At 45.1% G+C, this 72,089-nt stretch overlaps 1 protein-coding gene across 1 annotated transcript; it reads right to left on the reverse strand.

Annotated features, from left to right (window-relative positions):
- Positions 1-26,272: 26,272 nt before the first annotated feature.
- On the reverse strand, positions 26,273-60,327 carry E2F6 (E2F transcription factor 6). The gene is made up of 7 exons (XM_077488798.1): positions 60,198-60,327; positions 54,985-55,036; positions 52,768-52,984; positions 44,635-44,793; positions 43,490-43,604; positions 36,372-36,519; positions 26,273-29,103 (listed from the first exon to the last, which is right to left on the reverse strand). Exons 1-7 carry the CDS (start codon positions 60,267-60,269, stop codon positions 29,099-29,101), a joined length of 768 nt encoding a protein of 255 aa, XP_077344924.1. The 5' UTR covers positions 60,270-60,327; the 3' UTR covers positions 26,273-29,098.
- Positions 60,328-72,089: the final 11,762 nt, after the last annotated feature.

Below are 72,089 nucleotides of genomic sequence, written 5' to 3' on the forward strand. Positions count from 1 at the left end.
TACACTTATTCACATTGTTGTGGTTTCCCCACTTAGAGAGTGGTTGCTGTGCATTGAGCATCTGGGAATATAACACAGTGAAGAGCACATAACCTTAAAAAACTTTTTCACTCTTCGTAATAAAAGCACACAACTGGTGATTGGTTCGCCAGTCAAAAAGTGAAAAATTGTTTTCGTAGTTGTAACAAGCCCTAACCACCTGAAAATTATATTGAGGCTGCAGCCAAGACCATTCTCTGTGCTTGCAGTTACTATTCTAGGACTGAGGTTCTAAACATGTCCTTAGGCCACACTGCTGTTTGTTTATATATATATATATATATATATATATATATATATATATATAAATTGCTATTCTTTCTCACTGCACTACGAATCTTGAGATGCCTCTGCCTGTACGGCTTATGAGAACAGGTGTACGAGGGTTTAGGGTTCGAGGAGCAGTATCTCTATGGTATATGAGCTGCTGCTTACTTGCCCCCAAAAGCAACTGTATATGTTGGCTTGGGAGAGGGACCTTGTCTTTGAGCTCAAACCGGATGCTTGGTTATATGGGAAATTTTGAATGTCTCCCTAATAGAGGCCAATCTTAAATTGATATTAAAATCTTGTTTTTTTTATTTAAAAAAAATAACAAACATGTTCTACTCACCTGCTCTGTGTAGTGGTATTGCACAGAGCAGCCTGGATCCTCCTCTCCTCGGGTCCCAAGCCAGCGCTCCTGGCCTCTCACTTCTGCCGGATGACCCCACAGCAAGCACCTTGCTGTGGGGGCACCTGAGCTAAGCCACTACTCTGTGTGTCTATTCACATACGGAGCTGTGGCTTGGCCCTACCCCCTCTGTCTTTTGATTTGCTTACTGGCTGTGATTGATGGCAGCCAATAGCTCCTGCTGCTGCCAAAGGCCAATCAGGAGTGCAAGTCCCCAGAGAGGCATGGCTCTCCTGGACATCGCTGGATTGAGAGGGGGCTCAGGTAAGTATTAGGGGAGGGCTCCTGCACACATAAGGTTTTAAGGTTCTGACTCAGTGGTATCTGGTCCCCTCTCGACTTGCTAAGATGTATATGGCTTCTTCATTGGAGAGTTTTAGGGGATGTTTGATGTGGGGCTCTATGCTTCATGTACAATGGGAGTGTCCCAGGATTCCTGGGGATTCTGGAATAGGGTGTTTTCCTTGCTCCATTGTTTGACTGGTTCTTCTCTTGCACAACAGCCTCTGAGATGTTGAATAAAATACCCCAGGGACATCTCCGTCCCATTTAATGCTCCACGCACTCATCTTTTTATATTTTTTGACTGCTAAAATTACAATTGCCGAGGCTTGGAAAACACCCTCAGTCTCTATATGATGAATCAAATACCAGATTTCCTGGATTATGATACAGGAAAAATAGCTAGTATTATTAATGATAGATAGAGGCATTTTAAGCTTACGTGGGAACCATGTATTTGAGATGCCTTGAACATCGCACGGAGCACTGTTCAATCCATCATCCCAAAATGGACAGAGTATGGCACAACTGCAAACCTAGCAAGACATGGCCGTCCACCTAAACTGACAGGCCGGGCAAAGAGAGCATTTATCAGAGATGTAGCCAAAAGAGACCCATGGTAACTGGAGGAGCTGCAGAGATCCACAGCTCAGGTGGGAGAATCTGTCCACATGACTCCACAAATCTGGCCTTTATGGAAGAGTGGAAAGAAGAAAGCTATTGTTGTGCCATTAGCAGTTTGCGAGAAGCCATGTGGGGGACACAGCAAACAAGTGGAAGAAGGTGCTCTGGTCAGATGAGATCAAAATTTATATTTTTGGACTAAAAGCAAAATGCTATGTGTGGCAGAAAACTAACACTGCACACCACCCTGAACACACCATCCCCACTGTGAAACATGGTGGTGGCAGCATCAGCTTGCGGGATGCTTTTCTTCAGCAGGGACAGTGAGGTTAGTCAGAGTTGATGGGAAGATGGATGGAGCCAAATACAGGGCAATCTTTGAAGAAAACCTGTTTGAGTCTGCAAAAGACTTGAGACTGGGGCAGAGGTTCAACTTCCAGCAGGACAACGACCCTAAACATAAAGCCAGAGCTACAATGGAATGGTTTAGATCAAAGCATATTCATGTGTTAGAATGGCCCACTCAAAGTCCAGACCTAAATCCAATTGAGAATGTGTGGCAAGACTTTAAAATTGCTACTCACAGACGCTCTCCATCCAATCTGACAGAGCTTGAGCTATTTTGCAAAGAAGAATGGGTAAAATGTCACTCTCTAGATGTGCAAAGCTGGTAGAGACATCCCCAAAAAGACTTGCAGCTGTAATTGCAGGGAAAGGTGGTTCTACAAAGTATTGACTCAGGGGGGCTGAATACAAATGCATGCCACACTTTCCACATAATTATTTGTAAAAAAAAAATGGAAAACCATTTATCATTTTCTTACCACTTCACAATTATGCGCCACTTTGTGTTGGTCTATCACATAAAATCCCAATAAAATGAATTTACGTTTTTGGTTGTAACATGACAAAATGATGAAAATGTCAAGGGGTATGAATACTTTTTCAAGGAAATGTATGTTAATGTGCCAATTACCACCTCTCAGGCAAATATATCTCATCAAGGTTCCTAGGACTCTTTCCTTGTTTTCTTCTTCTTTTTTTCTTTTATTTTCCTTTTCGTTTTTGTTTCTTTTCTGTTTTTCATTATATTATTTTGGTTTCTTTACTTTCCGCTTGGGTTTTGTGCAGATGTTTATGCCGTGTCCCATTGATGATTGGAGTACAGCTTAGGTGTTCTTTTATATCCAGGCTTGAGGTCACTGAACAAAGTATTGTTTTATTCTTTTCACAATTTATGGTCCCAGTGTAATTTGGGTTTGTCATTTTGGATGTTCTTCTGATTCTGATGGATGGAAAATAGGATGTTCATCCGTCTGGATTTGGTGGACCAAAGGGCCAAGGGAAATGTAATTTAAGTCCCGGTAAGCATGTAGGAGTGAGGTGTGGTCTAGTAAACTCAATGTAATCATTTAGGCAGAAATGAACAATAAATAGCTGCATTGGGCCCCCCTGTTTAGCTGATGAGGCCTGGGCTTAGTACAACAGAATCAGTTGTACTGCCTTGGCAGTGGCCCGATGTCAATGCTCACATCAGTCGCTCCAGAGAGTTGAATGGAGCATCCGATCAGGTCTGCCTGAAAAACAGACAGGGGGACCTGATCATACAGCATGTGTGAAAGGGGCTTTATGGTAAGCCTTAATATAGCTAGTGTTCACAATAAGAAATCCCTACATGTTCTGCTGGTGAGGGCAGGTTTGAAAATTTATAAAGTAGGCAGTCTCATGTTCTGTCTGCTCTTTGTGCATGTCTGAACCCCTCTTGACCTGCATGCTGCCTATGCTTGTCCCACAATACACATGATAGGATACTCTTAGTTACATATAAAAGGGATTACAGATAATTTGTTGGTGTTTCATCAATTCTGCACCTCTTGGACCCAATTAACAGGTAGGTGTTGATTTAATAATTTTCTTGGTCCAGCCAATGAATGGATGTAGTAAAATGTCCATCATGGTTCCAATCAGCTGCCTGCCTCAACCAATAAAAAGATGTAGTGAAAAGTTCAGTGCAGATCTGATTATCTTCCTGATCCAAACAAATGCAGGTAAACATCCAATATGGATCTGAGCATCTTCCTGATCCAGGCAATGAATGGACATAGTGTATGGTCTAGAGTGGATGTGATTATCTACCTTAAACAGCCAATGAATGTGAAAGGTCCAGTGTTATTCTGATCATTGTCTTGCCCGAGTCAATCAATGGATGCAGTGAAAGCTGTGGTAATTACTAAGGCAGTAAAACTGATCGAATCACCTGTGCAAAATAACGGAGAGCCTAAAAACATGACCTGTTGGAGCACCTTGAGGACTGGAGTTAAGAAATACTGTCCTAAACTATAGTGAGTCTAAAGACTCCTCTCAACATTCCCTACCCCCAACACTTCTCCTGCTGAATTTAGCCACAAATGGCCAGAGGTGGGAAACAAAACAAAGAAAACACTATCACAATTAGTTACTCCCAAGTCTTTGTGCTGCATTTAGTCTAGCAGCCATAAGGCCAGCCATACACAGTGCAAATTTAGCTTGATTCCCCCATCAACACAGAGAGCGCTAATGTGGAAATCCCCCTTGCCGGGCCTTTGCCTTCTCCTGGCGGGGGGAAGCCAGTGATTATTGCTAGCAGCTATAGCAGCCACTTGTGATAATTGCAAGAGAATCCAACAGGCCGGTTGTACCCAAGTGGATCAATCAATCTACTTGGTACATTCAGCCTGCCCATTAATGGTTTCAATTTTGCCCGGCTCCTGCTGAACCAGCTGAGTTTGAAACCATGTATGGTCGGCCTAAGCCCAGACTCTACACAAACAATTTATCTCACAGAAACCCTCCTTACGGAAATTCATCCTGTTTACCTTTATCATCAAAAGTGAAAGAAAAATAAAATCCTAACTTTTGGGATGACATCAGAACACTAATAGAGGGGAAATTCTCCAATGGAGACACTAGTTTTGATGACACACTGGGATTACATCACTTTGTAGGATTTTTCTCTCACTTCCCGTTTTGGCAATGGGAACAGGAAGTGAAGGAAGATCTCCCCAATGGGGAAAAAAAAACAAAAAAAACTGATGAGTTATAATAACCTTCATCCAAAACGAAGAAAAAAGAAAAACCCCACAAGTTTTGCCTTTCGTTACATTTTAAAGAAAGGACTTTGTTGTGGTGTCACAAGAGAGTAGCAAGATCGGTGGTGAGAACAACAGAGGCAAGCAAGAAATCACAACTGAAAGAGCCATGATTGTTAAACGCATGGCTAAAGATTAAGTTAAAGTAATAAAAGTTTTGGAGTTTCAAAGATTTCATTTTTAAAAGATAATTTAACTAGGGGCAGGATGGAAACCCCACACACTGTCAGCACCATCCTCATTTGGAAACAAGGATGTTGGAATAAACATGGATACACTTCAGCCTATCTTCATTGCAATGCCCCACCATGCAGCAGCTGGCTAAGTACTTGTACTTATGGGTCCATAGAAAATTCTCAGCTGCCTATGAGCCTTGGGATACAAAATGCACTTTGGTTTCAGTGAAATAGTTATCAGCGTTGAAGTGAAGAGAAAAGGCATGACAAGCTGACAAACTACATGATGATGAAGTGCTTGATTAGCAGCTCAGCCTTTAATTACTTCACCAACTATCAGTCATCAGCTGAGACCAGCACTGCTGTCTGTTCAGGACATTACAGAGAAAGCTCCCTGGACAGTTATCTCTTTCCTGTCCCTGGAGAGAAAAAGGGGATTCTACGAAACTATTATTAGCCTCAGTCCCTAACACTGCATTCTTCTCCTCTCCATGACCCAGGGGCCTAATGCTTGTATTAGAAGACATTCCAGCTCATATGTAATGTGGCCGTCACGTTTCACTAGACAGGAGAACAATATTCCTTTTTCACTCCTAAGCAAGAACACTACATGACTGTTGTAAAGATGGCCCCATTCACACCTAGCTTTTTGGAATCACAGCACTATTTTGCCCACGATTCCAAATTGTGCTAAAATTAGGGCAAAACCGCCAACGCATGCTTGGGTGTCATTCATTCTTAATGGCACCCAAAACGCATTTTGCGGCGATTGTTGCAAGGCAAAATGCGACTAAAGAAAATCTCATAATCCAAAAAAGGTGCAGGAGCTTCTTTTTGCAGGACAAACGTGCATTTGTTTGAATGGGCTGCCCTATGCCCCACACAAGAAAATGTGTGTAAATCACCCCAAAAATCTGCCACTATGTGAAGTGTGAATGGAGCTCCATAGATTTTTGTACAAACATTTAGTCTAGGTTTACATCTATGCGGCTGCGCCTGATGCCTTTTTAAGGCATGTTTTGCGTTTTTAAACCCTCGTTTATGCATGCGTTTTTTTTCTCTTTAAACACACTGTATACAGCTGGTTTCTCAGGAGGGGGCCGATGAGTTATTAGCTGTCAGTGGGATCCCCCTGACAGCTAAATGTAAAAAATAAACAAAAATTGTGGAAAAAATGGCGTGGGGGTCTCCTCTAAAATCCATACCAGAACCTTATCCGAGCATGTAGCCTAGCAGGTCAGGAAACGAGCATGCACCCCCTTCTCCTAAACAATACCAGGTCACATGCACCCCCACCAAAGCACCTTGCCCCCCATATTGATGGGGACAAGGGCCTCTTCACTCTGGACTGTGGGTGTCGGGGTCTGTGGGTGGGGGGCTTATTGGAATCTGGAATCCCCCAGAACCCGCCCCCCGTATATGAATGGCCATTCACCCCAAAAATATGTGACTTTTCTTTAAAAACTAGCCATTTTTTGACAAGTCCATTATTAAAAAAGAAGCTGGTGCTTCCTTCTCCCCGAGCAGTCTTCTCCCTCCCCGCATGTTACCTGCCTAAAAACAAAAAAAGACTGCTCTTCTTCTCAGGCTGTCTTCCTCCGTTGTGTTGTCACCCGCTGTCCGGCATCTCTTATATAGCCATGGGGCGTGATCATTCAATGACATCACCCCGAGAGCCCGCCCCTTGTGACAGCACGTGTCCTCACAAGGCTATATGATGCCAGACAGCGGGCTACAACACAATGGAGAAAGATAGCCTTTTTTGCTTGTTTTTTTTAGCAGGTAACCGGTGGCGAAGGAGAAGACTGCTCGGGAAAAAGGCAGCTCGGGGCTTCTTTTTTAATAAAGGACTTGTCAAAAACCGGCTCTTGTTTTTGTTTTGTTTTTTAACATCTACTGCTTTTTGGGGTGAATGGGTAGGGGTACAATGTACCTGATACCCATAGACATTGGGGGGGGGGCAGGATCTAGGGGCCCTCCCTTTCTTGACTATTAAAGTCTATTACTTGCAAAACGCGGGGAAAAAGTCCCTGACACTTTCCAAAAACACACCGGCTGCAAAATGCATAGATGTGAACATGTACCATAGGAAACCATGTTAAATGGACTGTAGTGCATTTTTTCAAACTGCAAAACACACTAAAAAGACACATAGGTGCGAACCTAGCCAGCACCGATTCCCGCATCGCATCTCCCTGCAGGCAGTTCACACTGCCCTCTGCATACAGCTGCGAGTGTCAATACAAAATTAATGACACCCCCAGATCAGTTCACAGTGCGAACTGTGAATTCATCCAGGAATCAGATGGCATGGGTATGAATCCATGCCATCCGATTCCAGTGTGGGAGAAAAAAAAGTTCCTGCACCTTTTTTGTGCGAATCCAATGCGAGTTCAACCATACAAACTGTATGGTTGAACTCGCATTGCACAGACATTGCATGCGATTGGCACAGCAATGCGTGTGCAAATCACATGCGAAGTCTGTGTCCGCATGTGTGAACACAGGCTGAATGTACTGAGAATTTATGTCAATTGCTTGAATGCTGTTGAAAATTGTTAGCTTTTCTTTGGAACAAATGGAGCACTCGGAAGGAAGTCCGGGTAAAGATGGAAGCCCCGTCAGTGGTGACAGCACTCCGCTGGAGGGCTTCATTCTAAAAGGTAAGCATTTCATAACGTGCTAGTATGCAATGCATAGCACATTATGGCATTGTCTTGCAGGGTTTTTTTTTTTTTTTTTTAAAGGCTGTCGTAGTCGACTAAATTACAACTTAAACAACTGAAATGACAGGCGGACCTGAGCGGACGCTCCATAAACCTCTATTAACATAAACGGATGTCAACGATGACATGTCCGCTGACATCCGACGCGCTCTGATCCAAAAAAGTGCGACAGGGGAAAACCCTATTTTTCCATCCATCTGTGGATCGGATGAAAACGGACTCTACCGTTTCCGTCTTCATCCAATCCCCCATAGAGGAGAGTGGCACTCTGACAGGTCCATCCCTGCAAAGTGTGCAGAGACAGACCTACCGTCTTCCTGCTCAGCGGGGGATCGCACCGGTGATCCCCTGCTGAGCAGAGCGGAGCCCGAACACGGACACGTCCATGTGAAACGTCCCCGAGCCACCCCCATCAAATCATTCTCTGCAGCTATTACCCTTTTGTACCACCACCCCCTCCCTTTAGAATGTAAGCTCTACGAGCAGGGCCCTCCTGTACCTTTTGTATTGTACTGTAATTGCGTTGTCCCCACCTATACATTGTAAAGCGCTGCGTAAACTGTTGGCGCTATATAAATCGTGTATAATAATAATAATAATGTGAACGGGCCCTAAAACTACACTGAAAATTGACTTCAAAATTAACACTGGTCTGTAGTGCATGTTCATACCTCAATACCATAAATAATAACACATTCAATTTTTCACTCCGGCAGTATATAATGAGTTTGGAAAATGTAGAGAAATGTTAACAAATGCATTGTAATTTAATTACACCCATTAGATTTTAGTCGACTAAAATGTACTGGAGATTTAGTCAACTAAAACTAAAACAATTGCAGAAGACTAAAATGGGACTTAAACTAAAATGCCATTTTAGTCCTAAGACTTAAGGCTCGTACACACAAGATAAACTTTGTCCGATGAACGATTTGCCAATTTTCTGACCGTTAGTATGCCACTTTTGACAGCCGATTATGAATTTTCGGCAAACAATATCCTGGATGTGTAGGCTTGAAAATTTTTGTCTGATGTGACCACAATATCCGATTTTCTTTTCATTAGTATGGTTTTCTGACAAAAAAAATAAATCTGAAGAGCAAGACTAGGCATGCTCAGAAATGAAAGAACACATACAAAACAATTCAACACATTGCTTCACTTCTGATGTTGAATTCTGTCAGAAAATTTTCTGGTAACGAGTACCCTCTTCACTTTCGATTTGAGACTAACATCAAAACAAAAAAATGATGAAAATTCATTCAATAATCTGACCATGTGTACAAGGCTTAAGACTAAAACAAAATCGAAATTTGCTGCCAAAATTAACACTGCTTACAACACAAATAAATATCACCAAAGTTTAGTATTGTTGTAATGAAAGAGGCCAAAACCACAACTGTTTTATTTTTTTACAAATTAAAATAACTTTTATAAAAAGATAAAACCTCAAAGAGACCATGGGGGTTATTTACTAAAGGCAAATCCACTTTGAACTACAAGTGCAAAGTGAGCTTGAAATTGCATTAAAAGTGCAGTCGCTGTAGATCCGAGGGGGACATGCAAGGAAAAAAAAAACAGCATTTTAGCTTGCACATGATTGGATGATAATATCAGCAGAGCTTCCCCTCATTTCAGATCTACCCCTCAGTTTTAAAGCGACTGCACTTCCAAGTGCGCTTTCAGTGCAATTTAAAGTGCACTTTGCACTTGTAATGCAAAGTGGATTTGCCTTTTGTAAATAACCCCCCATGTTACCGACTTAAAAGCGAGCAGGTTAAAGCACAGAAAAATCATGTATTTCAAATATAAAATTCTTGATAAAAGTGTTTTTTTTTTTTTTTTTACTATTAAAGATTTTCTTGCAATGTCCATCTAAAGTTGCTAGAGCTAGAAGATTTGACTATTCCAAAAAGAGTACATTCTCTAACACAGCCCCACCCTTCCTGTAGGTGACAACAGTGGATCATGCCTACCTAATGTGTGTTAAAGTGGAGTTGCCCCCCAAAAAATAAAACTACTTAAAAATCTTTAAAAAAATTTTTACTCACCTCTAAATACCGGTTGCTAGGGGGTCCCTCGTAGTCTGCCTTCTTCATTGCCCGGGCTGGTGACATCACTTCCCCTCGCGCCGCACATTCACCTGGGACCTGTCACGTGTCCCAGGTGACTGTACGGCGTATCACGGCGCCCTGCGCCGCTCGCGCATGCGCAGTGGGTGCCCGGATGTGAAGCCACAGCCGGGTGCCCACAGTATGCATGACGGCGCCGCGAGCGGAGCGGGGAGCGAGGGGGGGGCTTCGTTCCCCCGCATCGCTGGAACCCGGGACAGGTAAGTGTCCGATTATTAAAAGCCAGCAGCTGCAGTATTTGTAGCTGCTGACTTTTAATTTTTTTTTTTTAGGGGGTACCCCACTTTAAAACAGCCACTTATAGTCTACCGAAAACCTGTGTGCCACTGCAGGAGCCTACAATTGCAAAATAGGGACAGTGTTGTCTCACTAATAGGGAGAACCTGAAAAAGGACTACTATGGCCGATCACTACAATTTTTTTTTTTTTAACGAAAGATGTAAATTTAAAAGGATAAGTTCACCACTGGAACAGTTTACATGTTCCATCTATTTTTAGAGTGCAACCAAAGACTTTTACACTTATAACACTTTACAAATATTTTAATGACATACAGTTGTGCTCATAAGTTTACATACCCTGGCAGAATTTATGATTTCTTGGCCATTTTGAAGAGAATATGAATGATAACACAAAAACTTTTCTTTCACTCATGGTTAGTGCTTGGCTGAAGCCATTGTTTATTAACCACTTAAGGAGAGAGGCTATTTCTGAGATTTGTTGTTAACAAGTTAAAAACAGGTTTCTTTGCTAGAAAATTTACTTCGAACCCCCAAACATTATAAATATTTTTTCGAATTCTAGAGAATATGATGGTGGTCTTTGCAATACTTTTTGTCACACCGCATTTACGCAGGGGTCTTACAAGCGCACTTTTTTTGGAAAAAATATTTTTTTTTAAATTAAAAAATAAGATAACACTAAAGTTAGCCCAATTTTTTTTTATATTGTGAAAGATAATGTTACGCTGAGTAAATTGATACCAAACATGTCAGGCTTCAAAATTGCACCCGTTCGTGGAATGGCGACAAACTTTTACCCTTAAATATCTCCATAGGTGACGTGTAAAAAATTATCTAGGTTGCATGTTTTAAGTTACAGAGGAGGTCTAGAGCTAGAATTATTGCTCTCGCAGCGATACCTCACGTGTGGTTTGAACACCGTTTTCATTTTACGGGCGCTAGTCACATATGCATTCGCTTATTCGCTTCTGCACGTGAGCTCGTCAGGACGGGGCACATTTAAATTAATTATTATTTTTTTTACTTATTTATTTTACCTTTTTTTTTTTTATATACATTTTTACACCTTAAAAAAAAGTCACTTTTATTCCTATTACAAGGAATGTAAACATCCCTTGTAATAGAAAGAAGCATAAGGGGTCAAAAAGACCTCAGATCTCATATTTACATTAAAATGTATTTTGACATTGCTTCCGCCCTGCAGTGATACGGAGACGGGTGGGGGCCATATTCCCCTCAATTGTCTCCATACCCAAGCAGGAAAAAAGACACGTGGGGTGGAAGGGGGGGCCCTCTCTCCCGCCACCGATAAAAGTGATCTCACTGTGAATCCGCCGCAGAAACCACTTTTATCGTAAACCGGACCGCTCACTGAAGAAGAAGATACCAGGGTTATGGCAGCTAGGTCTGGAAGTGGTTAATCAATTGTGTTTACTCTTTTTAAATTTATAAAGGCAACAGAAACTACCCAAATGACCCTGATCAAAACTTTAGAGATTCCCCAGTTCTTAATACCGTGAATTGCCCCCTTTAACATCAATGACAACTTGAAGTCTTTTGCAGTATTTGTGGATGAGGCCCTTTATCTTCTCAGATGGTAAAGCTACCCATTCCTCTTGGCAAGAAGCCTCTAGTTCCTATAAATTCTTGAGTTGTCTTGCATGAACTGCACGTTTGAGATCCTCCCAGAGTTGCTCAATGATATTGAGGTCAGGAGACTGAGATGGCCACGCCAGAACCTTCACTTTATTCTGCTGTAGCCAATGACAGGTCGACTTGGCCTTGTGTTTTGGATCATTGTAATGTTGGAATGTCCAAGTACGTCTCAGGCGCAGCTTCCTGGCTGATGAATGCAAATATTCCTCCAGTATTTTTTGATAACATACTCCATTCATCTTGCAAATAATTTTGACCAAATTTCCTGTGCTTTTGTAGCTCACACATCCCCAACACATCAGCGATCCACCTTTGTATCTTTCATCATAGGCCTCGTTGACTCTTTTCCAAATGAAGCATTTACGGTTGTGGCCAAAAATCTCAAGTTTTGGTCTCATCACTACAAATTACTTTGTGCCAGAAAGTTTGAGGCTTGTCTCAATGCTGTTTGGCGTATTGTAAGCGGGATACTTAGTGGCATTTGCATAGTAATGGCTTTCTTCTGGTGACCATGCAGCTCATTTTTCTTCAAGTGCTACCTTATTGTGTATCTTGAAACAGCCACACCACTTGTTTTCAGTGAGTCCTGTATTTCACCTGAAGTTATTTATGGGTCTCTTTTTGCATCCTGAACAATTTTGCTGGCAGTTGTGGCTGAAATTTTAGTTTGTCTACCTGACCGTGGTTTGGTTTCAACAGAACCCCACATTTTCCACTTCTTCAGAAGAGTTGAACACTGCTGATTGGCATTCTCAATTTCTTGGATATCTTTTTATATCCCATTCCTGTTTTATACAGTTCAACGACATTTTCCCGCAGATCCTTTGAAAACTCTTTTGCTTTCCTCATGACTCAGAATGCAGAAACGCCAGTGCAGCACTAGATCAAAAGAGACAGAGAACTGTCAGGAGTCCAGAAACTCATTAACCTTTTATACACACACACTAATTACAAGAAAACAGATCACAGGTGAGGATGGTTACCTTTAATAGCTATTCAAACCCCTTTGTGTAAACTTGTGTGCATATTATCAGGCCAAAATCACCAGGGTAAGTAAACTTTTGATCTGGGTCATTTGGATAGTTTCTGTTGCCATTATGATTTAAAAAGAGTAAAAACAGTTGATAATGGCTTCAGCCAAACACTAACCACAAGTGAAATAAATGTTTTTGTGTTATCATTCACATTCTCTGAAAAATGGCAAAGAAATCATAAATTCTGCCAGGGTATGTAAACTTATGAGCACAACTGTACATCTACAGTACGTCATATGTATATTATACAATTTATACTTTATCCCTTTAAAAAACATGGGTTAATAATTCATCAAGGCCATATCAGTTTTTTCTTTTGTCAATAGCATTAACTCAGCAGGGGATGAGACCGGTATATAAATATATTTCCATTATCTCTTTCTGGTGTCAGCAATTTGGTCTCTGATGATCCTATAATAGCCGGCTCTCCCAGGAAGGATTATAGTGAAAGCAGTAAATCAGCAGAGTGAATCTCACCCCCTGAAATAGTGCACACATCATCTCTATTCTAAGTATATGAATGAGGTCTTCCTGGCCTGTAATAAACTGCATGCGTCCACTTGCCTGGATGCTACCATGAGGTCAATGCTTGTCAACACTTTGCAGCATGATAAATCACCGCACATACTCCATTTATTTCATAAGTATTTTTAATAGAACTTACAAAAATGGCATCTCTACAAAGGTTTCACAAAATAGAGACAGGATCTACTACAACCTATAGAAAGCTGTCTTTACAGTTTTGCTTTACAACTACTGGTAATACTCAGGACAGGTTAAGGCACAGGGGATGATTTAGAAAAAAAAACAAAAAACGAGCAAGTAGAAGCAACAGCGAATATTACTTTGTAGGTCAGTGAATGATCACTAACACCTGACTGGCTGTTGTGGGCAAAAGCTCTACATTTCCCTTGCTCAGATCTTCGATACATTATTTCCAAGGAACAATAATTGGTTATTTGATTGAGGACCAGCCACATAGTAACTCATGAGAGTACCTACCCTCCTTGTGCCAGTCCATAGATGAGTCAGTTGTTTTTTTATTTTATTTAACCAGCTCCCACTGAGTGATTGTATTCTGACAGCAGAGGGAATTCTCTGCCATTAGATCGCACTGATCAGCATAGCAGGCTACAGCCTGCAGCTCTGATTGAGTGGGGAAATTCCAACAGGGTGGTTGCACATAAGTCGATCGTTCAGTCAAGTTCTGTACAGCCAGTGCCCTGACATGGACTGAAATTTGGCCAGCCCCTGCTGAATCAGCCAAATTTTGATCAATGTATGACCAGCTTTAAACAAACTGGTGAAATACAACAGCTCCCATAGCAAGCCACTGCTTACAACTGCATTGCAATACAGAATTTCACCAGCAGAGAGCGGTACAATAGCATCTGATAAAAACCTAAGGTCTAGACAAACCTGTTCTATAAATTCCATTGCAACTAACATTAAAGTAAAACTTCCCTTGCAAAATGGGCTTCCATTCATCTGCTCTGCCCCACCCCATTACACAGCAGCAGAAAATGTATTTCAGTTAGGCTGTCTAAATAACTTTATTTTTAGGGGCCACTGCTTCCTAATTTTTCACCTAGGCGATGATGAAAACATTGTCTCCCGCTATCTCCAGGGATGTCCACATCACACATCCTAGGAGGCAGTTTTTCACTTGGAGACCAAGTAACGCAGGACATGGCAGCCTTACAGCAGATCTGCACATACAAAAGACCCTAGCACATGCGCAGATGTGCCACAGGCTCCCTATATCTGGTAGAAATCTGCACATGTGCAAACAGAAGTTTCACAATGGTACCGTGCTAAGAGGGGGACTAGTAATATATTTTTAATGCCACTTGTTACATAGCTAAAAAATAGTTTTAGCCAGGTAAAGTGACGTTACTCTAAAGAAAACCTGTCCTCAGAAATCAGGCTGCCATAGCCGATGTCCTGAAAATGATAAGTTTCTAGCAGTACTGTGGTTCAATGCTAACCAAGAACAAGCATATGGCAAGTCAGGAATACTCATTTGCATACCTGTTCTTGGTCAGTGACTCACAAAATGAGGCCATTGGATTAGACCGAACCTACTTATATCTTACCACAGGTTTCCCTTAACACCACCACAGGTGCATCCACACATTTTTGTGTGTTGATGTACTGAGTGGTGTAATTAGTTTTTTTTTTTTTTTTTGCTTGATTATAGGGGTTTTTCCCCCATCCTGTATGACAAGGATATGAAAAAACATGTAAATGTGCCCTTTCACGTGCTTACGCTCATTTATGGGTCATCTAACACATGCTTCTAGTGCACAGAAAAGAAAGGAAAAAATGGGGACATAGAACTAAAGTATTCAGTTGACCCAATATAAAGTGTAAAGTAGATAAATTCACATTATGCTGGATGAATCTCAGCTCAAATAGGAGATCAAGCACAGACCCTTGAGCAATAACCAGACCTGAAAAAAATAAAACATTTTATACTTACTAGAAAATAGGCTACTCTACAAAGGCTGGTACAAAGAAGAAAAAAAAAAACTGTTGTCCTTTATGACAGCCCTTGTTGATCAGCCACTTCATGTATATAGCGCTCTGCACCAGTGACAATAGATATTTACAATAATAGGATTTTTATAACAGCTTACCTGTAAAATCCTTTTCTTGGAGTACATCATGGGACACAGAGCCATAAGTAATTACTTAATGGGTTATAGGCCACCTTCAGGTGATGGACACTAGTATACCCAATCCAGGAAGTTCACTCCCTATATAACCCTTCCTCCTTCCGGGAGCACATCAGTTTTTGTAGCAAAGCAATATACTTAAACCCCAACAAGGAGGGGAGGGACCTCTGTGTCCCATGATGTACTCCAAGAAAAGGATTTTACAGGTAAGCTGTTATAAAAATCCTATTTTCTTTATCGTACATCATGGGACACAGAGCCTTAAGTAATTACTTAATGGGGTGTCCCATAGCAATGTTACTTGAGGGTAGGGAGACACAACCTGGAGGATATCCCCAGACTTGAGGGCCTATACTGCTGCCTGCAGTACACTGCACCCGAAGGCGATATCCTCATACCTCCTTACATCTACCTGATAACATTTTGTGAATGTATGCACTGAAGACCAAGTTGCGGCCTTACAGATCTAAGCCATTGAGGCCTGGTGACGCACTGCCCAAGAAGCACTAACTGCCCTGGTTGAGTGCGCCTTAACTTGAAAAGGGGGAATATTACCCCTTAAATTATAAGTTTGAAATATAACTTGCTGAATCCACTTAGCAAGTGGATTTCGAAGCTGCCTGTGCTTGCCCTCTGGCAGAATAAATAAGACATCAGTCTTACGAATCTGAGCAGTTGTCTTTAAATAGGATTTTCACTGCTCTCACCACATCAAGACAATGCAGTGACTTTTCTTCCCTGGAACATGGTTTTGGAAAAAACGATGGCAGGACAATATCTTGGCTCAGGTGTAAACCTGAAACCACTTTTGGCAAAAAGTCTGGACGAGGGTGTAACACCACCCTGTCCTCATGAATAATTAAATATGGCTCTTTACAAGAAAGAGCACCCAATTCTGAAACCCTCCATGCTGAGAATATAGCAACCAAAAATACCAACTTCCTTGTCAGAAGGACTAAGGCCGCGTACACACGCGCGGACTGTTTGCCCAACCTTGTTCGTCAAACAGTTTCGGCAAACAGTCCGCTCAAAATTTGCATGAGCGGACTTGCCCACACACGAGCGGACTGTTTCAGCGAACTGTTTGCCAAACAGTTCACTCAACTTTTGAAATGAACGGACTCGCCCACGTAGGGAGGAGGCAAATCCGCCCATTTCGAGCGCGTGTACAGGTAGGCGGGGCCCGCGAAGGAGACGTCGCGGGCTCCGCCGCCTGGAATGGGCTTAAAGGGGAACCCCAACGCCGGAAAAAATCGGCGTGGGGGTTCCCCCAAAGTCCACACCAGACCCTTGTCCGAGCACGCTACCCGGCCGGCCAGGAAAGGGGGGCGAGCGAGCGCGCCCCCCCTCCTGAGCCGTACCAGGCCGCGTGCCCTCAACATGGGGGGGTGCCTTGGGGAAGGGGGGGCCTCGCGGCCCCCCCACCCCAAAGCACCTTGTCCCCATGTTGATGAGGACAAGGGCCTCTTCCCGACAACCCTGGCCGTTGGTTGTCGGGGTCTGCGGGCGGGGGGCTTATCGGAATCCGGGAGCCCCCTTTAAGAAGGGGGCCCCCGGATACCGGCCCCCCACCCTATGTGAATGAGTATGGGGTACAATGTACCCCTACCCATTCACCTGTGAAATAAAGTACAAAAAAAAACAACACAGGGAAAAAATATTTTATTGCACAGCTCCGGGGGTCTTCCGTCTTCGGGGGTCTTCTCGCCGGACTCCTCCGCTATCTGTGTGTAGCTCTTTTACTAGCGGAGGAGTCCGGCTTTCTTCCTCGCCGCCGCCGGCCTCTTCTCCCGACTTCGGGGGTCTTGTCCCCCTCTTCGGTTCTTCTGCCGGGCCACCGCGCCTTCTTGTAGCTCTTTTACAGGCGGTGGCCCGGTCTTCTGTCGCCGCTGCCTTCCGTTCTTCTGTCGCCGCCTTCGGTTCTTCTGCCGGGCCACCGCGCCTTCTTGTAGCTCTTTTACAGGCGGTGGCCCGGTCTTCTGTCGCCGCCGCCGCCTTCCGTTCTTGTTCTTGTTCTTCTTCTTGTTCTTCTTCTTCTTCTCCTGGAGATGTTGATTTGACGAGCTCTCCGGCCGGAATGCCAGAGCCGCGCTGTGCGGTCACTTATATAGTGACAATGGGGCGGTGTCACATGGTATATGTCACATGGGTTGGTCACATGGGTTGATGTCACATGGGGACTATGACATCGTAAGGGGGCGGGGTCACCATGTGACCAACCCATGTGACATATACCATGTGACACCGCCCCATTGTCACTATATAAGTGACCGCACAGCGCGGCTCTGGCATTCCGGCCGGAGAGCTCGTCGAGTCAACATCTCCAGGAGAAGAAGAAGAAGAACAAGAAGAAGAACAAGAACAAGAACAAGAACAAGAACGGAAGGCGGCGGCGACGACAGCGGCGACAGAAGACCGGGCCACCGCCTGTAAAAGAGCTACAAGAAGGCGCGGTGGCCCGGCAGAAGAACCGAAGGCGGCGACAGAAGAACGGAAGGCAGCGGCGACAGAAGACCGGGCCACCGCCTGTAAAAGAGCTACAAGAAGGCGCGGTGGCCCGGCAGAAGAACCGAAGAGGGGGACAAGACCCCCGAAGTCGGGAGAAGAGGCCGGCGGCGGCGAGGAAGAAAGCCGGACTCCTCCGCTAGTAAAAGAGCTACACACAGATAGCGGAGGAGTCCGGCAAGAAGACCCCCGAAGACGGAAGACCCCCGGAGCTGTGCAATAAAATATTTTTTCCCTGTGTTGTGTTTTTTTTTGTACTTTATTTCACAGGTGAATGGGTAGGGGTACATTGTACCCCATACTCATTCACATAGGGTGGGGGGCCGGTATCCGGGGGCCCCCTTCTTAAAGGGGGCTCCCGGATTCCGATAAGCCCCCCGCCCGCAGACCCCGACAACCAACGGCCAGGGTTGTCGGGAAGAGGCCCTTGTCCTCATCAACATGGGGACAAGGTGCTTTGGGGTGGGGGGGCCGCGAGGCCCCCCCTTCCCCAAGGCACCCCCCCATGTTGAGGGCACGCGGCCTGGTACGGCTCAGGAGGGGGGGGCGCGCTCGCTCGCCCCCCTTTCCTGGCCGGCCGGGTAGCGTGCTCGGACAAGGGTCTGGTGTGGACTTTGGGGGAACCCCCACGCCGATTTTTTTCGGCGTTGGGGTTCCCCTTTAAGCCCATTCCAGGCGGCGGAGCCCGCGACGTCTCCTTCGCGGGCCCCGCCTACCTGTACACGCGCTCGAAATGGGCGGACTTTCCGAGCGGGTACAGTCCGCTCATTTCGAAAGTACAGCGGACAGGCCCACACACGGGCGGACTGTTCGCTCAAACACAGCTTCAGCGGACAGTTTTTCGGAATTTCCGAAAGACTTTGTCCGTCCAACTGTCCGCTGAAACTGTCCGCTGAAAGCCCACACACGAGCGGACTGTCCGCCCAAACACTGTTCAGCGGACAAGGTTGGGCGAACAGTCCGCCCCTGTGTACGCGGCCTAAGGGAATATGTTGTATGGTTTTGTAATGCAGACAAAACTAAGTTCAAGTCCCAAGGGTTCAAAGGAGGTTTGACTGGCGGATTAAGTCGCATCACCCCTTGCATAAAACCCTAGACTAAAGAATGTGTAGGAAGCGGTCTTTGAAATAAGACCAATAAAGCTGAGACTTGGCCTTTAATAGTACTCAAGGCCAATTTCATCTTTACCCCCAATTGTAGAAAGGCAAGAATTCTGCCTAAGATATATCTCAGAGGGTGCCAACCCTTGGATTCGCAGCAGGAAACATAAGCCCTCCAGACCCTATAATATATAGTTCTGGAAGCTGGCTTCCTTGCATTAATCAGGGTAGAGATAACTGCCCCAGAGAGCCCACGTTTCCTCAGAATGTGGGTTTCAATAGCCAAGCCGTTAAATTTAGAGACCGTAAGGTAGGATGGAATATCGGTCCCTGTGAGAGTGAATCTGGTCATAGTGGGAGGACCATGGACCCTCAACTGCCATCTTTACAATTTCTGCATACTATGACCTTCTGGGCCATGCTGGTGCTAGCAGAATTACTGGCTTTCTTTCCAGCTTGATCCTGCAAAGAAGTTGAGGCAGCAACTGAATAGGGGGAAATGCATAGGGCAATTAAAAATCAACCCACACGGGTTCCCGAACGCATCCGTTGCACATGCAAGTGGTTTCCTTGTTCTGGCCACAAAGTTGACTAACTTCATGTTGAACCTGGACACTAGAAGATCTACATCCGAAGTCCCCCATCTTTGGCAAATAGTCCAAAAAATGTCGGGGTGAAGAGACTATTCCCCCTGGAATAACTGCTGATGACTCAAGTAGTCCGCCTGCCAATTCTCTACTCCCGGAATGAAGACTGCCGATAGGCACGGAACATTCCTTTCTGCCCAAGTTAGAATATGGTTCACCCCTCTCTCTTTGCTGAGAGACTCTTGGTGCCCCCTTGGTGATTGATATAGGCCACAGCTGTGGTATTGTCAGATTGGATCCTGACAGGACAATCCTGTAACCTGAAAGTCCAGGCGTTCAGAGCCAGATGCACTGCCAGAATCTCTAGGATATTGATGGGCAAGGTTCTTTCGGCTCTTGACCACTGTCCCTGGACAGTTGTCTTTTCTAGCACTTCTCCCCAGCCTGAAAGGCTGGCATCTGTCGTTAGCACTTTCCAGATAACTGGTCTGAAGGATTTTCCTTTCAGCAGATTCTGGGTTAGTAACCACCAACTGAGGCCTTGGGACACTCTTGGGGACAGCCGCATTGTCAAGTATAAAGCTTGACTTGATTTGTTCCAAGTAGACAGGATACTGTTTTGCAAAAGTCTTGAATGGAACTGGGTGTAGGAAACCGCTTCAAATGAAGCCACCATGGTTCCTAGCAACCTCATGCAAAGGCGAATGGAGGGATCGCCTTTTGACCCGACTATCCGCACCAGCTCTCTTATGGAGTTGAACACCTTTTCGTGGGCTGTGTCTATGATGAGACCTAAGTACTCCAGTCTTTTGTAGCAGTATTAAGGAAGATTTCTCTAGGTCGAGAATCCAACCCAAACTTTCCAGGTAACTGGTTGTAATGCGTATGCTTTGCTCCAAATGAGCCACCGACTGGTCTATTAGCAATAGATTGTCTAGGTACACCAAGACTGTTATGCCCTGTGCCCTTGACCTGGCTAGAGGTGGGGCCAGCACTTTTGTGAACACCCGAGGTGCTGTAGCTAGCCTGAAGGGCAGGGCTACAAACTGGAAATGCTGCTGTTCTAACTTGAGACACAGAAACCTTTTGTGGCAGGAAATATAGGAACATGCAGATATGCATCCCTGATGTCGATAGATGCCATAAGTTCTCCTCCTAAAAGGATATAAACTACTGACCTGATCGTCTCCATGCACAAGGAGCAGATCTTCAGGAACTGATTTAGATTTTTTAGATCTAGAATGGGTCTGACATCTCCATTTGGTCTTGGTACCATAAGATTTGAATAAAACCCCAAACCTTGCTCTTTTGTGGGGATCTGTATGATCAACCCTTGAGATATTAAATCGGTCTAGTGTCTGAAACAGAGATAGTCTTTTCTCTGGATCTTTGGGAACGCTTGACCTCAAGAAATGAGACGGTGGAAAGTCCCAAAATTCCAGCTTGTACCCCAGCGTTACCGTGGAGATGACCCATCTGTCCTGAATTTCCTCTTGTCAGACTTCTGAAAACTACAGAAGTCTTCTCCCCACCTTGGTGAGGGGGGTTGCCTCTTCATGATGAGACTTTAGGATTCTTCTTTGCATGTTTCTGACCCCAGGACTTGGGTTTGATCCTGAGGTTTTCCTCTAGAGTCTGATGGCGGAGGCCGTCGCCACTGCCTAGAGGCGGAAGCCCCTGGCGCAGGGGAAAGAGCGTGTTTAACAGAAGGGCGTTTATGCTTTCTTTTGACTGGACTTTTCCCACTAGAAATTGTTTGCCATGAAAAGGGAATCAAGTTAGGAGGTTTTTACAAGATTCTACGCATATGTACTAGCATAAGCATAAGGCGGGATGCCTGGTGAATAGAATCTACAATGGCATCTATGGCAAAGCATAATGCTTTTGGTAGTTCAGCCGATTTCTGGTTTGTTGTGTGGGAACCTTTTTAAGGGCCTAAATTGGTCCTTTAGGGATTGACAGACGCCTATTGCAGCGACTGCAGGCTGAGTAATGGCACCTGCCAAGGAAAAAGCAGATTTTAACAGAAATTCCAACCTTTTATCTGTTGGAACCTTAAGCATTTGTGCATTGTCTATTGGACAAATCCGGCTTTTATTCACAGTGGAAATCTCAGTGTCAACTGCTGGTGCTTACCATTTTTTGGTGAATTTTTCCTCCATGGGCTAGAGAATTGAAAATCTCTTTGGAGGGAGGAAATGCTTATCCATGTGATCCCATTCAGCAAAAATAAGCTGTTCTAGTAATGCATGGACAGGAAACATGCAAAGGCTGTGAAGGTTTTAAAGGAACCAACCGAGCTTTCAGGAGACTGTTAGGGGTCGCATGAAAGTAGAACGAACCATCTCCGTAAGAGATTGCATCAGCAATTTCTCAGATTGTGAGGCTGAGAAAAGGTTCATCTACCGTTGTTTCAGAGGAATCATCGGTTTGTTTTTCCTTCTGATCGCCAAAGGGCAACACCTCATTCTGTCCCTTGGCTTGCCATAATTGGTAATTCGGACGAGGATGACAGTGTGGAAATGCGACTGGAGGGTGAAACCTTTGGTACCTTTTTGGTCTTCGTTGTGTCTTTTTGGCAGGCATAGTCCTAAGCACAAAAACAGAGGCACTATTAAATTTCACTTAAATCGCTGAACATAGTCATGACCGTAAAGCCGCTATTAAGTTCAGCCTAGTGCTGGGAAAAAAAGTCCTCTCTGTATCAGGAATGCCAGTTGCAACCCTCACGTGCCCCACAGCTCCTATGTGCAAACTGCTTGCTTCGTCCCCGTCAGCGGAGGAGAGACTGTTTCAGCTGTCTTTTTATTATCACGCTTGCCTGCCGTGCATCCTCGTGGACGTTGCGCTGCACCTAGGTCCCGTCCGCTCCATAAACCTGCCCACTAGTTTCATTTTTTAAAATGTTCTCGCGCAGCTTTTGAGAAAACCACGAGGGGGGTAGCAGATGGAATGGAATCTGGGACCTCCGTACCCCCCGCGGAGAGGGGTATTACAAGGGGGTACACCGCTGGCGTTTCCCTACCCCTCTGTTCCTTCAGGGGGATAGAAAAGCATTTGGCCAGATCTCTTACTTGAGATAATCCCCCTGCAAGCTGCTGCGGCCACACGCAGACTGACACTGATCTTTACAGTGAAGACAACAGATTAAGGTGTGTGCATATACGCCCTCTAGTGGAGAATTAAGGGATGAAATTTTTTCCCTTAAAGAAGAAAGCATAGGTGGACTTTTTTAGTTCCAAAGTTTCTTCCCTTACCTTATCCCCACCGCAGGATTTGCTGAATTAACAGGCAATCCAACATTCATCCATCACGGCGGGCTGCGTTTAGCAAACCTTCAAGGACCGGGTCTCTTTAAAATCAGGGTTCCACTCCCTTGGATCTGTAAAAAGCACCCCACCAGGAAAGCTTTAGGTAATGTAGCATGACCAAAGCCCTGGGTCCCGCCATACAAAGAGGCGTTACAGGCATCTCGTGCTTCGGATACCAGGCCCAGGTACCATCCACTTTGGCCTCAGTGGCACTTTGGATGCATCTGGTCTATAGAGGCCATTTAAATCCAGCATGGATCCCTCCTGAAGGTCCTCAGAGCAAATCTTCACTCGTGACCAACACCTTAGACACTGGTGAAAAAAACTGATGTGCTCCTGGAAGGACGAGGGATTATATAGGGAGTGAACTTCCTGGATTGGGTATACCAGTGTCCATCACCTGAAGATAGCCTATAACCCATTAAGTAATTACTTAAGGCTCTGTGTCCCATGATGTACGATAAAGAAATACATACAGTATATACAATAAAGCGTTTGCACTGCTGAGGCTTGAGCAGCCCTGGAAATATATTTTTAGTTTTGTTGCAATGCGTTTTATATCTTTCTGTGCAATGCAATTACCGTGAAGATTAATTCTTAAAGAACTCAGGAACTTCAGAAATGGCAATACATTATACACTTACTTTGAGTCAGCTTGGCTCTAATGAAGGATCCTGATGCCACCTCCATGTGGCCTATTACTTAAACAGGAACCAGTGCCCTCTTCTGGTGGGTGCTCCTTAGATTTCCCTCCCTGTGCACTAAATATTGAGCATCTCTTGCTTTACCACCTCTGCCACTCATGAGAAGCCTTGTATTTTTTCTCAATGAAGACAAGGCTTGCTCTGATTGGCCGAGGTGGAGATTGCAATGCCATCCACCCACCTTTGGCCAAATCAGTGGAAGCCTGGTATTTAGTTTAAAAAAATAAATAAAAGGCTCCTCCTGCGTGGCTGAAGTGTCAGAGCAAGCAATGCTCTCTATTTATTGCACAAAGAGATGTTGCAGAAGCACAAGCCAAAAGAGGACACCTTTAGATTACAATACTAAATTAAAGATTAACAATAAACCACACAGAAGTGGCATCAGGATCATTAATTTCAGTTTTAAAGTTACCCTGTTGCTTCACCAGAAATTGAGCGAACAGCAGCCTGTCATAGATTACTGCGACTCTTTTTCTTTGAGAGCCAAAGCTGCCACTAGTATCCTACACTTCTGTGTAGGTCTGATGCTGTATCCCCCACTAAAAACTATGGTTGCAGCTGCTGGCAGATACGTTACTACTGTGTCCATTAGGTAATCAGAGCATGCAGCAAGAGACATATCTAGAAATGTTGGATACTAGTGGAGGACCTGGCTCTGAAAGAGGACAGGCAAGTATTGGTAATCTTTTTCCACAGTCTGCTGCTAGCTTTATTTTTCTGGGCAGTGTCTTAAGGGTTTATGCACACTGATTCAGTACTCTTTTGTTTTTGTTTTTTTACACCTCTCAATGCAGCCAATGTACCCCATGCATATTCTGGCATTTAGGACTGGATTTTAGAGCAGTGTTCACGGGAGGGGAAAATAAAGAGAGGAACATATTGGCATAATGTGCAATATGCACATGTAAATGTTAGCATGTTCAACTAAAAATGTACTCTAATGAATGCCGTCACTCAGGGCCAACATGTAAATATCAAGATGGTTTAGCCAGTGGCGCCAGATTCACCAATTACATACCACTGATTTTTACATGTTGGCTCTGAATGAGTCAGACTGGCATTTGTGGGTGGATCTGATGCTCCTTGATTATATTGCATGGCAATTGGCCATTCTTGTGGCAATCAGTTCTTTGTCAGGTCTGCGATCAGGATGAGGGGGTCAACGGTTCTCAGCATCATGACATGAATATTTTCACAATGCATTAAGAGACATGGAGGAGGATGTAGTTAGCACGGTTTAAGGTGCGGTGGTTCTCCATCAGGGAATGGTGAGAGGAGCCCTTTCTGCCTGTGTATACTTGATTGGCACAGACAAACTGCTCCTTCCATTGACAGTCAGCGGACCTGATGTCAAACTGCAACACCATAAACCCTGTTGGTTCTGCCCCCAGGTCTATTCAAGCATTGTGAAAACAATAGCATCAGGACACCGACAATAGCGGATGCCACCCCCTTATCTTGAATTCAGACTTGATTGCCACAAGAATGGCCGATAATATATAAAGGGTAGAACTAGTTAACATTGTTACTATGATGCAGGCAGCTTGAGACACCCAACGTCCCTTGTTGCAGGATGCAGGCAGCTTATGCCACCTAGTATCCTAGCAGCCAATTGGACAAATTTTCACTGTATGCATGTACACGCTACAGAAAGGTTTACATGAATACAGTGTTCAGACAACATTTTACTTAGGATTGTGTTGCCAGCCTCTGCATTGATAGGGGCATGATATTACAGCCATGTGCATAAGCCCTTAAAGTGGTTGTAAACCCTCCCCCACAACTTTGTCCTATGTAAATCAGCATAAAAAAACCATAATGAACACCACTTGTAGATATCTCCTTACTTGCTTAGTATTGTTCTAATCCTAGTTGTTCTGTAGAATGAAGTCACTGAGCATGCCCAGATCTCCCCCGATTTACGGCACACTCTCTATGTGCTTATCTATCTGTTATTAGGACTTCCTACAGAACAGCACTGAACTCTGCTAATCACGCAGAGCTTCCTCCTACACACCATGTGACCTCACATACAGTCTAAACTTGGCCATTACTGCAGTCTTATCAGCTGAAGCTGATAAGTCTGACAAAGGGAAACATTAAACATCGGCACAAGTAAATACTATGAAATAAACAAGTCAGCTATGAACAGGGAAGCAGGGTTGCCATAGAAACGGATTGAGAAGGAGGCTTGGTTAACAGTACAGGAAGTGCTCAATGTAAGGGCGGAAATGCACTCCACTGTGGACTCAGAAAACAATACTTAAGATGGTGCTGCCTAACCCCTGGAAACAAGTTTTTTTAAAGTTTCTTTAAACAGTAATATGCAATTTGGGCTGGATTACAGTGGCTATAGTCTGATAATGACTTATTATAATGGACTAAATGAAAAGCAGCATCAGAGTGGGAGAGTTTACTTCCTCTTTAATGCAAGATACAGCCCCTTTTCGTATCTTAGACATGAACTATGTTATGTGAGCTAGGACATTTGGAAACCAGAAGCCAAGTAGTACCCCTTCTACGACCAGGACATACACAGCTGTCTAAAAAGTTGACTATTGCACAGTTTAGGACAGGAGAGTGAACTGGGCCCCTGTTGCTAATTTTTTAGAAAATAAATAAATAAAAGGAGAACAGTTTATTGATCAAAAAAAACTTTAATTCGATAAACAGAACTTCATCAATGACAAAATAATTTTTTTAAAACAGTAAAAGAGGAAAATCCCTTTGAATTCTAAAATAAACATAGAATTACTAACATGTAACTAATATCATTTCATAGCTACACTTAGTTAGGATAGACACAATAAAAGTTAACAGTATCAAAAGTATTCTAACAAAAATAATATCTGCAATTCAAAACCTGTGTGGCCAGTCTTAGTATATACTGACAAAACAGAATTTATATTTATCCATGTACACTGTACATTAGAGTGAGCCACATTTTATATTAGCCAATAGCTGGAAATTCAGCTGGGACTTTTAGTTCCTCAGATGGAAAGACCCATCCTGCTGTACAAGGTTATATATGATATAACCAGATCTAGAGGAATCCCATGAAAACTGGGATGTTGAAATATATCTGCCAGGGAAGAAACCTAAACTAATTTTCCAAAAAGTGCTTAATTATTACACATCAAGCTGTCGGCTGAATACATATTTAATTTGGCAGACAGCCAGATGTATATTATCCTTATGAATAAAGTAGAATTCCAGCCTAAACCGAATTAGTCTTAAAAGTTTTGAAACTTCTCTCCTCCCCTCCTAACAGCTAAATAGCGTGCTGCCTGGACTGTAAAAGGAAAAAAAAAAAAAAAAAAAAAAAAAAAAAAAAAGAAGAAGAAGCACACACTTATACCTTACACCTATTTCCAGCCCACTTCATTCGGGTCACCTGATCCACACCTCTGGCTCCTCAGTGCCTGTCAGTGGTGGCTGCAGGGGAGAGAAGGGATCACAGGCAACGGCTGGGCTGTGGAAACCCATAAGTGACGTCCTTGCTCCCAGAATTCCCAGCTGTTGTCAAGCACTCTCTCCTCTCCCCTGCAGCCACAAATGACTGACAGGCAATCACATGGCGCAATTTTTTTTATACACCGGTTAGTCTGCATGGGTGTTAGGAAGATGAAATAAATTTTTTTTACTAGTTTGGTTTGGGCTGCAATTGTACTTTTAGCACTTTGTGTGGAACACATCAAGGTTTCTTCTTTGGTGTCTTTATCTATGCATGTCTGTACATCTTTACAATAAATCTTACAATCAAACAATACAAAATAAGAAAATTAGGTGGTTTAAATTTTACAGGAATTTTGCACAATATACCAGGCAAGGTCTGAGAGCCATGATCCTTGAAGCACGGTGCATGTAAAGCGGTCTCCCTTGTGGCAGCAAACTCTTGTAATCTTGATAAAAATCTTGTTGCAGAATTTTCAGTATCCAACACACTTCTGGGTGTGGGATGCCGTCCTCTGCCAGACCCTACATCACTATCTTTATACTGTAATATATGTAATTTGCTCATTATTTTATGTACACCCTGCAGCCACATTTGCTCATGATTTATGCTGCACAAAAGGTAACTCACAATTCTTGTCTAACTGGAAGTCTATGGACCAGGTCTTTCCACAATTTCTATTTTGCCAAGACTCTCTCACCATCCGTCATCAATATGAGAGAATGAAAGACAGAACTAGAAAGAATATATAACTCCCCATATTTAACCACAGTAAGGGAAATTTGGAACAGCACATACAATTGTAAAACACCCAAAAATTTAATTTAAAAAAAACACAAAACTAGAACATAAAATGTCCTCACTGAAAAATACATTAGACAGAGTTCTCATATTTGTGTCATTTTAAACTGCCTTCTGAAGTCGCATCCCCAATGAACTACTTACTATAGACCAACATTTTAGATTACCTCAAAAGCACACATGTTAACAAAAAAAATAAAAATAAATGTAGGTGTATTTTCATGTGTGACAGCCAATTAAAATTTTTACTACCAATGCTCATTAACAAGCATCATAACTGTATGTGCCAACACTGCACACTTCTGTGATCATAGCATTACGTTTTTTCCTAAACCAATGCTACATTTGAATACAACGGGAAAATATAAAAAAAAATGTATATGTATGTATGCATGCATGAATATATATATTCTCCCTGAAATTATTTCACTATAAATTATTAGTATACAAATAGCTGACACCATTTAGTGCATAACACAATTCTAGGGTCCCAAACAAAAAAACAAAAAAAAACAAACACGAAATGGATTGTATATTATCCCTTACTTCCAAACATCTCATTGCTCTAAATTACCGGCACTATTACAGAACATAGACGATGGATGGGGACCTGACTGGAGAAATGGTTTTGGAAAAGGTGCTGTAGGACACAGAGGGTTATCACCTGGGAGGAAAGGTTTTATAAAATTCTGTGCAGGCTGCACAATATTCCATATTTGTCTACCTCCGAAAAATTAAAATAATCATGCGCAGAGCTTATGATTCAGTTTGCCCACAGCCATAATGACGACATCAGCGGCTTAACTTCTCAAATTCCCAGTTGACACACTGCTACATTTCCAACGATCCTAAATGGCAGCGTAGATACTTCTGAATTACATCTGCCAATGATCATAATATGAGTCAGATATTTGCATCTGTGATCACTGCAAGATTATAAAAACTTTTTAAAAGCAAAGTCTGAGGAAAGTTAAGACATTGTAGACAATGCCAAAAATGCTGTACCAGATTTGATCAGAGCAGGCTACAGCTACAGCTCCCCCAAACTTCCCTAAAACAGGACATTATGGTGCATGTCTCAAGTGAGGTGGAAGATATAAAGCTCCTTTCTAGAGCCTTGGACATCCATAACCATTAAAACGGGGATGGCGTTTTGTGCGATATAAACAGCACCTCCTTTTAGAGTCTGTGACGCATTTATAAAGACGAGCTTTATCCCATCATTATCGATAGAAGCCTCCATTTATCAGTCTGTAAGACAAAAGGAAACACAAGAGTCAGCCACAATAAAGAGACAACGGCTGTGAATGCCTAGTAATGTCGGCTAAACAGATTTACGAGTGACTGGTCTGGAATTAAGCTTTCCCACATTTGATGTTGCTATCTGCTTCAGGCAGATGTTCCCCGGGCTAGCTTTCATTTGTTTCATAGAAAAAAAATGGGATTATAGTGAACACAAGGACAACATGGTGCAGACATGACACAGCTCTGGGCAAGCACATGCTATAAATCCAGATGTTTGTGCTATGGATCCCAGACAGTGTGTGGGTTGAAGGAGACCTGCTTTTGCTATACGGCTTGATTTATACAACTTACTAGACCTACTTGGAAAATCAGCTGGTACCTCTGTAGATGTTTTAGGTTGAACTTGTAACCAGTTTGAAATAGGCAAAAACCTTGCTATTGTTCTGCAAGCTCCTACTTTACTTTGTGCCTTTAATATGGCATTGAAACTCTTAGCATTTCAGAAGCTGGTATCTAAAGAAATTTAGGCAGCTTCTACGCCCTTGCCAAGTAACACCACTTGGGCATGGTTACAGGTCACTGATGTCATAGTGGGAGGATAGTAGTTTAAGTCTTTCAAAGTGGCAAGTGCTTCAGGTGCCTTATTTACAGCTGTGCAATTCTAAAAAAATAAAAGGTTATATAATATCTCTCTAATGGTGGGAAAAATCTTGTCTGCAATTGCCCTCCTCCCATGAAAGATTACAAGAGTAATAGCCATATTTAATGCTCATGGTCACAGTAAGCCAAAAGGTCTTGATATTCATGATCGACACAGCAGTCAGTCAATGAGTGTTTTTTTTCCCCCCCCTTTTGCATGCTGGCATTTTGCCGGTTGTTAACCACTTGCTTACTGGGCACTTAAACCCCCCTCCTGCCCAGACCAATTTTCAGCGCTGATGCACTTTGAATGACAATTGCGCGGGCATACAACACTGTACCCAAATGAAATTTTTATAATTTTTTCCCCCACAAATAGAGCTTTCTTTTGGTGGTATTTAGTTACAGCTGGGAGTTTTATTTTTTGCTAAACAAAAAAAGATGCAAAAAAAAAATAAAAAATCATGTTTAATACTTTGTTATAAAATTTTGCAAACAGGTCATTTTTCTCCTTTATTAAAGTGCGCTGATAGGCATAGTTAAGGCGGCACTAAGAGGCACAGATAAGGCGGCACTGATGGGCAAAGATGGGCACAGATAAGATGGCACGGATGGGTGGCACTAAGGGGCACTGATAGGTACCACTGATGAATGGGACTGATGGGCACTGATAGGTGGCACTGCTGGGCACTGGTAGATGACACTGATGGGCACGGATATGTGGCACTGGGGTGAAGCACCTTTGTTGAGGCAGATTGTGGGCACTGCTGGGTAGCACTGACGGGGGCATTTATTTTTTATTGAGGTGGCACTGGCAGGGGGCAGGTGGGCACTGGCAGGGCTGGCCGTGATCGGCTCTTTTTTTTTCTCCTCGCGCTGTCAGCGCGAGGAGGAATAATAGCCGGTTACCGGCTCCGTTGTATCACATGATCAGCTGTCATTGGCTGACAGCTGATCACGTGATAAGGGGTCGGGATAGACCCCTTGCTCGGATCGGTGATCAGGCGAGTCTCAGACTCACCGATCACAGAGCGCCCCGGCGCGCGCCCCTCAGGGGGCACGCAGGCCGCTCGTGCACAGGACGACGTCAATAGACGTAGTCCCGGCAAAGGAGGTCCGCGCTGTAGCCGTCATTCGGCTATAGCGCGGGTCTCGAGTGGTTAAGGAGTAGGAGGAGGGTGGAGAGGGGGAATCTGCAACCTCTGACAGCTGTGTGTAAGAAATGATTTTACACACAGAGCTGTCACAGATCCCCACACAGTACACCAAGCACCAATGTCACCGTGCCCAATCACACATCTGTACCAGTGTAAAAAAAAAAAACAGTGTTCCATTGTGACAGCAATATCGGTCAGTGTCTGTCGGTGGAAGATCAACATCTGTCAGTGTACCAGTGTCCCACAAACAAATAAAACATTTAAAGCACCTCCGTCCAAAAGCGAAGGCGCACCTTGGTCCCGTACACATACATAAACAGCAATCGCCCCACAAATGTGAGGTATCTCCGTGAACGTCAAAACGAGAGCAATAATTCTAGCACCAGACCTTCTGTGTCACTCTAAACTATTAACCAATAAAGGCTAATAAAGTGTTGCCTATGGAGATTTTTAAATGCCAAAGTTTGGCACCATTTCACAAGCATGCAATATATAAAAAAGTGTGACGTATTTGGTATCCATTTACCTGGCGCAACACCATATTTTTTCTATTTTAGCAAAAATTTGGGTATTATATTGTCTGTGTGCATTGAAATTTATTAATATGCATTTATGCATTGGTGTGTAAAATTGCATTAGAAAAACTGCGCAAATACCGTGTTACATAAAAAAAAAAAAAAAAAAAAAAAAAAAAAAATTGTAAAACCCACCATTTTCTAGGTCCTCTGCTACAAAAATATATAATGTTTGGGGGTTCCAAGTAATTTTCTAGCAAAAAATAGGATTTTTATAAACAGCTTACCTGTAAAAATCCTTTCTTCCTTCGAGTACATCACGGGACACAGAGCCATAGTATTTACTGAATGGGTTATATAGGCACCACTAGGTGATGGACACTGGCACACCCTAGACAGGAAGTTTAGCCCCTATATACCCCTCCCCTAATGGGAGTACCTCAGTTTTGTAGCAAAGCAATATTAGTGTATTAGAAGAGGGGAGGGACCTTTGTGTCCCATGATGTACTCAAAGAAAAAGATTTCAAAAAGGTAAGCTGTTATAAAAATCCGATTTTCTTTTTCATACATCACGGGACACAGAGCCACAGTATTTGGTCGGCACAGGGGTGTAGTGGTTAGCACTCGCCTAGCAGTAAAAAGGGTCACTGGTTTGAATCCCAACCACGACACTACCTGCCTGGAGTTTGCATGTTCTCCCTGTGCCTGCGTGCTTTTCCTCCGGGTACTCCGGTTTCCTCCCACACTCCAAAGACATGCAGGTAGGTAGGTTAATTGGCTTTTGTCGAAAATTAGCCCTAGTATATGAGTGGGGACCTTGGATTGTGGGCTCCTTGAGGGTAGGGACCGATGTGAGTGTGCAATGTACAGGGATAGGGACAATTGTAGACACTTACTCCGGTTGAACTGGATGGACTGGTGCCTTTATTCAACCTTACTAACCATGTAACAAGTATTTACTAAATGGGATGTCCCAGAGCAATGCTATCTAAGGTAAGGTGTTAAAAAAAAATCGGCTTTTCTTTTTCGTACATCACGGGACACAGAGCCACAAACAAAAGTAGGGTGCAATTAGACCAGAGGACCTTATACTGCTGCCTGCAGCACACTGCGCCCAAAAGCGTTATCCTCATGCCTTCTCACATCGACCTGATAGAATCTGGTGAATGTATGGACTGAAGACCAAGTTGTGGCCTTTACAGATTCAGAACTCGAAAATCCAACTACAGTATAAATACTCTAAAATATTAATCAAAGGCAACTTCAGTTTCTTGCATGAAACAAGGATTAATGGGCGAGCTTTACTCTAATTTCAGCAGCAGAATAGGAGGGAATGCATAAGTCAGTAAGATCTGATCCCACGGAGTCACCAACCCAACTGTCCCGCATGCAAGTGGATCCCTTGTTCTTGACAAAGTTGTCGATCTTGTTGTTGAACCTGGACGCAGACAGATCTACGTCCGGGATCCTCCAACTTTGGCATATAGCCAGGAAGATGTCGGGGTGAAGAAACCATTACCCTGGGAACAACTGCTGGCAACTTAAGTAGTCCGTCTGCCAGTTCTAAAGTTCTGAAGATTGCCGATATGTGCGGCACATACTTTTCTGCTCAGATTAGGATCTGGTTTACCTCTCCTGGGCTGCACGACTCCTGGTGCCCCCTTGGTGATTGATATAAGCCACTGCTGTGGCATTGTTAGAATGGATTCTAACAGGACAACCCTGCAACCTGAATGTCCAGGCCTTTAGGGCTAGGTACGCCACCCAAATCTCTAGAATGTTGATGGGCAAGGTCCTCTCGATTTTGGACCATTTACCTTGGACAGTCGTTTCTTCCAGAACTGCTCCCCAACCAAAAAGGCTGGCATCTGTTACCACCTTCTAGGTAACTGGTAAAAAGGATTTCCCTTTCCACAGATTCTCGGGTACCAACCGAGGCTCTGACGCACGATTGGCGACAAGCGCATCACCAGTCATTTCTCAGTCTGTGAAGCTGAAGAGGGTTCTTCCCCAGTTGATTCATCAGTCTCATCCCAGTCCTCTGAGGGGGATTCGCCTCCCCTGTCCCAGAGTTCCTCTGTTTGAGGGTCCTGGGTGGTAGAAGGGGACCTAATGTGTTTTTTTTCCCCCCCACTTTGTGAACATGTGATTAAGGCCATTAATCTTTCCTGTAATTCACTTATGGTTGAGGAAAAAAAACTCCTGTGTAATATATACAGGGGCGGAAATGGCAGAAGCAGTTGCAGCCCCTGATAACGACGGCTCACTCTCACCAGCCTCCCTAGGTCTTTCAGGGGGAGACTGCATTGCGGGGGGGGTGTCCTCAGAGCGTGAGGGAGATCCCTTTGAGCCCCTATTTTTCAGGGTATTTGTACCTCCCCTTCTGCCCATAGTGCTAAGCACAAATGCAGAGGTACTACCAGAAATGTACCCACTGCTAAACAAAATAGTCCAGCAACTGCGGCTGCTATCAAGGCTCAGTCTGATGCCAAGTAAATGTTGCCTGGGAATGCCTGTGTCACCCACACTCACAAGCCATCCATCTGCTCTGTGCCCCTCCTTAAGCTGTGTGCACCTGCAAAAAAGTGCACCTTTATAGCCCGCGTTGTGGGCGTTAAACCACAACGACGTCGCTCTAATGCCCCGCCTCCTCCTCCGACCACACCTCCCCCCCTTCGTCTTTAAAAAAAAAAAGACCGCTTTTCCCGCACAAGCCGAGGGATCCGATTGGATCCCACATTGGGGGGAGGCTGGGGTAGAGGGCCGGTGGATGAAGAGCAGCTGAAATGGCGGCGGCAGGAGGCCATGCGACATGCTGGCGACTAACACATGGACTCTAGCCTGAAGGATGCTGTGGGGGGACATTCCTGGAAAGAACCCCCCCCCCCCCACATCCTACCTGGAGCATGGGCTCAGAGGAAACGTGTGGCTTGTGACACAGACCTGGCAAGCATGGAATCGGGTATGTGCTCTGGACAGCCCCCGTGCCGACTTTAGGCATAGCAACATTTACTTAAAGGAGAAAACCCACAAGAATTAGAAAAATTCCTTAGGAATCTCCCTTACCTTATCCAGCTGCAGGGTTCTGTAGTAAGAGACCCAATCTTCACCGCTCACGGTGGGCTCCCTTAAAAAAACCTTCAGGAACTGGGGCCCCTTGTTATCGGGGATCCACACTCCTGGGCCTGTAAAGCACTCCGCCAGGAAAATATGGCTGAAAAAACAAATACTGAATCACGGGGTCCAGCTCTCTAAAAAGAGAAGCTTTCCGGGCAAAACCTTGTTTCTTTCGGACACGAGGCCCAGGTACTATTCAATTCGGCCTGGAAACGGCACTTTGAAAGGATCCGGTTGCACTGCCTGCCCCAGCAAAGATTTCTCCAGCGGAGCTCAGCACAGCACATCTCATCTTTACTTGTGACTAACACCTTAGACACTGGCGAAAAAAAACTGAGGTACTCCCAGTAAGGGGAGGGGTTATAAAAAGGGAACTAAAACGTCCTGTCTAGGGTGTGCCAGTGTCCATCACCTAGTGGTGCCTATATTACCCATTCAGTAAACACTGTGGCTCTGTGTCCTGTGATGTACGAAAAAGAAATACAGATTTCTACTTGTAAACACAAAAAGTGTCTGAATTAGGTCTGGTCTTAAAGTGGATAATGGCTGAAGGTGTTCCTTGGATGTTGCGCTTTTCTATGTGGCCAGGCTGTGAAAAGGTCTTACACATGTGGTATTGCCATACTCAGGACGTGCAGCAGAATGTGTTTTGGGTGTAGTTGCAAGTATGCCTATGCTGTGTGTGATAACTTAATATGACATTTTTTTTTCTCCATAAAATATTATATATATATATATATATATATATATATATATATATATATATATATATATATATATATATATATATATATATATAAAAAAATAGGAAACTTCAGGAGGGGTTTTCTCATCATTCTTCTCCTGCATGCCTAAGCCAAGGGCATATGGATTCCAGGAAGTAAATGCTACATGAATCATCTGCCCTTACTCAAAATGGCCACATCCAGAAATGCTAATGGGCCTTTTCAAGGCGATTTTGCAGCAAAATAAAGAATGGAGACATGAATGGATGGGGGAAGTTTCTTTGAATATTAAAGATGAGATAAATAGTGCTTGTGGTTCTGCTGTAGTTTTGCTTTACAGTGTTTCTAAAGGTTATAACTTACCTGCCCTGTAGAATGGTTTTGCACAGAGCAGCCCTAATTCTCATCTCGGGTCCCCCGTCAGTGCTTCTGGCCCCTCCCCTACACCAATTGCCCCCAGTGCAAGATGCTTAGAGACACTTGTGTGTACTCACTCTTAAGCCGGCCGTGTGTGTCTATGGGACACACATAGCATGGCTTAGTCCCACCCCCAGATCTCCCCTCACTGGCTGCGATTGATAGAGATTGTGTCTCAACCAATGAGCAAAAAGAGATCCGCTGCTCTCGTGCACATCACTGGATTGGGATCAGGTATTAGGGGGGCTGTGGGGGAGGCTGCACCCTGAAGTTTTACCTATATGCATTCTATGGTAAAAACCTTCACCCTCTACAACCACTTTAAAATCAGTATAACTGCAAATCATTAAAAAACAAAAAACAGTAAGTAGACTTTGTATTTCCTTCCTATTTATAAAAGACAAGGTTCGACAGACTTGGGAACCATCTTTTGGAGGAAAACCCTTTCCCTTAACTAGTAACCATCTTCTCTGCTGAAAATTTGTTTTGTTCATGCCATTTCCAAGGTGTTCAACATTTCGTCAGATTGCCATCTTGTCTATGGGAAGTTTTACAACTTATGGACACTACCAGGGCAAAAAACAGGCCGCACAATCAAGATTCATTATCATACAGCAAGCAGATTTCAAAAGGTACATTATTAAAACATGTTTAGATACTGGTCTTATAAAGGTATAACTGTATTATATGCTTTTTTTTTTTACCATCTTCAATTAGAATTGGTTCAGGATCCATTTTAAGAGCCTTTGTTAATCTCCGAAAAGATTTCCTGCCTGTAGCTTCATCCTCTACTTCACAAAGATAAACATCAATTGGCCCCTTTGAACTCTTTATATGAATCTCTATGCAATCCTGCAAAGAATGCAATGCAAAAATGAGTCAATAACATGTACTTCCCAAAATATAAATCAAATAAATACATTGCGAAAAAAAAAAAAAAAAAAAAAAAAAAAAAAAAAAAATTATAAATACATAGAGTTAGATCAGTCTTTTAATGTCATCTGTAGCTTCAAAGTTTATCTTCATTTTTTGACAGGTATATTAACAGGAAATTAAATAAAATCCCTCCATCACAGACACATACAGCAATAAAACTCCTGAGGCCAGTTCATACCATAGAAACGCAGTGCGGATGCATTCCTGCATACGCGTTTTTGATGCAGCCCAGTGCACCCCCCCCCTTTCTTAACCTTAAATAAGGACGTGTATTGCAGTGCGTTTTTGATGTGTTTTATAGCGTTCCAGTACAGGAAAATGCAGCGTGTTCTACTTTTTCTTATGGAAAGCATCTGGAAATGCAAGCACCGGTGTGAACTATGCCATTGAAAACCACATAAACCTACTATCCATGCATTTTTGTTGCAGGAGAAAAAAAAAACAAAAAACAAAAAAAACCGCACTGTACTGCATGTGGTGTGAAATGGCTCCAAGAGTAAATATTAAAACCTCTATTGGGATAGCATTGCTGTTAAAAAGCCACTTAAGGAGATTACTGTCCAGGTATTTCGTGTCAGGCAAAACAAAAAAAGTGAGGAGAAATTAACAGGGACACACATGCTATGCAAAACGATTTAATAAAAATGTAAAAAACTCTTTAGAAAGCAAACAGCCAGAGCAGAAAAATAAATAAATAGCCTGTTCCCTGCCACAATGCTGCAAAGAAAAGCCCTTACACTGTGAAAGCAATGATCTCTCTGCAGAGATCTGACAACCCCTGCTGAGTCAGAGCTAGAGCTCTCCATATCAGAAAGAGGCCCAACTCCAGTCAAACATTTTTTTGTTCCCTTGCAGTGCAGCTGTGCCGATGCTGCACAAGTTAAGTGCTCATTTTTTTTCCTAGGCAACGGGAGAGCGGAAATGTACTTATCTGGTCCTCTCAGTACATTATCGGCCCAGCCCCCCTGTACTCCAGCAGTCTTGAACAGTGGACTGATGTTACCACACCAAGAACAGGCTCCATATACCAGGAACAATCCACTAGACCATGGGGGAGCGCCGTTTTCCAGAGGAAAGAAGGACCGGGTGAGCATATGCTTTCTGTTCTCGCCCCTAGACAAAACAAGCAGTAGGCCACTGCAGTGCGGGCACAGCTCCACTAAATTTTTGTACTCACTGTAAAATCCTTTTCTCTGAAGTTCATTGACAGACACTCTTGACCTTAGGGTTCAGGAGAGGACTAGGCAGAACATGTAAAAACAGCAAGACTGCACAGTTATATATGTGGCTATAACCCCTCACCCCGCTCCCTGCAGCTCAGTTTGTCAAAAAGCAGTGCAAATATAAATAGGAGGGGTGGGTGCTGTGTCCGTCAATGAACTTCAGAGAAAAGGATTTTACGGTGAGTATAAAAATCCCATTTTCTCTTTCGTTCATTGATGGACACAGCTCCTTTAATTCTTGACATTAGGGACGTCCCCAAGCAGTGTAAAAAAATAAATAAATAAAAAAAAATTAAAAAAAATGAAGTGTGGAAACAGCAAAACATAATTTCATCCACAACAAAGGGAACACCTCAGAGGAGTCACCATCTTAAAATGGCCACCATCAAAACCAGCGGCCAACTTGTGCATCAAAACATGCATTTACAACAAACTAGTAACTTAAAGAAAGTGTAATTGCAACCTTACACATCCGCCTGCAAACCCTTGCGGCCAAAGCAAGCATCCGAAGATGCGCTTACGTCAACTTTGTAGAATTTAGTGAAAGTGTGAACGGACGACCAAGTTGCTGCCTTACACACCTGGGAGACAGAAGCTTGATGTCGGAAAGGTCCCAATTGCTCCGTTGGAATGAGCCGTGACAGGAAAAGGGGGCACCTGCCCCTTTAAAGGCATAGGCCTGAACCACGATCTGTCTGATCCACCGAGAAATGGTGGACGACGAGACCGCCAGACCTTTTTATTTTTTTTCGGACCAGCCACCAAGACAGAGTCTGATTTCTGGAAGGGAGCTGTAGCAGACATATACACCCGTGAAGCCCAGACCATGTCCAGGGAATGTAAGGCAACCTCTTTTGGGTGTGTCAGCTTAAGACGTAATGAAGGTAACAATGTCCTCATTTAGATGGAATGCCAAAACCACCTTTGGAAGGAAAGAGGGCTGCAGACATAGCACCGCCTTATCCTTGTGGATGACCACGTAGGGAGACTTGCATGACCAAGGCCGCCAACTCAGAAACCCTCTTGGCAGATGTAATAGCCACTAGAAAAACTACTTTCTGAGAGAGGGAATCTCCCCAATGTTCTCAAACAGCAGTTTCTGAAGCGCCAATAGCACCAGATTCAGATCCCACGGAGGTAGCGGTGGTTGAACCGGAGGGACTACGTGTCAAACTCCTTGCACAAAAGGTACTCACCAATGAGCCAGTCGCCAAGGGGCATTGGGGGGAAAAAAAAAACAGCCAAGGCTGATATCTGTCCCTTGATGGTGCTTAAGGCAAGTTTCTGATTCACTCCTAGCTGCAAAAACAGCAGGATCTTGGAAACTGAAAAAGGTGCGGACTCCACCCCAGATGTAACCCTTCCATGTACAATGCTAAATCTTCTAAGACGGCTTCCGTACCCTCAGTATAGTGGAAATTACCGAGTCTAACAGACCCCGGTCCTTTAGCACCTGGTTTTCAAACAGCCATGCTGTTAAAACCAGAGACAGTAAAGCAGGATGAAGTATCGGACCTTGCGCTAGAAGGTCCTCTAATGCCGCGTACACACGACCAGACTTATGTCCGACAGACTTTCGAAGGAGTTCTGCCGGAGTTCTGACAGAGTTCTGACGGACTTTCCGAATGTGAGCGGACTTGGCCACACACAATCACACCAAACTCCGACGGATTCGAACGTGATGACGTACGACTGGACTCGAATAAGGAAGTTCATAGCCAGTAGCCAATAGCTGCCCTAGCGTCGGTTTTTGTCCGTCGGACTAGCATACACACGAGCGGATTTCTCGGTAGGAACTAGGTCCGACAGAGTTCTTGCGGAAAAATTTGAAGCATGTTCCATTTCTAAAGCCTGTCAGACTTTTGCGAATCAAAAGTCTGTTGCAGCCCACACACGATTGAATAGTCTGCCGGAATCATTCCGTCAGACTTTTGATGTTGAAAAGTCCGGTCGTGTGTACGGGGCATTACAGCTGAAGCCACCAAGGAACATCTGCCACCAGTCGTACTAGGTCGGCATACCAAGGACGCCGAGACCAATCTGGAGCAATCAAAATTATTGGAATTCTCTCGGCCTTCACTCTGCGAAGTGAGTGAGTGCATGAGTGTAAATGAGCTGACAGATGGAGCCACCAACGCATCTGAAGCATCCGCCCTGGGGGTCTCTTGTCCTGGACACAAACCTCTGCACCATTCGATTGAGCCGAGAGGCCAAGAGGTCCACATCTGGTGTGCCCCACCTTAGGCAAAGGAGCCTGAATACCTCCGGATGCAATGACCGTTCCCCAGACGACTTAGGTAGTCCGCCTGCCAGTTTTCTATGCCATCCTCTGCCCACTGGAGGATGTTGGCGACCTCCCGTGCTGCAGCTGAGCTCCTTGTTCCTCTCCTTGATGGTTGACGTATGCCACCGCCGTGGCATTGTCTGACTGGATCCTGATCGGACGCCCTTGTAGCCCCATTGACCATGTGGAGAGGCAAAGTCTGATCGCCCGAAGCTCAAGCACACTGATTGGCAGTTGGGATTTCTCCCGTGACTAAAGGCCCTGGGCTGACTGTACTCCCAGCACTCCTCCCCCCCAACTGGTCAGGCGGGCATCCGTTGTGATCACCGTCCAATTGAGAGGAAGGAACAATCTTCCAGACCAAAGGGCTGGAGACCGTAGCCACCAGAGAAGGGAATCTTTGGATAATGGAGATTTGTTCCATTTTGACAAAATCTCCTTCTGCAAGACTCGGGTGTGAAATTGCGCGTACGGTACCACCTCGAAAATGGCTACCATGAGGCCCAAAACACGCATGCAGAAGCACAGCGACGACCACCTGCGGTTCATCAACAACTTCACCACAGCTTGAAGAGTCTGCAGCTTGTCTGAAGGGAGAAAAACTCTCGCTTCTAAGGAGTCCAACAGCAAGCCCAGGTACTACAGGCGTTGAGTGGGCACTAACACAGACTTCTTTTGGTTCAGCACACAAGCAAACTCACGGAAAGTCTGCATGATGATCGGTACATCCTCCCTCAATTCTGAGGCGGAAGCTGCTCTCAGAAGGTCATCTAGGTAACCCACGATTGCAATCCCACATTGCCTTAATAGCGACAGAATTGGAGCTAACACCTTGGTAAAGACTTGGGGGGCTGACGCTAGGCCAAAAAGGACAGCCACAAACTGATAGTGCTCATCCCTGACTGCAAATTGCAGAAACCGGATGCCTGAGGCATATGGGTACATGTAAATATGCATCCTGGATATCCAGGGATGCCAGGAAGCCCCTCTGATGGAGTGCAGCGACCACGGAGCAAACGGATTCCATCCTGAACCTTTGCACTTTCACAAAGCTGTTGAGGGCCTTCAAGTCCAGGATTGGATGTACCCCTTCCTTTTTGGGGACTACAAACAGATTGGAGTAGAATCCCTGAAACCTTTCCCTTGTCGGTACAGTTACTATCACCCAGCGCAGTAGCAGGTCCCGTACAGCCCTGAACAGGACTTCCAGATGGGCTGGAAGTAGAGGTAGGTTGGAGGGAAAAAAATAAATAAATCTGTTTGGTGGATAAGAAAGAAACTAACTATCTTGTATGCCACTGAAACCAGTTTGCAAACCCACTGGTCAGACCGTAGCGAGGTCCAACGAGATGCAAACTCCCGAAAGCAGACCAGGGGAGATGGTTGCTTCTCCAATTCACAGTGCAACAGCTTTGCCCGGCTTCAGCAAAATGGCGGCGGCCCCTCCCAAGGTAAATTTACTCAGGCACCTCACAGCACAGTAAAAAGGGGCAGAAAAACAAAAATGGACCCCAACAGCCAGAGAAGCCCCCCCCCCCCCCCCCGGCCTAGGTACATACACCGCACCTTATGCCCAGTCACACAATGGCCCTAGCAGGGGGAAGAGGGAATCAGGGACATAGAGAGAGGAAAAGGAGAGTGAGAGACCCCTAGTCGACCTCCCAGGGAATGCCCAGCTGCTCTATCCTGCCGAGGCAGGGAGAGCCATACTTACCCTTTCTGTTAGGATTGCTGGACGCATTCCACCACAGACCCATCACCCGAGCAGTACGGGGTGGCTTCTGGCCACGGCACACTGACAGCAGTAGTCCAGTCATATGTGTGCCTTGGAGCATATAGCTCACCGGCCACCCCTGGAGAAGAAGGGGCATGTTGTGGCCGACCCAGTGCGTAGCTAGGGTCTGCTCACGCTCGATGGTCAGACTGGGGAGACTACAAGGATCTATATTATCCAGCCTGTCACCCTGCCGGCGGTGCTGTACAGTCTTGCTGTTTTTACATGCGTTACATGTTGTGCCTGGTCCTCGCCTGAAGTGAAGGGATAACCCTAAGGTCAAGAATTAAAAAAGGAGCTGTGTCCATCAATGAACGAAAGAGAAAAAGGGTTTATGCCCAGAGTTGGGATTAAAAGATGATCTTCAGTCAAAAAAAAAAAAAAAGTCAGCAGCTACAAATAATGTAGCTGCTGACTTTTAATAAAAGGACACTTACCTGGCCAGTTCTTTGCTGATCTTCAAGTCCCTGGCATCGACATCTTGGAGCTTCATAGTCGTGCTGCGCTTTATAAAGAGACTTGCATTCTTCTAGGATCTGTGACTTGTCCGAGGAGGTGGAAGCAGAACTTCCCTGTTAGGTTGAAGTGCCGCTTTAAAGTGGTTGTAAACCCTTACATATACCCAGTGAAGTGACTGGCCTCAGGTGATACACAGATGAAACAAATCTCCCCACATAAATTATTACAGTTTTATGTGCAGATTTTGTTTCTCTACATCTGTTCAAAGCCGAGAATTTATAAAGCTTGTCTGAGCCGTAAAAAAAAAAAAAAAGAAGGAAGAAGACGACGACGAAGAGCTCACACTGAAGAGAGCTCTGAGAGCTGAGGGAAGGGACACCTCTCTCTCCCACCCCCCCCCCCCCCCCCCCCCCACCAAGGAATTGAGCTGAGGCTGTCAATCAGCTGCAGCTCCCTCCCCGGTCACCATTCTTCTCTTGGTGTCAGGAAAACTTGTCAGAAGTAATTCAATCAGATAGAGGAACAAAGCAGCAGACAAATTACACTAGAGGAATATGTTTTGTTCACATTTCATGTCTGAGGTTTACAACCACTTTAAAGCTTTGCTGAATGCAGTTATAGGTTTGAGACCACTGCTTCCATACAGAGAACAAGGGCAGCTGCCGACAGGCTTTTCTAATTATGCTTTGGCTGCTTTCTAGATAAAGCACTCTGTACGACATTGGATACCATTGGTTTGGAATGTATTTAGCAGATTTAAACTGAAAGTTCCATTGGGCTTTATATGCCATAACCCACAGCAACCAGTAAAAAATCGGTATAAGTAATAAATTTTGTTGAAGCAAAAAAGTTAAAGTATGTTAAAGCATTCTGATTGAATGCTTTGGTTTACTGGAGAAAGGCACATCATGTGACTAATCAGAAATAGCCCAAAGTCAGCCCCCATATTTCTCACATGAAAGACTCGCTTTATGGAAGCCAGAACTGCTAGTCTTGGGTGAAAAGGTTAGCTGCCTGGCTGTCAAACAAACTGAAATTGAAGTTACAACCAGGCAACTAGCACTTTTAGAACATGGTCACCCATGGTAGCCTCCATCTTCTCTATCACGATGATCTTACTTTAAGTTGCAGTCATAAGGTACTTGCCTCACTGGGAGCTGGAACCTCCAACTTGGTTTCCTCTGGGGCTTTCACAGCGATGACAATCTGCTCCTGGTAATCTTCAATACTGTGAAGGTCTTGGTAAGTTACATAGGCCAATGTGTTTCTTCATTAAGGATAGTAAACTGTAGGAATCGGCCCCAGGAATTCCTGAGGAATCAACAAACTGAGGAAAAAATAAATAAAACTAGCACATGGTACTTCCTAGGCCTATAACAGGAAATGCCGTCTGACATAATGCTGTTTCTGAATAGTCATGAATACATCTAGCCAATGCATACAATTCAGTCTGATATAACAGTTAAACCTGTGCCAACATGCCCAAACTGTAAACAAGCACTGAGCTGCAATGGTCAGTTCATTCATGTATTGCAAGAACTCAAAATAATTTACCCAATTTGTATAATTTTAGAGTAGCAAGCCCACTGGTAATTTTCTATGAGTGGGAGTTCTGCTACATTAGACATAAAGCAGGGCTTGATAAATTTGCTTAGAATCTAGGAGCCAGTTTTTTTTTAAATCCTCTGGCCAGACCTGCATGCTTGCACATGGCTGATGCCAAGTGAAAAAACAAAATAAAAAACAAAAAAAAAAACTTGTTTGTTATACGATTACTATACGTAGGTTTCACAGGCGATAGTGTAACTGTATGCTCTCTGCGAGAGGGAGGTTGGAGGTGGGCCAACAGCTATCCAGCCAATGATTGGGCTGTTTAAGAAAGGGGCGGGCCAGATACATGTAGTGGCCCGCCCAGATCACATCCCATTGGCTGGTGTTGGATCCCGCCCACCTCCGACATCCAACCTCAATTTTGAAAGCTTCCCTCTCTCCATACAGTTTCACACACTGTGGCGCTGCTCTGCCAACAGAGTGGAGAAGGGAGCAGGAACCTCTCGCCATGTCAGCGGCTGCTGAGCCACTCTTCCTGCTCCATCCCCACTAATCACGTTACCAGACACTGCTCTGTGTCTGGAGGGCCTATGATGCCTGCGAGGCTCCTCAACTTTCCCAGCCAAGACACCACAGCCCACCCTGTAGCAGAGGCACCTGTCACTGACAAAAGCCCAGGCGCCAGGGCACAATTTCTAGTCGCAACGGCGACCTGGGATTTGTCGAGCCCTGAAGGATATCTCCTATTTGTGCGGTCATCCGTTAGCCTGAAGAGTTGATGAGCGCAATCTTTGATTAGGTCATCCAATGCTTCCTCCATAGCTGAGAGATCGCTGATGTCATTGCGGATCCGCTGTTGCTCTGGGATCTCCGTTCCTGTGTGGTTCACGTCTGTCCCCCTTCAATGAGAATCACTACATTAGAAAGAATGCTGAGAAGATCATACAGCTCTGAACACAATTTCAATCTACAGATACTGCTTTGTGCATTATAGTTTACTATATTACACCCCATTCACGCTTGTGCAACTCGTCATGCGACTTTGGACATCAAAGTCCCATAACAATTCATACACCACGTTTTCCAATGATAACCATTCATATATGTATGACTTAGGCTGCTTTCACACTGGGGCGGGAGCAGCGTCGGCGGTAAAGCGCCGCTATTTTTAGCGGCGCTTTACCGTCGTTCTAGCGGCTGTGTGTGGGCGCTAGCGGGGTGGTTTTAACCCCCGCTAGCGGCCGAAAAGGGGTTAAACCCGCCCGCAAAGCGCCGCTGCGGCGGCGCTTTGCCGGCGGTATTGCCGCGGTGTCCCATTGATTTCAATGGGTAGGAGCGGTATAGGAGCGGTGAATACACCGCTCCTTCACCGCTCCAAAGATGCGGCTAGCAGGACTTTTTTCACCGTCCTGCCAGCGCATCGCTCCAGTGTGAAAGCCCTCCGGCTTTCACACTGGAGTTAAAGGGGCCGGTTTTTTTCAGGCGTTACACAGGCGCTATTTTTAGCGCTGTAACGCCTGAATACCGCCCCAGTGTGAAAGGGGCCTTAAAGTCATAGTAGTTCATGCTCTACTTTGGTCTGACTTTCATGCAGTTTGAAGGCCATTGACAGACTTCAATGTTAACTCTCAATGTCAACTCTGAAAATTGTACCTGTATGTTTTACATGCAACATGCAGTGGGTCAGAATTTGCAGGAGGGACAACCAGTCACATCCAAGCCACACACATCCACAGTTGCATACAAGTGTGAATGGAACCTTAGCAGGTAAGGAAAAACTTGGGTCAAACAGACATAACCAGTAGAATTTATGTATAGCCTGTCACCTAGATCTCAAAGCAGAGCTCTAGTCAAAACTTAGATAATGAATGAACATCTCACTGCTTGTATTTAAAAAAAAAAAATATAGGATTTTTTACTTGCTTGTAAAGTCCTTTTCTATAACTCCCCCCACTTCCAGCTAGTCTTGGTTTTGTAGGAAGCAATAGGGATATCATAAAAAGCAGAGGGAAATGACTTTTGTCCTGTACTGTATTCCAAGAAATAGATTTTACAGGCAAGTCAAAAATCCAATTTTCTTAATAGTACAGAACAAACGTAAAGGACGAGTTCACTTTTGGAATAGATTACATGTAGCACCCATTTTTAGAGGTGGGGGAAGCCGTCCCTGCTGGGAGGGGACAGTGATTATTGCTAGCAGTTATACTAGTTGCTAGCAATCGCATGAAAATTCCGACAGGCTGGTTGTACCGAAGTTGATTAATCGATCAACTTGGTACATTCATGTATTAATCGGCTGGTTAGAATCTTGGCCTGCTCTTGTCTATGGCTGGCCTTACATCTTAAACAGTCATCAGTGAGTACAAAAAGAAGAAATGGTAGCTGAAGGATAAACTCAAACAACGAAAGGGAAATCTTCCAGAGAACTGTTCCTGTTGGGCTTGTTGCATTTTGCCGAACTTCAATCACCATATACAGTATATCTCTGTTCTGTGCACCTGGCTGTGAATGTACTCTGCCACCGCACCGCACTGCACCTAGCCCCCCCCCCCACACACACACACACACACACACACACACACACACTTTCGGATTTTCCGCGGGTTTTTGTCTTCAGATTTACCAAAACCATGTAGTGCAAGGGCCTGCCTGATTGCAAATAAATTGAAACTCCTAGGGTCTGACCTCATATTATATGGTTTTGGTAAATCTGAAGACAAAAATCAGCAGAAAATCTGATAGTGTGTATGGGGCTTTAGTCAGAAAGAAAAAAGAAAAATACCCTAGACCAAAAAACAAAACAAAAAAACAAAGGCCCTGCCCTCAAAAACAACCTTGTCCTCAACTAGGACGAGAAAAAGGGATCAGCATCAGGGAAGACTACCAATTTGTAATTTGCTGTGCAGAAGTAATAGTGACAAGAAAGCAATCACTGGAGTAAGGCTACACAAGGAAAAATCCCAGAAGAGGTCCAAAGAATGATCAGAGGATAAAGATTCTTAGACAAACAAGACCTCAGTGCCAAGGATTACTCCCCTGACCAAGTGATCAAGTTCATTGAGAGCACCAACCAAGGAATTGAGCAGAAGGGCCCCTTCCACATCTAAAGATGAACTCCAGGGTAAGATTGGGACAATCCAGAAGCTACACCCTCATGTCCCCTGCTATCAGAATGGTGAGCATGAACTTAAGAGTGAAAATGAGGCTATGGGACTGGTTTAAAAAAGACCCATCAATCCCCTAATGCAAAACACAGGGCCGGTTTGCTCCTGGGTCCCAAAGTCAGAATATGGGAGCAGTGAGCCTAGGGCTTAAACAAGGCTGAGACTCGGATCAAGCTCAGATACTCCAAAGTGAAAAGACAGCTTCAGTTCTGGAGGATAGGGATGCTTCCAGTTCACAGACTGCACAGTCAGATGGACACTAAATAACTGTCTGAGATGACCACGCCTTCAGAGAATGGTTGTCCAATATCACACTGTCGAAGTAGAGCAAAAACATGGGCTAGTGCCGTGGGAAGACCCAAGGTGCAAAGCAAGGGCTACAAGAAGTATACAGACGGAAAGCAGAAGGCATCTGAAGGGAACTGCCTATAACCAATGGTTAAGGCTTTATCCTAGTAACAGGACCCTTTCACACAGACGATCCGTTCAGGTCCGCCTGTCAGTTTTTTAGGTGGACCTGAACAGACACTCCATAGAGGTCTACAGAGGGACGGATGTCAGCGGTGACATGTCCGCTGACATCCGACCCACTCCAATCCTAAAAAGTGTGACGGAGGAAAAACCTATTTTTCCATCTGTCTGTGGATCGGATGACGAAGGACTCTACGGTCCGTCTTCATCTGATCCCCCATAGGGTCAGAGCACCGCTCTGACAGGTCCGTTCCTGCACAGAGTGCAGAGACAGACCTGTCATCCTCCTGCTCAGCAGGGATCGACAGGGTGATCCCCCGCCAAGCAGAGCGGGCTCCGTACATGGACACATCCGCGTGAAGGAGCCCTAAGACTTATCATGATACTGTATGGATTAAATTGATATTAAATCTGCAGTTATTCTAAAAAGCACTTTCAGCAGCCGATTTAATCACTTACTAAGTATTAGGGGTACAACGTATCTTCACTGATCCGTGATCCGAACGGGTCACCCCACTCGGATAGGCACACGCCGCGATCTGCGGAGCGCTCTGCGGTCTCGGCTTTAGGAAAGGCCGTGGCTTAGGCCTAGCTCCGAAGCGGCAGCCATCTTTCTACACCCAGGCTGCTTACACTGTGATCGCTCCGTTAAATAATGGAGCGATCACTTGTAAAACAAGTGACGCCGGTATCTCCCTCTCCTCTCTGTACTGATCTGTACAGTGGAGGGGAGAGATCGGTGTTAGCAGCGCTGTGGGCTGCATCTGTAGTGCCCACAGCGCTGCTCTGTGACAGCCATTCCTCCATACCCTGCCAATACTCTGGTGATACCCTGCCAATATTACAGTGGGGGAGATTGTGGATATTACAGTGGAGGAAATGACAAGGATATTACAGTGGGGGAGATGACGAGGATATTACAGTGGGGGAGATGACGAGGATATTACAGTGGGGGAGATGACAAGGATATTACAGTGGGGACTATATGGTGGTGGAATTTTCACAGGTTTTTGCAAATTCAATTATTTGCTGATCCGAAAAATGATCCGATCTGTGACTCTGATCCGAGGAACGATTGGATCCGTGAGTTTTTTGATCCGTTGCACCCCTACTAAGTATGCAGCTTCTTTATTTTTTCATTCTTGCCAATGCTCCTGTTTAGGGTTTCCAGTGCTGCTATACCCCAGATTTCCTGTTTCAGAGTGGCTCCTCTTTCATTATCTCATGGAGCCAACCCTTACATGCAGTGACTAGGAGGTATGGCACCCTGCACTGTGTGCATTAATACAAACATACAACCCCTGTAGACTTAAGCTAACATAACCCCCCCCCCCTTCTTTTCCTTTGTTCAACCAGTAGGTTAGAAGAAAAAAAAAAAAAAAAAAAAGAGAAGAGGGGGAAGAAGGCATGATTCCCCATCCACACATTCGAGGTGGATGGGGGAAAACCACTCCCACTGTGCTATTGTGTTCTGACGGCAAAGAGCTATAGCTGGCAGCATTGATCGGTCAGGAAAACACAAAAGGTTGGTTTTACAGAAGTCGATTGGTAGATTGACTCCTGAACAACCAACCAACATGGATGAAAATTCTGCTGAACCGGTCAGATTTCGATCCACGTATGGCTATGCCTTAAGATGGCGAGCCACTCAGCTGCTCCTTCATTCAAAAGAGTACAGCACGGTTTAAAACAAACAAGCGAGCTAGGAAACCCGTTTAAGAAAGCTTACAATCGAAATAGGAGGAGCAAGCAAAACAAAAAACGTAATAGCTGTGAGGAGAGGAGTTGACGGAGAAAATTAAAGTTCAGTTTTTAGGTTGAGGCAGGATAAACTTTCCTAAAGAGAGATGACATTTCAGGGATTGCCTGAAAAGGTAGGCAGCAGGAGAGATTGGGGTAGGGAGTTCCAGGGAATGGAAGTGGCTCTGAAGAAGTCCTAGGAGGCAAGCAAAGGAGAAGATGATGCTGGAGCTAGATAGTAGAAGGAGGAGTGAAGAGGACGGTTTGGGCGATATTTTGGGATGAAGTTGGTGATGTAGCTGAAGCAGAGTTGTGGATGGCTGTGTATGTTGCTGTTAGTAGTTTGGATTTAATTCACTCGGTGACCAGAATTTAGTGGAGGGAGTGAAAGACATTGAGTGTTTGTTAAGCTGGACAAGTATGGCAACAGCTATCACAATAGACTGAAGGGGGATAGCCTGTGTAAAAGTAGACCAATGAAGGAATTGCAGTAGTCAAGGCAAGAGAACAAGGGAGTGAATTAGTATGCTGGTGATATTGTTGAAGAAGGTGGTTACAGAGGTGATGGTAGCAAGATCTGGACGGTAATTGGAAGTCAAGATTACAACTATCACCCTGTTGTGAGGGGAGGAAATTATATGTCCTTTATATCTGACTAGAACAGTCTTTGTTAACCACAGTTACATGGAGACCTAGTGTTCCTCCTGAGGGGTTCCTTAACCAGACTGCAGTTTTATCATATTTGTTCAACAAGTGTTAAAAAAAAAAAAAAAAAGTGTGTATATAATTATATAATAAAAAATAAAAAAAAATAAACTGTTCATCCAGTTAGAAAATCTTGTGAGCCAAAAGATTACCTGTACTTCCTGCATCTGGACTGTTATTAAATTAGCAATGTTTCCCACTAATCTCCATGGACTACAACACACCTCCCCCTGTTATGGAAAAGAGAGGGAAGTATTATGCAGTTCTAAAAAAAAAAAAAAATAATAAAGTGTTATGCAATACGAACACCCCCCTGTCCTACGGGGACAACAATGCTCAGTATGGCTGTCATCCAAGAACAGGAATGGAGTTAAGGGCAGGATTAAAAGAAAGAGAAAAAGTGTGAAAACTAGAACTACTGCAGCCAACACATAAGGACAGGTAAGCTGCAATACGATCTATTTTATTTTCTTTGGTTTAGATGCGCTAGTCTAGTGCACAATTACCAAGTTCCACGTTTTAATCATCCCAATACGAGCACGTTACTCCATTTCCAAAAAACTGTGGCAACAATGAGATCACCTCTTGGCTGTAACATGTTCCAAAGGTGAACTTAGCCTTTATAGTAGAAGTTCAGCCTAAAACTAATGTCTGTAAATCTACTGGCACATCCATCTAGCCCTGTAAAGAATCGCTATACATACCTTTTCTGAAGCTGCTCTGGTTCCACGCTGAGCTGTCAGCGGCGGCTTCTCTGTGTATTTGGGTGCAGGGGAGGCAACTGACAACAGAAGCCCCATGGTAAGTCTATGGGTGACGTCACTTCCCAGCCGTTTTCGGCTGTCTCCTGCACAGAGCTTCCACCACTGGAGACCGGATCGGCTTCAGAAAAGGTATGTATAGCAATTTTTGCTTTACAAGGTTAGAAAGGTTAGTCTTACATTGTGGATGCCAGTAGATTTACAGATTTTAGTTTTAGGGTGAACTACTTTAAAGCTTTTTAGCAATTCATTTATATTTTCGTAATGTAATTACTTTCTTTTTCTCTCAGATAGATTGTTATTTTTGAGCCAGATATATTACAGAAAAGTACCATCTTTTATCTGTGATCCTTAAAATAAATGCCCTTCTCCAGTCCTCTACATTCCCTAGTATTGGATGACTTATATGTCATGGAGTGTGTGGAGAATTCACAGTAAACTAGGTGTCTTTCTGGGTGCAATCCCCAGCATGCCCTGCTAGGAGCTGGACAGAGATCCTGAAAAAGTGGACATTACAAACATTCCATCTACACTGCGATATCCAGTATTCATGCTAGAGACAACACCCCTGTGGACCACAAACGTATTATGTTATAATATGCATTTGTTTATTCCCTGTAGATACCCATCAGCCGTTAATGGCTTCTAAGACCATTATCATTACAAAGGCATCTCCCTAAACACTGCTCCACTTCAACTGATTGCATTATAACCAGTAATCAATCCCATTAAAAGGCTTTTAACTAGAAGACAATGCTTTTTTTTTTTTATGCACGATGATGCCATTTCTTGGTTATGTGCTGGAGTAGGATTGCCAGAACATCATGTGTAGCTTTACAAGGATTTTGTACACAAAAAGCAAAAAACAGCAATAATTTAAGCACGCTAACAACTGATGTTTCAATGAAGACGACGACCAGTGGGCTGACTTCAGCAGCAAGATTATCCTTACAGCATTTGGACTATATTCCCTTGTGTCACTCCTTATACTACTAAAATTATATTCTCTTTCCACCTGATTGCAGTCCCCATCGTGGAAAGCTTGAACTTTCAACTTTAAGCATAACCCCCTCCATCAAGCAAGATGTCTCCTTCTCCATCCAATGAGTGCGCTTTGATAGCCAAAAAAACTTTCATTGCACAGGGGGCTGTGGGTGGGCAGGGTTAAATCTCACAAGAGGCAGAACCTGTGCTCAAAAATCTAAGCCTCCAATGCAAAATGAATCTAAAAGTAAGACAAGCATGTAAAAGATTTTACTTTTTTTGTAGAGTAATTTATGGCAGGGAGAAATAGGGGTTGATTTGCTAAAAACTATATAGTGCACAATTTGGTGCAGCTCTGCATAGAAACTACTGAGCTTTCGGGTTTTATTGTCAAAGCTAAAATTGAACAAGCTGAAGTTAGAAATTAGAAGCTACCATGCAGAGCTGCACCATATCAACCCCATACTGTCAACAGAACGGAAAGGACTCTGTCCTGAGACCAGCATACAGGGAACACTGGCCATACAGGGAACTGCTGTCAGTTCCATTTCATGTATGCAGTTCAAACAATACAGCCCCCCTTAACCCCAAATCTGGGGCTCCAGGCTACACTGAGGGTGGATGGAGGGGTCCAGAGCCTACAACTGGAGGTATGTAGTTAGTGTCAGCTATGTTTTACCAGTGCTAAATTCAGTTTTTTTCCCATTCAAACTGAATTTTACATTTATTGTCTGGATTTCAGTGTGATGGGGACTCCTAGGTCTTGAGGGGTCCTGTAAGGTGGCTCTCTCTTGCCATAGCAGTAACATTTAACATTCAATATCTCCTGACTGCAGTTGATTTTGCCATATACACAGGAAATGCAGCAAGGAAGCTGAAAAAATGTATACGAGCACAGCTGGGTCAGCGCACGTCTCAGGGGGGTGCATCAGATGTTCATTTTCACAAACTGCCAGCTGATTGAACCTGTCAAAATCCACCCAACACAAAAGCTATTCATTTTCAGAGGACTAATCTTTTAAAGTGAACATTTTTTCCGACTACTTACACCCATTGGACCAGGTTTTTGGACCTCTTCTGAATAAGCCGAATACCATCCAATACATTGGTGATATCATATACTCTTCTTTTCCTCACCCCCAACAGTTTAGCAACTTCATTTAGATCCACAACACCCTCTGGAGCAGACTTAATAATGTCCATAAATTTGCGGGTTAAGTGAAACAGCGATACATCAAACCGAGGCCGCGGCAAATTCAAAGATTCTGTAAAACAGAAGAGCGCAGGAAACATAAGGGAGGATTTTACTAGCAGACTACAACTAGCAGAGCTCCAAAAATGGTATAGAGGTGCATGGTACAAGGCAGCCAAGCTACTATCCAAAAACCAGGGCATGAACACAAAATTTTACTCAGTGAACACTTGCAAGATGTTGTTACATTTTTATTATTCACTAGTTGTTAAGAGCGCTGGCGAGTGCCCACTCCTTAAACACCTAGTAATTGTATATATTTGTAAAATAGTGCATCGTTAGACCACAACTCTTTTATAAATGTATGTGTTTAGTTTCCTTTTTGTGAATTGACTTCTGACAGGTTTATGCTGCATTTACCAAGCGTTTCAGTGAATTGAGGTTTTCCATACTGAATGCAATAATCGCATACAAGACCCAAATATCACATGCAATATCATTTAGTGAACTGAGCCCAGGGTTTCATCATAGCCACAATGAATGGGTTATACTGCCATGCTAAGTTGAATGGACACTGGCCAAAGAGAAGCAAAAAAAAAAACAAAAAAAAAACAAAAAAAAAAAAAAACAGTGGCATCCCAATGTCTCATTTACTTCAAGAAAAGTATTTTACGGGTAAAACAAACATACCAATCGTTTAAACATTACAACACAAGGTTTCATCAGATCCATAAGGACTGTGATGTCCCAAAGAACTAAATATGTGGAGTGAGCAACACAACAGAAAACCAGGTACCAGCCTTAGGCCGGCCATACACTGTTCGAACCTTGGCCAGTTCAGCAGGAACCAGCCAAGATTCAAACCATTAATGGGCAGGCTGAATATACCAAGTTAATTGATTAACTTAGGTACAACCAGCCTGACAGCTTCTCTTGCAATTATTGCTAGCAGCTGCTATAGCCACTAGCTATAATTACTGTCTTCTCCTGTTGGGAAAGGCTTCCCCCGCCCGCCCCCACTGGGAGCAGAGCAAACAATTTCTCGGCAGGAGGGATTTCTCCATTCAGAATTATCTGGGTTGATGGGTAAATTGTGCAAAATTTTCTTTCCTGCAGCCCATGCTTGCAGGAAAGAAAACGTGCAGCGTATGGCCTGCCTTAAGCCTCATACACACACACACACACACACAGAATAAAAATATTGAACGAATTATTGTTTTTTTTTTTCCCCTGCCTTCTAATCGAGAATGCCAAACGTATGATAATTCTTGTACTACAGTGCCAACCATCAACCTTGCAGATCATCCCTGATCTTTTGCAGCAAAGTCTGAGTACCGTCCCACTAACCCAGGGCTGTAGGTGATCGAGCCAAGTGAAGCCTTATTTTCACCACTTCCAGAAGTATGGAACAGGCAGAGAAAAACCTAAGGCTAATGTCCAGAGAAGGCAAGTCTTCAGTGAGACATCCATTACCCCAGGACACTAGCAGAAAACCGAGGCTATACTACTCTTGGTAGGGTTAGGTCTGAGTAGGGAAGCCTGCTTTTTTTGGCCAGTGTTCATTTACCAAAAGGTGGCATCACAACCCATTTGTTATGGATACAACGAAACCCTGTGCCCTGTGAGTTAGGATTCACAGCCTTATTTTATGTATAGAGTAGACATGTCTAAAAGCCGTCAGATTCATTTTTGCCATTGGTGTCTTATTGAGAGATTTTCCTCTTTTTCCTGTCACGAAGACATGACAGAAGGGAGAGGAAATATTTCCAGTAAAGTAAATTCTTTGTAAGACAGTGGTTACCTGAACAAGAATCCTAACTGGAAGATGTCTCCTCAGCAAAAAGAAACTTGAAAAGGTTTATAACCCCCTCCCTCCACATCACCCAAAACTAAAAATCGAATACACTTTATAATCATACTATATGGACCAGTTGTTTGACCAAGCTCCATGAAGAACTGAAAGTGTGAGCAGCCCATGGAAATAGAGATTGTTCTAAGCCTATTTCTGACAGGGCACCTTGCAGCACTAAGCCACATTTTGATCCAAAGAAAGAATTACAGAGCTTCACTCACTTTTCATGGACAACTTGAAATCATCACTGGAAAGTTTGGCCTGGTCTACCGCCTTTTAAAACAAAAAGGGAATATATTAGTACAGGCTCACAGAGACCGAACTTCAGCAGCAGCAGGTCTGATAACATAAAACTGCATTCATAAGATGTCAGCAATCTATATAAAGGAGGAATAACACCACAACATGGGGATATCAGTTACATTCATGCCACTCAATACAAGTAATATCTGCAAAAAGCTACTTAGACACCAGGTAGGTACTTACCTGGTCAACTTGCTTGTACAATGCCAAGAACTGTACAACTACAATGGGTTTACAATCAACTTATTTATTTCAGTGTTTACAAAGTGATGTGAATCTTTTCATTATTTGTATAAACTCTCTTTTACAAATAAAGATGCAACACAGGTTCGGCTTTGTGCAAGTATGAATTTCCAAGGCCAAGTGATGTCTTCAATGCACATGCACTCTCCAGGTAGGTCCTGTCTCTACTAGCAGTGGTGGTGTCCATAGTCTATTTTGAGCTAAATTTCCCTTGCAGTGCTAGACCAGTGGGGTTCCCGAAGTGACCACAATAAATAACTTCAGAGCAAGATCCAAGTAGCAAAGCAAAAATTCAACACCACTCCAGTATGTCGGTTTCTATCATTTATGGTGAACACTTGGATAGTCTCTGTGTGGCCCTGAAGAAAGAGACCCCCGAGAATCCCTAAAATGTTGACAAATTGACCCAAGTGTCATTAACCGCTTCAATACCGGGCATTTCCACCCCCTTCCTGCCAAGACCAATTTTCAGCTTTCAGCGCTGTTACACTTTGAATGACAATTGCGCGATCATACAACACTGCACTCATATGACATTTTGGTAATTTTCCCCACAGATAGAGCTTTCTTTTGGTGGTATTTGATCACCTGTGGTTTTTATTTTTTGTGCTATAAACAAAAAAAAAAAAAAGCGACAATTTTGAAAAACACACAATGGGGGTTATTTATAAAAGGCAAATCCACTTTGCACTGCAAGTGCACTTGAAATTGCCCTGAAAGTACACTTGGAAGTGCAGTCGCTCTAAATCTGAGGGGTAGACCTGAAACGAGGGGAAGCTCTGCAGATTTTATCATCCAATCATGTGCAAGCTAAAATGCTGTTTTTTTATTTTCCTTGCATATCCCCCTCAGATATACAGTGACTTCACTTCTAAGTGGATTTTCTTTTAGTAAATAACCCCCAACATTTTTTTACTTTTTGCTATAATAAATATGCCATTAAAAATAAAAAAGGTTTTCCTCAGTTTAAGCCGATATGTACTCTTCTACATTTTTTGGTAAAAAAATAAATGCAATAAGCGTACATTAATTGGTTTGACCAAAGTTATAGCGTCTACAAAATAGGGGACACATTTATGGCATTTTTATTGTTATTTTATTTTTTTACTAGTAATGGCAGCGATCTGCGATTTTTATCATGACTGTGATATTGTGGCGGACACTTCGGATATTATTTTGGGAGCATTCACACTTTTATACAGCGATCAGAGCTATAAAAATGCACTGATTACTGTGTAAATGTGACTGGCAGGGAATGGGTTAACAATAGGGGGTGAGGAAGGGGTTAAATGTGTATCCTAGGGAGTGATTCTAATTGTAGGGGGAGGGGACTCACAAGGGTTGGGGGGGGGGGGAGACCGATCGGTGTTCCTCTGTACTGGGAACACACCATCGGTCTCTTCTCCTTTGACAGGACATGGATCTGTGCATTTACACACACAGATCCACAGTCCTGCTGTGTTCACGGGCAATACCCGGTGCCCATGCGCATTGGGTGCCTAGTGAGAAAGTAAAAGATGTCATATGACGGTGGCCCAGTGGGAGAAAGGGTTCCTGCCGGCCTCATATCACTGTGTGCGGTAGGGAAGTGGTTAAAGTGTTATTAAAGGTTTGTTTTGTTTGTTTTTTGTTTTTTTATAAATAGCAAACAGGTTATATTTACCTGCTCTGTGCAGTGGTTTTGCACAGAGCAGCCCCAATCCTCCTCTTCTCAGGTCCCCCGTTAGTGCTCCTGGCTCCCCCATGACAAGTGGCCTCAATAGCAAGCCGCTTGCTATGGGGGCACTGGTGTTTGCTTGCTCCCGAGCCCTGCTCTGTCCATAAGACACATAGGGGTTGATCTACTAAAGGCAAATCCACTCAGCACTACAAGTGCACTTGGAATGCAGTCGCTGTAAATCTGAGGGGGGAAGATCTAAAATCAGGGAAGCTCTGCTAATTTTATCATCCAATCATGTACAAGTAAAAATGCTGTTTTCTATTTTCCTTGCATGTCCCCCTCAGATCTACAGTGAGTACACTTGTAGTGCACACTGGATTTGCCTGTAGTAAATAAACCCACCAGATTCACGGCTCAGCCCCGTTCCCTACTCTCTCCTCATTGGCTCACTGGCTGTGATTGACAGCAGTGGATGCCAAAGACTCCTGCTGTCTCAGCCAATGAGGAATGGGAGTCCCAGGACAGCCGGGGCTCTCCTGAACATTGCTGGATTGAGAGGGGGTTCAGGTGAATATGGGGGGGGGGGGGGGGGTGTGGCACACACAAGATTTTTTTTTATCTTCGTACATAGAAAAAAACCTTCAGCCTTTACAACCACTTTAAAGGATAAGTTCACCCTTCAGAGTATGCTATACGCATAATGTGGGTGTAACATGCCCCACACCTGCCACATCGCATTTTAAAAATAGTGCAGCCATGCAGGGCTCTGCCAACACAGCCGTGTCATTCATTCACAGCGATCTGTAAATGAAAGAACTACAAGTACTGTCAACCATTGCAGCTGATGGCTAATAGTTCTCAATGAACTTTAGTAGTTCACTCACAAGCCCTGCAGCTTGTGCAGGGGAGAAGAGGCTGCAGGGGCCAGTCTTACAGCAAGGAGAGGGAAAGTAAAAACTTGTTGCTATACTTATTCTCCTCACGCTAAGCCAGCATTTAACTGCTGCGGCACAGGGGCAGCATTTTTGTTTTCCTCAAAAATACAACCTTAATGTCTCCTATCAAGCAGCTCATACTCGACTTTCCTCACTCCCTCTAGTACAGTGATGGCGAACCTTGGCACCCAAGATGTTTTGGAACTACATTTCCCATGATGCCCATGCACTCTGCAGTGTAGGTGAGCATCATGGGAAATGTAGTTCCAAAACATCTGGGGTGCCAAGGTTCGCCATCACTGCTCTAGTACATTCAGCTACAAGGATGGAGTCGCTCTAGAACAGCGGAGGGGCACGATAACGACCCCCAGCTTTGGCGTCAGTGGGCACAGTGACGACCCCCCCCAGCTTTGGCGTCAGTGGGCACAGTGACGACCCCCCCCCCCCCCAGCTTTGGCGTCAGTGGGCACAGTGATGACCCCCCCCCAGCTTTGGCGTCATTGGGCACAGTGACGTCTCCCCCCCCCCCCAGCTTTGGCGTCAGTGGGCACAGTGACGTCTCCCCCCCCCCAGCTTTGGCGTCAGTGGGCACAGTGACGCCCCCCCCCCAGCTTTGGCGTCAGTGGGCACAGTGACGTCTCCCCCCAGCTTTGGCGTCAGTGGGCACAGTGACGTCTCCCCCCAGCTTTGGCGTCAGTGGGCACAGTGACGTCTCCCCCCAGCTTTGGCGTCAGTGGGCACAGTGACGTCTCCCCCCAGCTTTGGCGTCAGTGGGCACAGTGACGTCTCCCCCCAGCTTTGGCGCCAGTGGGCACAGTGACGACCCCGCCTCCAGCTTTGGCGCCAGTGGGCACAGTGACGACCCCGCCTCCAGCTTTGGCGCCAGTGGGCACAGTGACGACCCCGCCTCCAGCTTTGGCGCCAGTGGGCACAGTGACGACCCTGCCCCCAGCTTTGGCGCCAGTGGGCACAGTGACGACCCTGCCCCCAGCTTTGGCGCCAGTGGGCACAGTGACGACCCTGCGCCCAGCTTTGGCGCCAGTGGGCACAGTGACGACCCTGCCCCCAGCTTTGGCGCCAGTGGGCACAGTGACGACCCCCAGCTTTGGCGCCAGTGGGCACAGTGACACCCCCCCCCAGCTTTGGCGTCAGTGGGCACAGTGACACCCCCCCCCAGCTTTGGCGTCAGTGGGCACAGTGACACCCCCCCCCAGCTTTGGCGTCAGTGGGCACAGTGACACCCCCCCCCAGCTTTGGCGTCAGTGGGCACAGTGACACCCCCCCAGCTTAGGCGCCAGTGGGCACAATGATGACCCCCAGCTTAGGCGCCAGTGGGCACAGTGACGACCCCGCCTCCAGCTTTGGCGCCAGTGGGCACAGTGACGACCCCGCCTCCAGCTTTGGCGCCAGTGGGCACAGTGACGACCCCCAGCTTTAGCGCCAGTGGGCACAATAACAACCCCCAGCTTTAGCGCCAGTGGGCACAATAACAACCCCCAGCTTTGACGTCAGTGGGCACAGTGACGTCCCCCCCAGCTTTGGCGTCAGTGGGCACAGTGACGCCCCCCCCAGCTTTGGCGCCAGTGGGCACAGTGACGACCCCCCCAGCTTAGGCGCCAGTGGGCACAATGACGACCCCCCAGCTTAGGCGCCAGTGGGCACAATGACGACCCCGCCTCCAGCTTTGGCGCCAGTGGGCACAGTGACAACCCCCAGCTTTAGCGCCAGTGGGCACAATAACAACCCCCAGCTTTAGCGCCAGTGGGCACAATAACAACCCCCAGCTTTAGCGCCAGTGGGCACAATAACAACCCCCAGCTTTAGCGCCAGTGGGCACAATAACAACCCCCAGCTTTAGCGCCAGTAGGCACAATAACAACCCCCCCAAAGCTATAGCATCAGTGGGCACAATAACGACCCCCCCCCCCTCCCCCAAAGCTATAGCGTCAGTGGGCACAATAACGACACCCCACCCCCCAAAGCTATGGCATCAGTGGGAACAATAACCATACACTGCCCACCATTGCTCTGGACAGAACTTACCCTGCTGGACCAATCACCAAGGGTCATCACTGTCACATATGCTCCTTCATACACGGAAGTACAAGGTGTTTCTTTCTAGCAGGTGGGGTGTGCTTTGGGAAGGGGAATTACAGTGAACGTGTTGCTTTGTGAAAAAGTCGAGGTTTGAGCAACGATAATACCGATCCCACAGCTCCGAACTATTACCATGACAGGCCCCCTTTACACCACAACCTCCCTCCTTGTGTGAGAGTTCCTCCCCCTCACTCACCTCAGTGTCCGGGTACAGCATACTGTCTTCGGACAATAGTTCCATACACTCCGGGGACGGAGGAGAAGCCATCACCCAAAACCACTACTACGACCAAACCAGCGGGAAACAGCGCCACACCCCTTCACAGTCACATGATACAACGACTACGGACACAACCAATCAGACGCAAGGATTCCCGCTGATGACCTTCGGTCTAGCGTTTGGTTCTGAGATTACCAGCTACTGATTGGTTAAAAGACACGTGGTTTTAGACACTAGAGGACACATAACAGCATAGGACGCTATCCCCGGGGAAGGAGCCATGTTTGTGGAGACTGATTTGACAGTTTGCAGGCAATCCATCTGCTTGAGCAGATCCTAGATGTCCCCCACGCAGTGTAAAAACTTTCTGTGCGCGGGGCTTTAACCACTTAAAGAGGGTTTCCACCTACAAAAAAAATATTAAAAGCCAGCAGCTATAAATACTACAGCTGATGACTTTTAATAAATAGACACTCACCTGTCCCAGGGTCCAGCGATGTCGGCAGCCGAGACCGATCGATCGTTCGGGTCTCAGCTGCTGCCGTCGCCATTCTAGGTGAGGGAATCGTGCAGCGCACAAGGAATGGTCCACGCTGTCTCTGGGACCCGTGTGTGTCCCAGCAGACAGCGCGGTGGGACAGGAAATGGCATAGACTTGCCGGGGTATGAGGCTGTCGGCTGGGAGCTCTGGAAGAAAGCTGCCTCACTCGGCCATGCCTAAGCCACGGCTCCCATTATATATTTTTTAAACAGAGGCCCAAGAGAATAAAATGTTTGCTTTTGCAATTTATGTCACATGATATTGCACAGCTGTTTTTCAAGCACAATCTTTTTGGGAAAAAATACACTTTTTAATGAATTTTGGTGAACACAAACACAATATAATGCCCAATTTTTTGGTGTAATATAAAAATCATAAACCTTGTGTAAATAGATACCAAACAAGTCACTCTTTACATGTATAGCGACAAACTAACGTACATTAAATTATCCTTAGGTAATGCGTTAAAAGCCATTACAGGTTACAAGTTTTTTTTTTTTTAACATAAAGGAAGGGTCGGGTTACGAGTTTAGAGATACACAGGAGGTCTGGTGCTTGATATATTGTGCTTGCTCTGACATTCACAGCGATACTTCACATGTGTGGTGCCATGGGCATAGCATAAGGATCAGACCGTATCCACTTAGTATAGAGTCAAGGGGTATGTTGGTGTCGCGCTAATCCTGCACTCTATTTACAATGTAGGGAGTGTGTCTAATTCCCAACTCTAAGGCCGCGTACACACGGGCGGACTGTTCGCCCAACTTTGTCCGCTGAACAGTGTTTGGGCGGACAGTCCGCTCGTGTGTGGGCTTTCAGCGGACAGTTTCAGCGGACAGTTTGACGGACAAGGTTTTTCGGAATTTCCGAAAAACTGTCCGCTGAAACCTTGTTTGAGCGAACAGTCCGCCCGTGTGTAGGCTTGTTCGTCAAACAAAGTTGCGCGCATGCTCAGAAAGGATTTTCACGCCGAAAGCTATAATGCAGTGTATAGGACGTCGTATTTTTCGTCCCGTCGTACGTGCCGTTCACGTCATCGCGCACGGTTTCAGCAAACTGTTCGTCCGTCGTGTGTGGCCATGTCCGTCCATGCTAAGTTTGAGCGGACTGTTTGCCGAAACTGTTTGACGGACAAAGTTGGGCGAACAGTCCGCGCGTGTGTACGCGGCCTAAGGCTGGGTTCACACCGCTGTGGCAGCGAGAACCGGATGTGATTCACACCGCACTGCAGTGCAAATCACATCCGATCTCTGTGCGATGCGAGTTCAGCCATACAGATAGTATGGCTGAATTTGCATCGCACCCGCCGCACCCTTTTTTGGTCCACAGCAGAATCGGATCGCATGGGTGTTCACACCATGCGATCCGATTCCTGTCCGAGTTTGCAGATCGCACTGCGATATGCGAACTGATCTGGGGGTGTCATTAAGGTTTCACTGACACTCCCAGCAGTCCGCATAAGGCAGTGTGAACTGCCGGCGGGAGGCATGCGATGCAGGAAAACGCAGTGGATTTGCGGCGTTCCCGCATCGCTTCAGTGTGAACCCAGTCTAAAGGTCTACATGAGTAATCAGACTAGGCCAATATCCAATAGAGTGATTTCTAACAGTAAATAAATAAATAAGTAATAAGTCAATTGATCACTAAAAATGTAGGCTAGTGTAGCTAAAAATTAATAAGCTAGTGTAGCTGAAAATTAATCACTCCACGTAAAAATATATTGTAATCACCGTGTGCAATAAAAATTCATCCAAAATCAATGTAGAATCATAAACAAATAGTGGAACAATGAAAGTGCCAAGTGCTCAATGTCTGAAAACAAGTGTCTGGTGAGTGCTTAACCACTTTGTCTCGAATTGTGGGTGCTCTTTTGTATATACATTTTGGGTGCTTTGACAGATTTTCACACAGATGTCTGTCGGCCAGTAGTATGCCAATGCCTTCTAATAATCTTCTCAATCTTTTTGTGCTGTATGTTAAAATCCAAAATCAGAGATACCTCTGTCATATTCACTTCCTTTCTATTTTTATCTTCTTTATCTTGAATCAGGGTTCTGCGGTCCATTTCTCGCACTTCCTCTATCTTCTCATTGATCAGTTCTTGATTGTTAGGGATGGCTGAACTGTTCGCCCGGCTTGCGGCGAATTTTGCGCGTTCGCGATTCGCCCGATTGGCGGACTATTGCCGCTGTTCGCCCAGCAGACTTATGTGTTTACAATGTGAAAGAACTTTGACCCATGATTACACATCCATCATGGGGTACAGGACAGCCAATGGAAACATTTCAGCACATGGACAATTGGACATTCCCCCTAACTTATAAAAAGACCTGATCTGGCGGCCATTTTACATTCATTCTTATGTCATTATAGGGAGAGGTTGCTGTGTGGAGCAGGGAGAGACTGCAGTGACACAAATCGCTAGCTATTAGGTCCACAAAAGTCCCTTTAAGGACTGGTATGGTATAGGTGTAGTACAGTATATAGGGTTGAGTGCACTGTTGTGCTGGTGATTGCAGCAGCCCGTCTTTTGTCAGTGCAGAGAGGGACAGGACTCTGTGTGCAGCAGGGACAGTCAGTTTAATCACTAGCTGTTACTATTAGGTCCACCAAGGTCCTTTTAAGGACTGGTATAGGTGTACAGTATATAGGGTTCAGTGCACTGCTGTGCTTGTGATTGCAGCAGCCTGTCTTTTGTCAGTGCAGCAAGGACAGTCAGTTTAATCACTAGCTGTTACTATTAGGTCCACAAAGGTCCTTTTAAGGACTGGTATAGGTGTACAGTATATAGGGTTCAGTGCACTGCTGTGCTTGTGATTGCAGCAGCCTGTCTTTTGTCAGTGCAGCAGGGACAGTCAGTTTAATCACTAGCTATTACTATTAGGTCCACAAAGGTCCTTTTAAGGACTGGTATAGGTGTACAGTATATAGGGTTGTACACGTATAATATACTTTCTTCCAAATATAGAAAGAATATTATACTTGACTGCTGCCCTATTCTGCAGCAGTCCTTTATCAGTGTAGGGACTGAGGTACAGTCTGCACATCACTAGCTACTCAGTCCACAAAGGTCCTTGTAAGGCTGGTATAGGTGTACAATATATAGGGTGCTGGTGCACTACTGCTGACTGCTGCCCTATTCTGCAGCAGTCCTTTATCAGTGTAGGGACTGAGGTACAGTCTGCAAATCACTAGCTATTAGATCCACAAAGGTCCTTGTAAGGACTGGTATAGGTGTACAATATATAGGGTGCTGGTGCAGGGCTGTGTTGCAGATTACTGCCCTATTCTGCAGCAGTCCTTTATCAGTGTAGGGACTCAGGTACAGTATGCAAATCTCTAGCTACTAGATCCACAAAGGTCCTTGTAAGGACTGGTATAGGTGTACTATTTGGTGTGCAGTATATAGGTGTGTAATACACGTATAAAATACTTGCACATATAGAAAGCATAGTATAGTGTGTTTCCACTGTGCAGCATTGTGATTGCTGAGCGTTTCTGTAGCGATACTACAAAGAGTGACAAACGTAATCCAAAAAAAAGTATTATAACTGGTGTGATAGAACAGTGGCCCCCAAAAACGACAGATTGAAGCGGGGTATTATATACTTCTTCAACATACATACTGCACTTCTCTAGAGACTTTTGTCACAGGGTCATTTAAAACATGACAGGCAGAGGAAGAGGCAGGCCCTTCCGCAGGGGTGGTAGGGGTAGGGCAGGAGCAACAGACTTGAACCAAAGTGGCAAATTGCAGAAGGTGCGTGCGATTACATCAAAGGACGCACCAGACTTGGTTGAGTGGCTCACTCGGCCTTACTCTTCTGCACCCTCCTCATCCTCTCGATCGGCACCCTCTTCTTCACTCTCTGCTATGTGCACCCCCAAAGACACTACCACCAACACCACCACCACCATATACCTTCCACTTGAGTCACAGGAATTATTTTCTGATCCATATCAAGACATTTCCAATGCGCAGCCACTCTTGGCATTGGATCAGGAAGAGGAGGTAGCAACAACCGCCACTCAGCAGTCTAACGACTAATGACAGTACCCAGATCAGTCCAAGGAGGAGGTTGGTCCCCACTGTTGCTGCCTACTCCAAGATCTCTAATTATAGCGGTGGGGAAGGTGACGTCGATGATGACATGTCTAGTGATGCCACGTGAGTGCCCACAAAAGAGGAAGAGGAGGGGAGTTCAGAGGGAGATATGGACCAGCAGATAGGGAGGAGAAGCAGGAAGAACTTACATTGCACAGGAGGGTCAAAGCAGACTGTGAATGTATCAGGAGCGAGGCATCAACCATGTACGGTCACATCTGGCGCTCCCAGGACGCCGGCACATGGCTCCGCAGTGTGGACTTTTTTTAACGTGTTTGCTGCTGACAATAGTGTTGCCATCTGCAATCTTTGCAGTCAACGCATAAGTCACGGTAAGCCCAACACTCACCTAGGGACGACCGCCTTAAGAAGGCACATGAGCTGCCATCACCGAGCCCAGTGGGAACCCACAAAGTCACACTCCAGGCTCTCACCGTCCAGCCTCGTCTTCTACTTCTCCTTCTCCTCTCTCCTCACAATTGTCCTCCACTCCACCTTCCATCATGCCAAGCTCACGTTTTTCTGCAAAAAGGCAGGCTTCCGTGGGCCAAATGTTTGAGCATAAAAAAATGATGACGCCGGATAACCCTCTTGCCCAACGGTTGACGGCTGGCTTGTCAGAACTGATAGCCCGCCAACTACTGCCATATAAACTGGTGGACATGCTGCGTCTGTTGTGCCTGGAAGCCAAGAGCCACACTGGCCCGGCACTCCTTTCAGCTTTGCGTTCACAGGCAGATCATTGGCTAACACCGCTCAATTTGACAGTTGGTAAAGTGGTGTGTGATAACGGTGCCAATCTTTTTAGCGCATTGAAACAGGGCAAAATTACGCATGTGCCATGCATGGCACACGTTTTAAACTTGGTCGTGCAGCGATTCGTTGTCAAATACCCTGAGGTCCAGGACATCTTGTGGCAGGCAAGGAAAATCTCGGCCCATTTCAGAAGATCTTACACGGCCATGGCTCGCCTTGCTGACATTCAGCGGCGACACAATCTTCCAGTCAGACGTCTTGTTTGCGATTGCCCGACGCGATGGAACTCAACCTTCTTTATGCTTGATAGGCTGCTCCAGCAGAAACGTGCAGTTAACGTCTACCTGTATGAACTCTGCGGCAGAACAGGTTCTGGGAGCTGGGGGGTTTTTCACCGCGCCAGTGGCTGCTCATGCGCAATGCATGCAGACTTCTGCGGCCATTTGATGAGATCACCAAACTGGTCAGTCGCAGCCATGGTGCCATCAGTGACATGGTACCTTATGCCTTCTTTATGGAGCGTGCATTGCGTCGTGTCATTGATCAAGCCGTGGAGGAGCGGGAAGATGAGGAAGTCGCAATGCTGGATAAATTCCCAGAGGGGGCTACTCTATCTGAGACAAGTCAACAACAGGAGTCGGAAGAGGAGTCAGAGGAGGATGGTGCCGGGGAGGATGAGGAGGAGCAAGAAGAGCATGCTTTAAGCCTTTCTGGGATCCCTGTTGTTGTGCGTGGATGGGGAGAGGAGGACGTCATTATCCTGGATGATGAGCAGGAGCCTGACCACCACACCGCTTCCAGTTTAGTGCAAATGGGGGCCTTCATGCTCCAGTGTTTTAACAGGGACCCCCGTATAAAAAGTATAAGGGTCAAGGACCAGTACTGGGTGGCAACATACTTAGACCCCCGGTACAACACAAAATGGCGGAAATGTTACCACCCTCTCAGAGGGCTGTCAGTATGGAGCACTTCCAGGCCTTGCTTTGAGAAATGCTGCATTCTTCTTTTGCTGGCAGAGGAGCAATTCCCACTCCCAGAGAAAGAGTTGCGGGTACCAATCCAACAGCGCCTGCAAGAAGAGGGCGGTTTGAAAATGTGTTGGTGACTTCTGATATGAGGTCATTCTTTCAGCCAACCCATCGACAGGTGTCACCCGGATCCAGCATCAGGGAACGCCTAGACCAACAGGTGTCCGACTACTTCGGGTTAACGGCCTATGTGGATGCTCTGAGGAGTGATGAACCCCTGGACTACTGGGTGGGCAGGCTTGACCTCTAGCCAGAGCTTGCCCAATTTGCAATCGAACTGTTGGCTTGCCCCTCGTCCAGTGTCCTGTCCGAAAGGACGTTCAGCGCAGCAGGGGGGATCGTGACCGATAAGCGCACTCGCCTAGCTCACGACAGTGTTGACTACCTCACATTTCTAAAAATGAATGAGGCATGGATCTCGGAGGAATTAAACACATGTGACCAGTAGACCATGTATATCTCTATAAACAATTTATTAAATTTTTGCACACAGAGCTTTTTTCTACATTTGGCTCACTTCCTTGTACAAAAAAAGCGCACCGTACTATATGCCCGTACCCCCCTGTTTGAAGAGGTTGAGCGGTGTCATATTTTTGGTGCCCAGCAGCGAGTTGCTGGTATCAGTGCTGCTGTCAGTGCTCTCTATCTCGGTGCTGGTGTCAGTGCTCTCTCTCTATCTCGGTGCTGGTGTGGTGTCAGTGCACTCTATCACGGTGCTGGTGTCAGTGTTCTATATCACAGTGCTGGTGTCAGTGCTCTATATCACTGTGCTGGTGTCAGTGTTCTATATCACAGTGCTGGTGTCAGTGCTCTATATCACAATGCTGGTGTCAGTGTTCTATATCACAGTGCTGGTATCAGTGCACTCTATCACGGTGCTGATGTCAGTGCACTCTATCACTGTGCTGGTGTCAGTGCTCTCTATCACGGTGCTGGTGTCAGTGTTCTATATCACAGTGCTGGTGTCAGTGCTCTATATCACTGTGCTGGTGTTAGTGTTCTATATCACGGTGCTGGTGTCAGTGCTCTATATCACAATGCTGGTGTCAGTGTTCTATATCACAGTGCTGGTGTCAGTGCTCTATATCACAATGCTGGTGTCAGTGTTCTATATTACAGTGCTGGTGTCAGTGCACTCTATCACAGTGCTGATGTCAGTGCACTCTATCACTGTGCTGGTGTCAGTGCTCTATATCACGGTGCTGGTGTCAGTGCACTCTATCACAGTGCTGGTGTCAGTGCTCTATATCACGGTGCTGGTGTCAGTGCTCTATATCACAGTGCTGGTGTCAGTGCACTCTATCATGGTGCTGGTGTCAGTGCTCTATCTATATCACTGTGCTGGTGTCAGTGCACTCTATCACGGTGCTGGTGTCAGTGCACTCTATCACTGTGCTGGTGTCAGTGCTCTATCTCACGATGCTGGTGTCAGTGCACTCTATCACTGTGCTGGTGTCAGTGCTCTATATCACAGTGCTGGTGTCAGTGCACTCTATCACAGTGCTGGTGTTAGTGCTCTCTATCACAGTGCTGGTGTCAGTGCACTCTATCATGGTGCTGGTGTCAGTGCTCTATATCACTGTGCTGGTGTCAGTGCACTCTATCACGGTGCTGGTGTCAGTGCACTCTATCACTGTGCTGGTGTCAGTGCTCTATCTCACGATGCTGGTGTCAGTGCACTCTATCACTGTGCTGGTGTCAGTGCTCTATATCACAGTGCTGGTGTCAGTGCACTCTATCACAGTGCTGGTGTTAGTGCTCTCTATCACAGTGCTGGTGTCAGTGCTCTATATCATGGTGCTGGTGATCATCTCCTGCACCCTCTTCATAGCCTACCCTGACCTTTCCTCTCCTCCATTGCCTTCATGCGCTCCTGAGTCCTGAATTGTCAAAATTTCACATATAAAAAAAGAATGCTTGTAGTTGTTGATCCCAGATTCACTTCATACATGTGTTATGTTAGCGGCCATGTGGTGGGACTATGTGTGCACAGCTAGTAATTATTTTGTGGCTGAAAATATGACCTGTAGGTTTTCAAAGCTTGCCTGCCATTGAAGTCAATGGGGCCCGCCGCGAACTTTGTGGTTTGCGAACTTCCGGAGGCGTCCGCGGTTCGCGTTTGCGAAACGCCCCGTCGGAAGTTCATCCATATCTATTTATCGTATCCTTTTGTGATAACCTTTCTCCCATTGTATCTGCTTGGCTCATAAAAGTTTCCATTTTGGAACAATTCTGTCTCAACCTCATAAATTGTCCTTTTGGTATGTTAAAAATCCAATTCTTATGGTGGCAGCTGTCCACTGGGAGGTAGCTATTCCTATCTATATTTTTAAAGTGCGTCTGCATTTTTAATTTCAATCCTTCTTGTATAATTTCTAAGTCTAGGAATGTTACTTTTTCTTTGCTTATCTCCCATGTTAGTTTTATGTTCTTTTCATTCATATTTAATTTTTCCAAAAATAGGGTCAGTTGGTTTTGATCTCCTTTCCAGAATATATGGATTTCATCAATATATCTTCTGTATATTACCAATTCTGGGGGTCTATGGCAAGCACAGCGCGGCAGGTCCCAATGCCCTACGTGTGCGAGCGCGCGTGCGCATTGGGACCTGCCGCGCTGTGCTTGTGGGACCCTTGACCCCATGATGCCGTGCGCCGGTGACGGTTCGCCATCGCTAGGCGGTGGGGTTTCGGAGATGTTTAAAAGGCGGACTATTCTGCCAAAGGAACAGGCCGTCAGCTGACCCGGGAGCACGCCCGACTCACGTGCTGGCTATGGTAAGGGTTATACTTTCTGCTAGTATGGTTGCTTCTATGTATACTTGTTTACTTAACCACTTCAATACAGGGCACTTAAACACCTTCCTGCCCAGACCAATTTTGAGCTTTCAGCGCTGTCGCACTTTGAATGACAATTGCGCGGTCATGCTACACTGTACCCAAATGAAATTTTTATCATTTTTTTCCCACAAATAGAGCTTTCTTTTGGTGGTATTTGATCACCTCTACGGTTTTTATTTTTTGCGCTACAAATAAAAAAATACCGAAAATTTTGAAAAAAAATATGTTTTTTTTTGTTTCAGTTTCAAAACTTTGTAAATAAGTACGTTTTCTCCTTCACTGATGGGCACTGATGGGGCTACACTGATGGGCACTGATAAGGTGGCACTGATGGGCACCAATGTGGCACCAATGAAGTGGCACTGATAGGCGGCACTGATGGGCGACACGGATGGGCGACACGGATGGGCGACACGGACGGACACTGATAGGTGGCACAAATTGGCACTGATAGCTGGCACAGATGGGCGGCACGGATGGGCATGGATAGGCGGCACAGGTGGGCATGGATAGGCGGCACAGGTGGGCATAGATAGGCGGCACAGGTGGGCACTCATAGGCGGCACAGGTGGGCACTCATAGGCGGCACAGGTGGGCACTCAGGCGGCACAGGTGGGCACTCAGGCAGCACAGGTGGGCACTCATAGGCGGCACAGGTGGGCACTCATAGGCGGCATCGGTGTTATAGTAATGGATGCCAATCAGTGCCAAACAATAATGCATGCCAATCAGTGATGCCCATTGTGGCCACTGATTGGCATCCATTATGGGCACTGATTGGCACCCATTGTGCTGACTGGCACCCTGGTGGTCTAGGGAGGATTATGGATTTTTATTACCTTTTCCCTGGTGGTCTAGTGGTGTCCCTGGTGGTCCAGTGTGGGCATCCTCGGGGGGGCTGTGCTGATAATCGATCAGCACAGACCCCCCCTGTCAGAGGAGCAGCCGATCGGCTCTCCTCTACTCGCGTCTGACAGACGCGAGTGAGGGAAAGCCGATCACTGGCTCTTCTCATTTACACTGTGATCAGCCGTGATTGGACACGGCTGATCACATGGTAAAGAGTCTCCGTCGGAGACTCTTTACCGAGATCGTAGTTGCCAGGTGTCAGACTGACACCCCGCAACAACGATCGCCGCGATGCGCGCCCCCGGGGGCGCGCAGCGGCTCATAATCCTAATCACGTCATATGACGTCCGGTTAGGATAATGAAACCACTTTGCCGCCGTCAATTTGTAATAGGGCGGGCGGCAAGTGGTTAAAGTTCGTATGTCGTTATATTACAGGTTATCCTTAGCAGTTTACTTTGTCCTACATTGTTTATGGATATTCACCTGGATCTATACCCATAACTAACTATTCTAAATGAAATCAGCAACCTTACTGGCTTTAAGCTTGCTGAGCCTTTTTCCTCCGGGTCAAAAATAGAAATAGTATCCATCTGGTAGGTCAATTAGTATTTCAGCTACTCTCCCACTGTTCACATTATGACCTAGCATTCACCCACTTTGATCAAGTGCATGTCAGCACCTCACACTTCATCACGTTTGATTGCACCACCCCATCACTCTTTTTGCATTTACTTAATTTATTTATTTGTAAAAAAAAATTTTTGGGGTTGTAGTTCACCAACATTCACTCACACTTCTTATCACACTCCTTGTCCATTACCAAATGTTTGAGCTTAACTTTATATATAATAATTATTTTAATTATTTTGGTTAAATGATCCCTCGCATTCCCTTCACTGCTTCTTTTGCCCATTATTATTTTTCTCCTCACTTCTTTTCTATCTCCCTCTCTTCCCCCCCCCTTCCCCCATTTCCTTCCCTCTTGTTCCCATCAATTCCCTTTTCCCCTCCCCCTCCCCCTCCCCCCTTTATTCCTCTTTTTCGTCCCTTCCCTTTCTGTTCACTCTTGCCTCTGATTTCTTCCCCCCCCCTTCTTTTCCTTTTTTCCCCTCCTTTCCTTTCTCTGCCCCCCTTCTCCCTCCTCCTCCCTCCTCTTTTTCATCTCTCTCCTCAAAACCCCCCTCCCCTCCCCCTTCCGTTTGGCCTTTTTCCTTTTTCTCCCCCCCCCTCTTTTCACACTTTCTCTGTCACCCATATAAGAGCCTAATTTTAGGTGAAGTACTAGTATGTACTTAGTACACATGTACATTTATGCACGGGCACGAGCACACACTGGGTTGTATGTAGCATGAGCTTGATCATCTCCTTATGGATATTTTCCTGCACTTCCTTCATGGATAACTTAATCACCACACATATCTTTATTAAGGTCTATTCACTGATGGGACTTTTTTGGTTACCCAGGCGGTGTGGCTCCAACACTTGGTTCATTAACCGCGATGTAACTATTCATTTTTGTAACACAATTCAATATTACATCCCTTTACTTAGATACCGGCCTGTCTACTTTAACATCTCCCCCAGTCGCCTGGGGAGACCCTCCCGGGGCCCCTTAGGTGCCGCGGCGGTACACAGTGTGGGGTAAGAACCATAAAATGCATTTTACTTTATCGTGTGTTGTATATTATTTTCCCCTTTACCTCACATTGGTATTTGTATATGACTTTTCTTGTTACCTATAATATAT

This window comes from Lithobates pipiens, unplaced genomic scaffold, assembly GCF_037356315.1.
Source record: "Lithobates pipiens isolate NorthernLeopardFrog02 unplaced genomic scaffold, aLitPip1_a1.2 Scaffold_18, whole genome shotgun sequence".
Lineage (NCBI taxonomy): Eukaryota > Metazoa > Chordata > Amphibia > Anura > Ranidae > Lithobates > Lithobates pipiens.

What these genes read in the sequence shown, in the direction of transcription:
- E2F6 (XM_077488798.1), bottom strand. Translation starts at nt 60,269, where the DNA reads ATGGCTTCTCCTCCGTCCCCGGAGTGTATGGAACTATTGTCCGAAGAC. An exon ending in GATGACCGCACAAATAGGAG is followed by an intron (nt 43,605 to 44,634) that starts ATATCCTTCAGG and finishes ATGAAGAAACAC; the next exon opens with ATTGGCCTATGTAACTTACC. An exon ending in AGGTTCCAGCTCCCAGTGAG is followed by an intron (nt 36,520 to 43,489) that starts GCAAGTACCTTA and finishes CATTCTTTGCAG; the next exon opens with GATTGCATAGAGATTCATAT.